We start from the raw sequence: 60,948 nt of genomic DNA on the forward strand, positions 1-60,948 counted from the left end.
TATTACGTTTGTGTGGCCGGCACACACAAACGCGAGGGTCTGCCGGCATTACTATCGTTTTGTCCTTTTTGAATTAAAGTTATGTTGAATGTTTGCTGGTTCCCGCCTCCTTCTTCCCATACTTACGAACTGTGTTACAGCAAGTTATTCCACAACTGGGGTGGTGCCACCGAAAATGCACGATCCCCTTTAAGCTATAAGCGTGTTTTGGGTACTGACAGCAACAGTGTGTTTGATGACCTTAAAGGCCTATTGGTCTGATGGTAGGAGAAAAGATCCGATAAGTAGTTTGGATCCAAGCCATTCAGGGACTTATAGACAAACAATAATACCTTGAACTGGATTCTATACTCAATGGGGAGCCAGTGCAAACTAGCCAAAACAGGCAAAATATGTTTCCTCCCTGTTAAAAATCTGGCTGCAGCATTTTGGACCAGCTGCAGGCGAGACAAACACGATTGAGTGACCCCCAAATATAGTGAATTGCAGTAATCCAGTCTTGATGAAATGAATGCGTGGATAATGGCTTCTAAGTCCCCGAATGAAAGAAAGGGTTTAATTTTGGCAATCATCCTGAGCTGGAAAAATGCTGATTTGACACCTGAGTTTATTTGTTTGTCAAACTTGTGCTGGGTCAAAAATAACTCCTAGATTTCTTGCATAGGTACCTACAATGTTGTTATAGGAACCAAAGTTTTTGAGAGGATATTGGCTGAATCCGGACGTCCAAAAACTAACACTTCAGAACTGAAGAAAGTTTTCTGCCATCCAACTTTTAAATTCACTCAAATAATGACTGGGGGGGAGATATATTTTCATCAGGCTTAACTTTAAGATAAAGCTGTACATCATCTGCAATGATATGGAATCTGATGCTTGCGAAAAATATTGGTTAATGGAAGGAGATAAAGAGAGAGAAAACAACACAGGGCCTAAGACAGAGCCCTGTGGAACACCACATGTAAACGCAGCAGAGGAGGAAGTGAAGTTTTCAATTTCTACAGAAAAAGTTCTCCCCCTGAGATAGGACATCACTATTTCATATAATTATCAAATAATATGGCTTGCTGTGCAGTTATATAGTCGAGACAGATGTACGTCTGTGTAGATGTGCACACATGCGGAAGATAAACAGAACACATGTTGTTGGATCGTCTTGGCACTGGCTAAAAGTTTTGTTCGTGAGATTTACTACAATGACAGTGGCTGGAGAATATGCCTCAAGACACCACAAAATCCAACAAAACTACTTAGATATTATAACTAAAACTGCTGCACTATTTTGGAGGCGGGCTCATTTGTTTGTGAGATATATGATCATATACAGTTTTACAACATAAACGCTGCTCAGATTGCATCATTTCTTGAAGAACGATGATGGAGAGCAGATTGTTCAGAAGAAATATGATGCAAACAATAGATAATATATCAATATTTCACTGATTTAACACTTTTGTGGACAAAAAGTGCTGTTGTTTCTTTTTCAATGGACACTCATGGACATTTTACCCAAGTGTGACGGATTGGACTCATCTTGCGATCACTATTTCATTATAAAGGTATGAAGTCCCATCTTGATTTTGTGTGTTGTCATGTGCACACCCGACACAAATTACAATATTACTGTTGCTGGAGCATCTGTATTGTAAAAAAGACACCGTAGATTGACAGTAAACCTTTAGAACTTTCTAGTGATATAACTTGTTAGTATCTAAGATAGATAGCTACTTAGCCTAATAACATGATCACGCATGGTTTCAGCAACCAGGCACCTCAGTTTCAACCACCTCCCGCCTCTTTGCCAATTTTCAGTTATCTGGGAGTGACGCGCTGCTAAGATAGCAGCGGCCTCATTTTCGCTTCAAAAATGTTCTTCAGAAATCTACGGGTGACGTCACGGACACTACGTCCATATAAAGTACCTCAGAGATGACGTGTTTTTGTAGGCAAAACCCGGAAGCGAGTTAGCATTTTAGCACTTCTGGTTCCATCGCCCTAAAGCCTATGGGTTTTTTTAATGGGTTTTTGCTAAATCGCCTGAAATAAGGTCTGTGGTTAACAAAGCCTCTAAATATTTTCACGTTTTGATCTATGACATAAAACACACCAGTTATAACACGCTTGTGATTAAAAACGGCGGTTGCTAACAAGTTGCTAAAAGGGACTACTTCCTTTGGCGGGGACTCTAGACGTCATCATGACAAACAGGACATTTGGACAGCATTTCTCATGGAAAAGTGGATAAGTATTCATACACAGCACAGATCATAATCAGCGAGCATGTTTATAAATAAAGTTGTTTATTAAATAAAGTTTGAGGAAGTTTGGTGGCGTTGATCCACGACCATGGTGTGCTGTAGTCCGTTTATAGCCTACTGTTAGCTTTTTATATCTGACCACTTTATTTAGGCTTCAAAATGTAAATGTTGTGTTAACTTGTAAAGATTATCTTGATAGACAAAATGTGTAAAGGCAGGAACACACCAAGCCAACGCTGACGAACTAGCGGCGACGAAAGCAGACTGCGGGGTTGGCTCACGTCGGCAGCGTCTGGGTCCAAAGTTGGCCTGACACACCAAACTGACCCTCGACAGTCGACGGCCAAGTAGCACGTCCGTTCTGTGCCTGCGTGAGATGAAATGCTTTTCCGAACCAGCAGGTGGCAGTAGCTAAACAGTCAATCAGACGGACCGACGAGCTCGACGATTTAACATTTCGAATCAGCTGAAAAAAAGCCGACGAGGACCAACGGTGCGGAACACACTGAGAAAACTTAGTCGGCCGACCTTCGGCTTGGTGTGTTCCTGCCTTAAGTGTCATAACCCTTTGTTAAACACAGAGCTTATTTTTTGCGATTTTCCAAAAGTCTATGGGAAAAATGCATAGGCTTTCGATCGAGGGAACCCGTGCGCCACTAACTTCCGGGTTGGCCTACAAAAACACGTAATCTCTGAGGTACTCTATTTTTTTACAGTCTATGGAACAGACTCAATCAGACCATCAAGCCCTCGCGCCAAAACACATCGCGTTTCTGATTGGTTAAAAAAGCACGGGCCACTCCCCTCATTTATTTTTTTTTCAAACAGCTGTTATAATATAGCCTGTTTAAGCCTATCTGTCAGGTAGTGACATTTTATGTGTGTTATTCCTAATTAAAATAGCCATTAAAATCCCAGATGTGCTTTTATAAGCATTTAAAATGGCTTGGAATACGGCTCATCCAAATAAAATTAAATTGCGGAAGTAGCTATCTGTTTTATAATTAAGATTTTAAAACGAAAAACACTGACATTTTCATTCTCACCTCACCAGGTCAACCCCAGAGGTTTATATACCTCACGTATACACACACATGCACGCGAACACTCGCAGGATACGCGCGTGCATACATGCATCACACAAGCACTCCATGCGAAACAGCCGTAACTTAGGGAATTTTGAATTTTAAATGGCAAATCAAGCATTTAACACTTTCACCCTCCTAATAATTTATACAATAAACAGGAGCCTAAGTCACTTCCTTAATAATTTAGACATAAGCTAATGTTGATTTATTCAGCAGGGCTAGTGCCAGCAGGAGACCCGCAGGAGCTGAAATGTGTATTAAAGTAGGACAGAGGCAGCCGGCGCCATAATAACATTTGGATAATTTTATTATGGCTCACGGCTCAGTTCATTTCCCCTTCTGCTCGCTGCATGAAATTGTTTGATTCTCACAATGCCTGGAGTGAACTGAGAAGGTGCCACACACGCACATAAACATATGCAAACACACTTTTTCGCGCAGTTCGCAGCACACCTACTCTCCCTCATACCTTCTCTGTCTGCCATGCGTTCACGACACACGCTGAAGTCTCTCTCAAACACACAAAAACTGAGCCTGACAACACAGACACACACAGGAACAGGCAGATAAATGATGTGTCTCATTACCGGAGATGCGGAAGAGTGGCAGCACTTTCGATGAGAATGGACTGAGATTAATACCCTCTATCATCCCTTCTTCTGTCAGAGAGACAGGCAGCAAACACTGGAGAGCAAGGGATGGATAAGAAAGAAAGAAAGAAAGAAAGAAAGAAAGAAAGAAAGAAAGAAAGAAAGAAAGAAAGAAAGAAGGCTGTATTTGTTTAACTAAAGATAGGATGCTGATGGTGAAGTCTGTCTCCATAGAGAAAAACAGGAACAGTGGAGTCAGCCATAATGCTTTAGCCTCAGGGCTGTGTGTGTGTGTGTGTGTGTGACGATTTGAAATGTCCTGTTGCAATTCACTATCCTCCTATCATCTTTTCCAGTCTCTTTTCCCTTTTTAAGTAGCATAATGCATAATAGGTAATATCGACATCAGTTGAGATTTTAGACTTGTTTTGAATGGCACAGCCTATTTAAAGTGTGAGTAAATAGGCCTATATATGGAATTAATATGCCATTTTATCTATAGTGATATTTCAAATGACAATAAACCCATTCAGCAAGTCACTGGTGAGAAAAACACAGATCATATTTCACACAAAATGACAGCAGAGTTCCCAAACCTTTTAAACAACGAATCTCCATGACATTCCCACATTGTAAGACAATATTTTCATGATTTGTTATCACAGCTTTTTTCTTTTGTCAAATCAACTTCAATAATTAATGTGGTTCAGAGTGTTTTCAATTGAAAGTAGCAAAATCCGATCAATAGATGACATCATAATGGCAATTTCACTTATTTATATAAACATAAATATAGATCAGTGAGTGAGATAAGAATCTAGATAAAGTTTGTCGCTAGGCTTTTGAAAAAAAGTCTCAAAAGAGGCGAAGGAGTCGCTAAATCTAGTGACAAAATCGCTAAATTGGCAACAATGGGTTCAGATAACTTAATATTTTGAGTTTCTGTCGATTAAACCAATCGCCTTCATTGTATTAACTCAAATTTTTAATTTCAATGAACTCGAGATCAATGCAACTTGATTTTTTAGGTTAAGCCAACAATTCTTTTTTTACAGTGCAGTTAGATGAACTGGATAAGGATTTTTAGAAACCATTTTATAGAAACTGCACTCAAAATGGGCCATTTATCTAGTGCTAATGTTTTAGAGCGAAGCAAAAATGAGAAAAATACTATATTAATACACTTTTCCATTACATTTCACAATCACAATTTTAAAATCCCCTAATATTTACAGGTTTTCCATAGCCGTGACCAGGGGCGTAGCAACCGGGGGGGACGGGGGGGACACGTCCCCCGCACTTTTAGAAACTGGTGATTCTGACCCCTGCTATTTTTTTGGATCCAGCGTGAATATTTCCGGCACCGGCAGTGTTCTCTGATTTGTTACTTAGATTTGAGTGAACTAACATTCAGCCAATCACAGAGCGAATCATCTCTTGGGCGCGTCTGCTATGAGCTTCAAATCTCTTGTTGGTGTTGTGAGTTTTCGTTCGTTCATTCGCCGTCTGGGATAAAATGCACCCCAGAAAAAAAGCAAAGGACGATTACATCCTTTTTTCAAACACACACTGTAAGTATGTTACAGTATGTCGTGATGACACGAATCACGCGATAAAGTTGTCATGTTATGATTTAAACTACTGTAACGTCAAAAGACAACAGAACCTGTATGGACCTCGTCACGTCGCGCCGGATTCAGTGTGTTAAATGCTCTCCTACTTGTTGCTTTGTATAAAAGCGTCTGCTAAATGAGACGTAACAAATTATTGGTTTCTGCTGTCTTTTGTTGCCTACGTGCTGCTCGCGGAGTAGAATTATCCTTTCACAATAAATCAAATTTGTTTTGCACCGAATATCTTAAAATACTTTATCAAATTTAAAATATACATTTTTTTATACTTTATGTAAATATTCTACTTTATGTCCTACCTGGTCTGTAGGAAAGGCAGGCTGTGACGTCACTGACAGAGAGAGGGGACAGTTGCTCAACCTCTCCAGAATGTGTACAGGTGAGATTTGTATAAAAAAAAGCAGATTGACTATTTTAAGGCAGTGTTTTCTTAATTGGAACTGTTTGCCAATATTTTAAGGAATTACACATCAATTTAATTCCTTAAAACAAAAGATCAACCATCAATCACCTTTATTTATATAGTGCTTTTAATAATACAGATTGTGTCAAAGCACTGAACAGTATCAAATAGGAGAATAGAGTAATTTATAATGACAAGATTAAACACTGAATTTCCAGTTTAAGGCATTTTATTATTGAATGCAGAGAATATTTTAAATATCATAAAATATCTTTATCTAAATAAAGTATAGATGGTCTCACATTGGTCTCAAAGTCCTGCAGTATTTTTAAATTTTGAGGATGATTTCACAAAAATAGGTTCCTGTAAGCTATCACGGCATGTTCCCAAAATTGCCACTGGGGTGCTGTAAAATGCCAATTGGTATTCTATTTAGAATTTATTATTATGAACATCAGCTTTGGGTCACATCACCATACAGCTGTCCCCCCCCACTTTTAAAATGGCTGCTACGCCCCTGGCCGTGACATAGGTTTCAATCTGTGTAATGGCCCTCTCCCCCTCTGTGAGCGCGCCCGTGCGCGCACTCACCATCCATTTGCAGGAAGCGCCTGCGGCAGCGTTCCATCAAAACTAATCATAACCATTCAAATCTGCCTCCCCGCTGCAAGATGTAGGAAGCAGGGCGACTGTTTTACGCAGAAAAATCACCAGACCTCCTTTTTAAATCCTAGAATAAGAGAAACTTCACATTTTTTGTGTGTGTATTACAAATAGCTCATTCTTGTGATCGGTTAATTCACTAGTTGTTCTGAAGTGAGCAGAGATCTGCAGGGGCGTTTGTTTGAGAGCGCGCGCTCTCTCTCTCTTTTTCTCTCTATCCGGGTCTGGCCCAGAGGGGTTGTGAAACCCCTGGAGCGACTCTCTGTGAATTCAGCTTCAGCTGGGCTCCATTCCTCAGCGCTTGAGCGAGGGGCGCGGACAGGAGCCCAAACACGGAGAGGTGACACGTCGCTGGATGTCCCATGTTCCAGGTGAGGAGCGCCAGATTGGGCTTTGTGGGGTTTTTTTTTCTACAGAGAGAGGCAGTGGGTCTTCAGAGCGCAGCTGCATGTACGCATGTGCCAGAGGACGAGCGCGTTTGGGACAAAAATATTTATCTTCTCCCAGTTTACATCCTGTCGCTTCCCGATATGTGTAATGGCAGCGCAAAACGACACCTGAAGCAGTTGCGTTGTCACATGTAAAACTGTTCCGTAGCGCAGCCTCGAATAACTGACTGATATTGTAATGGCGTCCTCGATTAGGTTTCGCGATGTTAGAAGTCGAAAGCTCTTTACGTGAGAGGCGAGCGATTGTGGAAAATCTTTCTTTAACACAGCGCATGCTTTTAGATTCGTACTATAAGGGTTTCTGGTTGTCAGACGGCAACTGCCACACTTTTGAATGTTGCTGAGGGCGTTTTTCTTGTTTATTTGTGTTTAGCAGCGGTTGTTATTTTTAACCGCGATGTTTAAAGTCGAGCATTCCTTCATTCTCATCTTGTAATGCGCTACAGCTGCCGCACGCTCAGAGCGCGAGCGAGAGGAACAAGACGCACGTGCGCACGTTACAATGGAATCGCATTTTAACTGCGTTGATTGTCGCATGATTCACTTTAAATGTATTCTCTGACCGGTGTATCCTATAAGTTGTGTTTGCTCACAGCTGTGGCGCCACATGCTACCAGCTCGTGGAATTGCCATTTGTTTTCCAAGTGGATGTGTGTGGTACTGTCACCTGACATTGAGTCTGTAGATGTGCGCTCTAATTAGGTTACCTGGCCAAGGGAGGTATACTTTCATCAAAAAGGGCATTCTATCTATCTATCTATCTATCTATCTTAGGGCCCTTCAGCTCATGTTGCCTTATGGGACAGCAGAACATTTCAGAATCTAGTATATCATTCTGGTGTTGTTCACCTACTATGTCATGAACTTTTTTTGGCAAGATATTTTAAATAATGTTGGTAACCAGACAGTTGACGGCACCCATTGACTTCCATAGTAGGAAAAAAAAAATACTATGGAAGTCAATGGGTGCCGTCAACTGTCTGGTTGCTCATACATGTTGTTGTTGTTATTATTATTATTATTATTATTATTATTATTACATTTAGACATGTGTATAGAAGGCCGTGGGACTGTGAGAAAACATACTGGGGGTGCAGAGTTTACCTCTTAAAGGCACAATATGTAAGATTTTTGGATTAAATTATCGAAAACCACTATATTTAGTTGACTTGTGTACATTATCCCAAGAATGTTTACATCCACAGAAATAAGCATTTTTAACCAGGACAAGGACCATGTCCGTACGTCTCCTATCAATGACATCAGACCCACGTTACTCTCAGTTTCCGCTTTTATTTTGTAGAAACCATGGAAACACTAAAGACGCTTTAATGTATTATGTGTTTTATTAGACAAGTGAGCAACTGTTTGGATACATTCATCAACAGAAAACTAATCGTTGTTATATAGCTCAACACAGAATCTCTTTTTCTTGATTTAGCGTGAGTACCTTGTTTTACCATGCCTAGTATCTATCTAGCTTGCAACAAGTGCGTTGCCCCACATATGCATGACCGGAAGAAGCGGAAGCAACCGTCTGCGGAATAATAAAAGCTGGTACGTGTATAAAAGCTGTACGTCTCTCATTAGCAATCGCTCCAGTGGCATCGTTCAACTCCCACACCCTGCTTCATACTACAGTAATGTTAATAAATCTTTATTACATTAGCTCATCCATGAATATGATTTCTGCCCGAGTCCCGTCGGATTCTTTTCCATCGGCTGTAGACGTGAAGAAAACTCCTCTCGTGATTCTGAGAAATCAAGGTGTCATCAAGCTACGCCTTTGTTTTGAATAAGCGACCTCTAGTGGTGAAAATTACATATTGTGCCTTTAAGACAAGTAAGGACCATTTTTATGTTTTGCTCAAAGTAATAAATTACTAAAAACAAAACAACGTACATAATCTAATAATCAAAACTCTCATTATGAGCACAAAACAAAAAGTTAATAACATTGTTTATTATGAAATGCTCCTAATATACTAATTAATAATGCTAAATATATGGAAAAAAGGCATTAACTTGACACAAACCTGGTTTAGTTAAACGGTCGGAGTCATCTGTATGACAGATAAAAATAATTGTGTTTGCTGCATTCTCGTTTTCTGCAGCGTTTTAGCAAAAGTATCTATTTTGCTGCTCGCCGTGTTTCTGCTACTGTTGTTAAAATAACATCTTCAGCTCTTAATGTGGCGCTTTATGTCTTTAGCGGGAAAGAGAAGGGCTTGAATGAAGTGCGTTTGGCTCCTGATTAAAATATTAAAGGATGTAGTGCTGAAAGAGCATTACCATAAACGACCCTGAACGCTTGAGGTGTGAACCGCTCTGTTGTTTTGACTCACTTTAAACTGTAGAAACGGTAAAATGGCACAATGTCCTGTGGTCCGGATGGAACCGATCCGGGGTCCGGAACCAGATCGCGGTCCACCGTTTGAATACCACTGCTCTTAAAAAACTCCAAATTTGACCTCTGTATTTGGCCTGTAGAAGTAAAGGCTGCTGCTTTCCTGAGAAAACTTTGCACAGACAGAAGGACGACAGAGTCGGCACAGCCTCATCTGTTAAATCTGGTAAGGAGTCTTGTATAACTGTAGGGGATCATAAAGTACAAATGTAATTGGTCTCGTAGAGAACACAAGCATTCCTGTACAGAACACCATCACCCACTGAAACACACACAATGGATCGCATGCAGCGAGCTGAATTGCTGCCCACGGACAGGGCAGAGTTTTCTGACTCATTCTTGTAGAATATTCAACATGTTAATGTGAGCTTGGAATCACCTCAAACACAGGTTGCTAATCCTCCGTCTGTCTTCAGCGCTTCTCCGACACATCCACACTTTGCATATGCACCCATGAATATGGATAAGATTAAGAGCAGGATGTCATGCAAGTCTTTCCATCTTTCTGTCTCTCTCTGAGTTCCCTGCGAAACAAACATGTGAAATGAACTGTAGCCTAATGGTCAGATTTAAATGGGAACCGTCCAGAGCCACGGTTATTATCGTTAACTACAACTGCTGAATGCAAAGAAAATGTTATTTAATAAATAAACGTTAACTGAAAAATAAAATAAATATATAAAATATAAAATGATGAGAAACTTATTTTAGTTCAGCTAGTTGCCAACGCATATAGATAAACATTTAACTTAAAGTAAAATAAATAATATAGACATATTTAAAAGGAAAAACAAACAACAAAATTAATAAAATTAATAAAAACTATAGTAGTATATAAATTATAAATGATAATAAAATAACATTGTCCAGCACAGACTGTTGAAAAAATAAATAAATAAATAAATAAATATATATATATATATATATATATATATATATATATATATATATATATATATATATATATATATATATATATATATACACATATTAAAATATAATTTATTTATATAATGCAAAGCTGAATTTTTACCATCATTACTCCAGTCTTTAGTGTCACATGATCCTTCAGAAATCAATGTTGGAAACAGTTGTGCTGCTTAATATTTTTTATTACCTGTGATATTTTTATATAAAAAAAGAACAGCATTTATTTAAAATAAAAATCTTTTGTAACAATATGCACTACCGTTCAAAAGTTTGGGGTCAGTAAAAAAAAAATTCTTTCATTTATTTGAAAGAAATTAATACTTTTATGTGGTAAATTGATAAAAAAAAGTGATAGTAAAGATTTATATTGTAAGAAAAGATTTCTATTTTGAATAAATGCTGTTCTTTTAAACTTTTTATTCATCAAAGAATCCTGAAGAAAGCATCACAGGTTATAAAAACATTAAGCTATTTCCAACATTGATATTAAATCATCATATTAGAATGATTTCTGAAGGATCATGTGACACTGAAGACTGGAGTAGTGATGCTGAAAATTCAGCTTTTCATTATAGAGATAAATTATATTTTAAAGTATATTAAAATAGAAAGCCATTATTTTAAATTGTAATAATATTTCACAATATTACTGTTTTTTTCTGTATTTTTTAGCAAATAAATACAGGCTTGATGAGCAGAAGAGACTTTCAAAAACATTAAAAATAGTAAAGCCTCCAAACGTTTGACCGCTCAGAGAGGACCGTCATGTACTACAGGTGCTCGATTTCCATCTCTCCCACACCGGATGGCGTGCTCAAAGATGGTTCCCATCTCTCTCCGAGCCGTACATACCCAGACACGCACTCGCACATTCAGTAGTTACTCTTTTTTTGGCCGCCTCGGGCTCTGGCAGTAAGTTCAGCTATATCGCACCTTGGTGTTCCTCTCTCTCGCTCGCTTTCATTCTCTCCCAAGCCTCGGAGGTAGAGGCGATTTGTGATGCTGCGCTCACACTGTTTTTTAAAAAAGTGCTTCCTCTGAACTTCTCTATCTCTTCAGATTAGTCAGGGAACAAATTACCTGCCTGCACATAAAAAGCCCCTCTCCAATCCTCCGCACAGCCATGTAACGAGCCTGATCTCCCTTTTGAAGAGTGGGCATGTTATTTTCCCTCTCGCCTGCAGGCTAGCCTGCCATGCAAATGATTATGAAATTAAATTTAAAACTATACATGTATTCAGCCTCTCTCTTATCGCTATCTGCACAAAGCGCATACAAATCAGGCCGGGATCAGGGCCCCGGCTCAGGACTGCACTTTAAAGCTTTGCTAATTGCTAATTGGGTATCTAGGTGTGAAATGGGCTCTGCTAACGAGAATTTAAAATGTGGAAAGGAGGGTTTCTTTTTTTCCGTTTCTGTTCTCTCTCTCTCGCTCTGTCTTTCTCTCTCCTTCTCTTTCCTTTGAGAGATGTCAGAGCTGTTTCTGGTGACATGCCTGTGGGCAGGAATGACAGAATGAGACAAAAGAAGAGAGGTCTCTCATTTCAAAATGGAGGCTCATCCTCACACAGGGATATATGTGTGCTGTGCGGAGGAGAGAAATGAGATACAGGTCCAACGTTACCTCGGCCGTGCGAAAGGGTGCCGGTAGTTTGATTAAGGATTCAGTCTTCTAACAAAGGCTGTTGGTTGAGTTGTAGTGAAGGGTAAACCCGAGGACTCGAGTTACAGAGATCACCATCCTGTTATATTGGTATTGTGGCCTCAAGCGAGGGACTTCCTGACAGGTTTCTCCCAAGGAACTGTGAACTTGAAGAACCTCAGTGCTGCACATTTGAGGTCTTTCTCATCTGACACACCTCTATCGGGTCATGAAGCTCTCTACCAATGAGCAAAGATTTGAATCGGGTGTGTTAGATAAGGTAGACGTCCAAAATGTTTCATGCTGGAGGGTCCTAGGAGCAGAACACTATGGAAGCTTGTTTCTGCCATGTAATAAAAACAGAAAAGGGATTTGCGACTTTTTATCTCACAATTCTGACTTTTTCTGAGTTGGGTGATATAAAGTCAGAATTACGAGATATAAAGTCCGAATTGCATGATATAATGTCCGAATTGCGAGTTATAAGGTCCAAATTCAGTGATATAAAGACATAATTGCATGATATAAAGTCAGAATTACGAGATATAAAATCTGAATTGTGAGTTATAAAGTCTGAATTGGGTGATATAAAGTCAGAATTACGAGATATAAAGTCTGAATTGGGTGATATAATGTCCGAATTGCGAGATATAAAGTCCGAATTGCGAGATATAAAGTCAGAATTGCGAGATATAAAGTCAGAATTGCGAGTTATAAAGACAGAATTGCGAGATATAAAGTCCGAATTGCGTGTTATAAAGTCAGAATTGCGAGTTATAAAGACAGAATTGCATGATATAAAGTCTGAATTGTGTGATATAAAGTCAGAATTGCGAGTTATAAGGTCCGAATTCAGTGATATAAAGTCAGAATTGCGAGTTATAAAGTCCGAATTGCGAGATATAAAGACAGAATTGCGAGATATAAAGTCCGAATTGTGTGTTATAAAGTCAGAATTGCGAGTTATATAGTCTGAATTGCGAGATATAAAGTCAGAATTGTGAGTTATAAGGTCCAAATTCAGTGATATAAAGTCAGAATTGCGTGTTATAAAGTCAGAATTGCGAGATATAAAGTCAGAATTGTGAGTTATAAAGTCCGAATTGCGTGATATAAAGTCAGAATTGCGTGTTATAAAGTCAGAATTGCGAGTTATAAAGTCCGAATTGCGTGATATAAAGTCAGAATTGCGTGTTATAAAGTCAGAATTGCGAGATATAAAGTCCGAATTGTGAGTTATAAAGTCCGAATTGCGTGTTAAAGTCAGAATTGCGTGTTATAAAGTCAGAATTGCGAGATATAAAGTCAGAATTGCGAGTTATAAAGTCCGAATTGCATGATATAAAGTCAGAATTGCGTGTTATAAAGTCAGAATTGCGAGATATAAAGTCAGAATTGTGAGTTATAAAGTCCGAATTGCGTGATATAAAGTCAGAATTGCGTGTTATAAAGTCAGAATTGCGAGATATAAAGTCAGAATTGCGAGTTATAAAGTCCGAATTGCATGATATAAAGTCAGAATTGCGTGTTATAAAGTCAGAATTGCGAGATATAAAGTCAGAATTGTGAGTTATAAGGTCCAAATTCAGTGATATAAAGTCCGAATTGCGTGATATAAAGTCAGAATTGCGAGTTATAAAGTCTGAATTGCGTGTTATAAAGTGCGAATTACGTGTTGTAAAGTCCGAATTGCGAGATATAAAGTCCAAATTGCGTGTTATAAAGTCAGAATTGCGAGTTATATAGTCCGAATTGCGAGATATAAAGTCAGAATTGTGAGTTATAAGGTCCGAATTCAGTGATATAAAGTCAGAATTGCGTGTTATAAAGTCAGAATTGCGAGATATAAAGTCAGAATTGTGAGTTATAAAGTCAGAATTGTGAGTTATAAAGTCAGAATTGCAAGTTATAAAGTCAGAATTGCGAGTTATATAGTCCGAATTGCGTGATATAAAGTCAGAATTGCGTGTTATAAAGTCAGAATTGCGAGATATAAAGTCAGAATTGCGTGTTATAAAGTGCGAATTGCGTGTTATAAAGTCCGAATTGCGAGTTATAAAGTCCGAATTGCGTGATATAAAGTCAGAATTGCGTGTTATAAAGTCAGAATTGCGTGTTATAAAGTCAGAATTGTGAGTTATAAAGTCAGAATTGCAAGTTATAAAGTCAGAATTGCGAGTTATAAAGACAGAATTGCGAGATATAAAGTCAGAATTGCGAGTTATAAAGTCCGAATTGCGAGATATAAAGACAGAATTGCGAGATATAAAGTCCAAATTGCGTGTTATAAAGTCAGAATTGTGAGTTATATAGTCCGAATTGCGAGATATAAAGTCAGAATTGTGAGTTATAAGGTCCGAATTCAGTGATATAAAGTCCAAATTGCGTGATATAAAGTCAGAATTACGAGTTATATAGTCCGAATTGCGAGTTATATAGTCCGAATTGCGAGATATAAAGTCAGAATTGCGTGATATAAAGTCAGAATTGTGAGTTATAAAGTCAGAATTATGAGTTGTATAGTCCGAATTGTGAGTTATAAAGTCAGAATTGCGAGTTATAAGGTCCGAATTCAGTGATATAAAGTCAGAATTGCGAGTTATAAAGTCTGAATTGCGTGATAAAAACTCGCACTATATGTGACTATATATAACTATATATAAAGTCTCTATATTATAACTCGCAATTCTGACTTTATAACTCACAATTCTGAGAGAAAAAAAAACTGTAATTTTTTTTTAATTTAGTGGCGGAAACAAGCTTCCATAGAACACTGCTAAAAGTGACTGGTCCAAAAATTATAGTAAGTAATTAAAACTAACTGCAAAGCTTAATTTTGAATTCTGTTTGTGGTACTTCATGGGTGCTTTATTCCCTCTGAAATCTATTAATTACTTTTTATTAAAAAAAAGGAAAATGCAATTCGTAAATACAATGACTTGACTTGAATACGTACTGTATTTTCCATGTATTTAAATTCTGAAATTAATAATTAGTAATTGTTTTTTGGGGAGAGGGAAGGCATAAAACTCCTAAAACTATTTTTTGGTGCAAACTAGCAGAAAAAAACAGGAAATGATATCATAGAAAGGACCCCTGCAGACCCTCATCATGTGTCAATGTCAGTAAGACTAAGAATATCAGATTCTAAATTTAAACTTTTTATGGCAAGGCACGGTCGTGTTGTAAATGTCATATGGTGTGACTTCACCAAACTAAATTTTTTATATATATATATATATATATATATATATATATATATATATATATATATATATATATATATATATATATATATATATATAGTTTTTACTTTATAAAATATTTTACAATTTATTTTATTTTTTTTTATATTTAAATATATATTACATTTAATTATATAATTATATTGTATTCAAGGTCTAAGGAAAATTTTATTTTTACTGTAACTATTGTTTTTTTGTTACGCCACATGACACATTAGAGTCATTATTTAAGCGTAAACATTTTTAAAATAATCATAGACACTTTTTTTTGCTATTGACCCATATCTTTTCCTTAAAGAAAGGTTCACAAGACTATAAGACTCTGACCGTATAAAGTTAATGAGTCAGATGATCGCTGTTGATTTGCTGATGGATGAATAGAGCTTTTTTCATCCCTCCTCTAGCTTTGAGCCCTACTGAGCTCTAAAATCCGCTTCCTCATGCGTTGCCTGTCTCTGAGGCACAGCGCCGGAGACAAACATCTGCCTTATTCTCCAGAGCCAAACCTCAGCTCTGTGCTGTTCATACTGAGACAGCATTGCCTCGGGGTTCTCACGACACACACAAACAGGGGAGAGGAGAGAGGCGTGAATGTTGAAGCACTAAGGAATGTGTTCTTCATCAAGGTCACTCAGGATGATCTTAGTGTAATGACTCCAATGAAAACTGACATATTTTGCCATAGAAATTATCGTATTTAGAGATTAACGGGGCCAAAAGCAATTTCATCCCGAGTACTCTAGAATCATTCGTACACAAAAATATCAATGCATAATAGAGTAAGCCCTGAAATAAGCTATGATGCATTTCAGAGGGGCTCTGTTTACATTACAGTAGCATCTATTGTCATACAGACTATGAGAAAATGAAAATCTGCTCTAACCTGAGAAAGTCTGCAGTGAGTTCCAGCTGAGCTGCATCTGTAAGTCACACATTCATGTATATCAGGACAGCAGAAGTTAAATACAGTCCAGTCACTCTGTCACATCAATAGCAAGTAATATGAAAAACTGAAAGAAAGAAAAAATCTGTCGTCATTCACTCACCTTAATGCAGTGACAATGAATGGAGACTGGAGATTTGAAGCTTCAAAAAGGATGCAAAAGCACCATAAAAGAATCATAAAATGGTCCTCATGACTCAATGCTATATTGCAAGGTGAGCTCAGCTCAGTGCCGTCAATTCAGCAAAAGCCAAGGCATGACTTCATCCGGTCTCACTCCCTAGACGTGACAGTCCCACTTTCAAGTACTTCAAAGCTCAAAAGTCTGAATATTATCCAATTTAAATGTTATTTTTAATGTGGTGGCCAAAAACATTTTTTGTTCATCCTTCAAAAATTGTCCTCCTTTGTAAAACTAAAGGTTTTGTGATGTAGGACAACTATCACTTGATGAAAAACAAAACAATTTTAAAAGAAAAAGTAATTAAATTACCACTATATCCAGCAGAATAGTGACCAGCAATCATCATTATTATAATATTTTAAAAATCATGTTTTTGTACTGAAGTATGTAGGAAAAGTCACATAGACTAATGAAAAACAAAAACCTTTCTTCAAATTGCGAATGAAATTACACAGCGAGTAAAGGGCGTGATTATCCTTGATAATCACTGAAGCTGTCAGTCAGTTCAGCACAAACTCACTGAGTGTGAAAACTACCGTTTTAATCAATGAATCTGTCAAAACTGCACAATGAATCTTTTATTTCCATTGTGTCTCCGCTTTGTTTGTTATAATGAGAGGATTTGTGCATGTGCAGAACTTGGCTGACTCTCACTACCAGTAACTTAAGCACCTCTGATTGGTCATTATCTTCAACAGATGATTGGCTACAAAACTCAATGATGCAAAATCTTGTTGTAAAGGGACATTTCGGTAGCGCCGTTGAACTCACATGACATGAATATAACAACAAGATTACTTAAATTTACTTATTTTTCTGTTTTATTTAACAATATAAATTATATGTTAATGCCCGGATTGGCCGGATCATTGATTCACTGAGTTGATCTGAATCAGAATTGAATCTGTTCCTTTTGTAAACGGCATCAAATGGTTCATTGAAATGAGTCGACTCAAAAGAATGATTTGTTCACAAACCAGACATGATTCATTCTCTCAGGATGGATCTCAAAATTTTCAGCAAACTAAGATCATCTTTTTTCTGGTTATTTCTTAAGACTTTAAACATGTATGACCACTTTTATGATACATTTATGGTGTTTTATGTGTATTTTGACAGCTTCAGCCCTCATTCACTTTCATTAAGTTGCAAAAAAGTGTACAGGATATTCTTTGAGGTAATATAAGTGAGAAAGTAATGACACAATTTTCATTTTTAGTTGAACTGTGAGTTTGCAACATTTTAGAGTGGTGTGTTCGCCTTCTGGCCATCATTGCATATCACTCTAAAAAAATGCTGGGTTAAAAACAACCCAAGTTGGGTTAAATATGGACAAAGCCAGCGGCTGGGATAAATGTTTGCCCAAACTGCTGGTGTTGTTTAAAAATGACTGTATTGCTTGCTTAAAATAAACCCAAATTATGTTGGAAATTAACATTTATTAATATTTTTAATAAATAATTAAATAATAAACATTTATTAAATTGCTTATTAATAAATGTTCACCTTTTTATTATACTGTTACCTCTAGTAATTAGTCTGATTTTTAATTTTCAACCTATTTTGGGTCCATTTTGAGCCAGCCATAAAGTATTTTTTAAACAATAGTTAAGTTAGGTTGGAATCCTAAACATTTAACCCAACCGCTGGGTTTGTCCATATTTAACCCAACTTGGGTTGTTTTTAATGCAGGATTTTTTTAAAAAAAAATTTTGAGTGAACACAAAAGCCACCCGTGGCTTGCACTTTACATGCTGTGTCGAAGTTATTCCTACCATGCACAGAAATATCAATTAGCTCACCACACCTTCATCTCTCTCTCCCTCCCATCTGTCACATTCTCTCTTCCTCTCACACATACACAAAAGGCAGTATACAGACACACACACACTCAAAGTATATGGATGGCCTTAGGGTTAGACATGATCACAGCTGCTACTGGAAACTCCCAAATCAAGTCAGCCTGCCTGAGCTACATAGCCCTTTAATAATTAGCAGGTGTGTGTCTGTGTGTGGGTGCATTAAAGGCATAATTTACTGCTTAATTCAGCTGCAGTCCAATACAGGGTATAGCTGACCGTTTGCCTCTTTCTCTCGCTTTATCCCTCCAAGTTTGAATGAGAGAGTGTGCGTGTTTTGATTTTGGGCAATCTAGCTCCCCTTTTCCTGCACCTTTAAGAGCGCGTGCCTGTTCTCGTAGCTGAAGGTCACTAAAACGCACAAAAAAGCTCTCAGCTCTGCGGTCCAATATAGCGCATGCGCAGTGCCTCGGGACTCATACACTGTCAGACTGCAATATGGCGAGAATGCCTGGCAGCGGGGACCACTGCTGTAGAGATGATGAACCGGACCCGATGGCGGGGGATCGGGAGAGAGACGGAGGCTCGGACGAGGAAGAGATTCAGGAGATCCAGATCACTGGGGAAGAGGGAGAAGTGTCAGAAGAAGAAGCCGAGTTAGAGTGGGAGGAGTGCGGGGAGCCCGACAGCTGCGCTGCTGCCGTGGAAACGGGGGAAGCGGTCCTTATGCGGAATACGGACCAGCTCGAGTCGGCGGCTGGGGACCCGCTTTTCGCCGAGGGAGACATGCACCGCTCCAGGCTCAGCGAGAACACGCGCCTGGCCACCCGGTACGCGGTGCGAATCTTCCGGGAATACCTGACGGAGAAGGCGCAAAGTACGGACTTTGAGAGCATGGACAAGCACGCGCTCTGCAAAGTGCTGCGCTCGTTCTACTCGGAGGCGCGCTCTAAGAGCGGACAGCTGTACAGCAAGTCTTCCCTCATCAGCATCCGGAGCTCGCTCAACCGGTACCTGAACGAGCCCCCGTTCTGCCGCACGCTGGACCTCACCAAGGACCCCGAGCTGCGCAGCGCCAACCTCGCGCTCGCCGCGGTCATACGCAAGCTGGAGGAGCAGGGCGCCGGTCCCGTGGTGCAGAAGCAGGCTATCACGCGCTCCGACCTGAGGAAACTCTACACGTCGGCCGTGTTCAGCGCGAGCTCGCCGTTCGGGCTGCTCAACAAAGTGTGGTTCGAGACTTGCATGTACTTCTGCACGAGGGGGCGGGAGAACCAGCGCGAGCTCGAGGAGGACTCTTTCGGGCTGGCCGTGGACGAGGACGGACGGAAGTTTGTGTACTTCAAAGCGCTCGGGCCGTACCACAAGTCTCGTTCCGCCTCCTGGACGAAAAAAAGATCCGACACGGACGACGACAACCTTCCCCGCATGTACGAGACCGCCACGGAGTTTTGCCCGTACGCGAGCTTCGTCAAGTACCTCTCGAAGCGCAATCCTCTCTGCAAGGCTTTTTTCCAGCGCCCGCGGGATCACTGCAGCGACACCGACACGACCTGGTACGAGAATAAAGCCATCGGCAAGAACCTGCTGGGCACGAGGATGCAGATGCTGTCGCGGGCCGCCAAACTGTCAAAGACCTACACCAACCACTGCATCGGCGCCGTCTCCATAGCAACGCTCAACGGCATTGCGGGCATCGGGTCAAAGTTAGCGCCTCTCCACGTCGTCTCCCCGGAAACGGTCAACGGAGCGCACGTGCTGCCCTGCGAGGACGAGCTCGAGCTCAAACCGCAGAAGGTGATCAAACGCCCGCGAACGCTCGTCTATCCGGTAAGCGTTTCGGGACCGGGGGCATCGCCGAAAAGACTCTGCGCGCGCGCTGCCGCGGAGCGCGCGGACACTCCAACGGTCACCGCGCTCGTCTCCTCTCATTGCGAACTCAACGGAGATATGCTCCCCTCACAGGTAATAGCGATTTCATGTCTCTCTAGCACCGCGTGACACGGTCTTAGAATAGCGCCAAAACAATTTCAAATCAGTTTTTCTAACGGCTCTGTTGCCTGTCAATCACGCCAGTCAGAGGACAATTGTGTTTTCACACCACGTGTATTTATGCAAATGAACGAATTCAAGCAACAACCGTGTGGGATGTCAAATTTGACTCATCTGTGTGTCATTTTGTATGGAACATTTGTTAATCCCAGATTATTTTCTTCATTATAATGTCTGTATACTGTATAACCAGGGCGTTTTCAGTCAGAAACTTAACTTTGAATTCTGCTACTAGCTTTTTTTTTTATAAATAATAATAATAATAATCTGTATTTTGAGGTCTAATACACCTTCTAGATGTGCATTTTCTCTTTTTCCCATCTTTATAAACGAGTCCATCTCCATTTTTGTTGCTGAGGGGCAGCCAGCCTGCGGCGGTTAATTTGGTCACGTGATTAAGATTGATTTCTTCACATGTTGGTGAATATTATTATGCTTTGTAAGTAGGCTGCACTAAAACAGGCACTGATTTCTTCACCCTTCAGCATTAAGGTGAGTGTGAAAAATAAAAGTGTTCGTTGCCTAAAGAGAAACGAGCTAATAACACACCTGTACTCCAGCAAAAACCAATGACTCCTAAATATAATACCTGCTCGGTGTGTTCTTCAGCTGCATTACATTATATTAACGATCAGAATTAAACAAGATTCATCCTCAGGAGTTTATACAACCTCAGCTATACTGTCATTATGAATGTTCAAGTATTTGCTGCTGTTCTTTTCTGTTTGAAGTTGCACTAAAATCACAGCATATGTAAAAGTTTGGGGTAAATATCTATTAGCGACCCCTAGAGGGGGGAGAGAGTGCTGGAAAAACATCCTGGGAAAAAACTGAAAGGCCTCGTCAATTATGACACTGCGTAATTTCACATTCACATCCAATTATATCCTGTTCCCTCCTTGCTAATTAACTGATGTAAAGTGAGTCTATGCTGTTATCTTTCATATCTTCCTCAGTACATGCTGAGATGAGGGTGAGAAAGCGTTTGGGTCAGAGACTTGGAAACTTTGAGAGACTTTTTACCTCATGCATCCATTGAGTCATATGTTGCGTCTTGCATTTACATCCATTCAAAAGTATTTTATGCTCAGCAAAGCATGCATTTATTTGTTCAAAAAGGCTGTTAAAAAATAATATTGTGAAAATTTAAAATAATTGTTGTCTAAAAATGTGATTTCCTGTGATGCAAAGCTGAATTTTCAGCATCATGACTCCAGTCTTCAGTGTCACATGATCCTTCAGAAATCATTCATGCATGCTGATTTTACACATGATGTAAAAAAAAAAAAAAAACCCTGATTCATCAGAACAGGCCACCTTCTTCCATTGCTCCGTGGTCCAGTTCTGATGCTCACTGTTGGCTCTTTCGGCAGTGGACAGGGGTCAGCATGGGCACCCTGACTGGTCTGCAGCTATGCAGCTCCATACGCAACAAACTGTGATGCACTGTGTATTCTGACACCTTTCTATCAGAACCAGCATTAACTTCTTGAGCAGTTTAAGCTACAGTACCTCGTCTGTTGGATCGGACCACACGGGCCAGCCTTCATTGAGCCTCGGCCGCCCATGACCCTGTCGCCGGTTCACCACTGTTCCTTCCTTGGAGCACTTTTGATACTGACCACTGCAGACCGGGAACACCCCACAAGAGCTGCAGTTTTGGAGATGCTCTGACCCAGTAATCTAGCCATCACAATCTGGTCCTTGTCAAACTCGTTTAAATTCTTACGCTCGCCCATTTTTCCTGCTTCTAACACATCAACTTTGAGGACAAAATGTTCACTTGCTGCCTAATATATCCCACCCACCTGTCACCTGTCAGTGGTCATAATGTTATGCCTGATTGGTGTGTATTATAATCAAAATCAGGCAATGAAGTATGTCCTATTTTTAATTTTCCCTAAATTAAACAACTATTTATTTTAAAATAAATTTTAATTTATATTCAACTGCTATTTTACACTTTGTGTAAACAATTGACTAAAGACATGCATCGCAACATTGTTTTCATTCTCCTTTATCCTGATGTTTCTGGCTAGACCTCTATAACTCTCTTTTACACTCTCAAATCATCACAAATAATACAGAAATATTCCAATATGTGCATTTACTGCTCATCATAAACACTGCAGAGAGCTCAGCTCTATTTAAACTCACATCAGTTCTACAATAATTCATCTTCCCTGATTGTTTGGTTCACATCCACAATTTCACAGTAAGTTGGTGTCAATGTATTTCCAATTAGCTGATGGCAGAGCCAATATCTCATCCATCTCTGTCTACCATCACCATCCATGACAGTGGAATAAGTTGTTTTTATTCATGTAACACTTATTTTTACTTTAATGGTTTGCACTTTGTTCTTTAAGGCACATATTACTTTTGTATGTGTGTATAATGTATTTATTTTTGTCAAAAGTCTCTTTCAAATGAATAAAGGCAATCATTTCCCACCCCATGCTCTCATTTCCTCATTGTCTACATTGTGAATGTAAAATTAGCCAGAAAATAAAATGCATCTTTGACCCAAGTTATTCTCCCGGAAGGGATCCTCTAAAACGCCCAATTGTGCCAGAGATATTTATCATTGGCCTGGATACATGTTTACTTGCACATGTTCTGTGTATTACCAAGGGTTAATGCTTGATTTCCAGGTCGCTGTTAAAGCCAGTCTGTTGAACTCATTCTCTCAGCGTGTTTCATTCTGTAAGACAGTCGACTCAGATAGCATTACTCCACTCTGGGCGAAAAATGCAATGATATTGCACTAAGTACACTTATGTTACAGTTTTTCATCTTTAAAGGAAATTTTGCCTATGGCTGTTTCATTGTGCCTCGGCAGAGAGTGACCATTGAGATTTAGCAAACACTTATTTCCAAGCACAAGCAGATATTATGCGAGACGAAGTCCCTACTGAGGCTAATGAGAGTGTGGCTACTGTACTGCTGTTTATTGCTGACAGCGAAATCACCATTAATGCCATAACGGGTCAATTTAATTTGTTGTAACGCAGTTGATAAGGTAGAAGTGATTATCTGTGTTTATGTTGTGAACCATTTAGCATTGCGCTCCCATTCCACGCTCATGATGACGCACATTAACCAAAATGAAGAGGCTGCTTCAGTTTTTCTGTTAAAATACTTTCCTATTCCAGTTTAGTGTGCAGAGACTGCTATAAGCAAGCCATTGAAAGGTCGATTCCCTGAAGTGTGTAAACACTGTTGCCCTGTGGCATTATTAAAATGGTACTGTGAGTGGCCAAACTACCTGCTTTCCAAACAATCGACAACGAGAGTTTAAGGCAGAAGGGGCTGTAGGTGTGTGGTTCCTGCGAGTGACACTGACATCAAAATTGACACCTGTTTACTTATACACACTGCTTTTGTGTACAATACATTGATGCATAGTATTCAAATATATATATTACATTACTATTTTTAATGTTTTTGAAATAAGTCTCTTATGCTCATCAAGCCTTCATTTATTTTATCAAAATACAGAAAAAAACAGGAATATTGTGAAATATTATTGCAATTTGAAATAATGGTTTTCTATTTCAATGTACTTTAAAATGTAATTTATTCCTGTGATCAAAGCTGAATTTTCAGCATCAGTACTTCAGTCTTCAGTGTCACATGATCCTTCAGAAATCATATATTTAAATATATATAATCATATATTTAAAAGAAAATATTAATATTCTTTTTTTTTTTTTGGAACCTGTGATACTTTTTTCAGGATTCACTGATGAATAAAAAGTTCAAATGAACATCATTTATTAAAAATAGAATTTTTTTTTTTTTTTTACAATATAAGTCTTTACTATCACTTTTTATCAATTTAACATCCTTACTTAATAAAAGTATTAATTTCTTTTTTCTTTTTTAAATGACTGACCCCAAACTTTTGAACAGTAGTGTATATTGTTAAAAAAGATTTCTATTTTGAATAAATTGTTATTTTGTAACTTTTTATTCATCAATTAATCCTGAAAAAAAGTATCACAGGTTCTAAAAAAAAAAAAAATATATATATATATATATATATATATATATATATATATATATATATTAAGCAGCACAACTGTTTCCAACATTGATAATAAATCATCATATTAGAATGATTTCTGAAGGATCATGTGACACTGAAGACTGGAGTAATGATCAGTAATGCATCACAGGAATAAATTATATTTTAAAGTATATTAAAACAGAAAACCATTATTTTAAATTGTAATAATATTTCACAAAATTACTGTTTTTTTCTGTATTTTTGATCAAATATTGCAACTATATTATATTACTGTAATTTTTTTTATTATATATTCTTGCATTGAAATTCTCTACATTTCAATGAAGGAATAAAAATGTAAAAAAACAAAAAGATTATTTAAATTAAAATAAGCTTAAGTGGCATGTTTTATTTTCCTTTTTTTTCTTCCCTCTTGTGATATGACACAGCAGGCCAAATCAAAGGTATTTGGCCCGTGAGCCCTAAACAGGCAGTAACAGCTTGCCTTGCCTCTGAAACGCTTTTCCTTTTCAACTGACATCACAAATCCCTGTTACTTTTTTTCAACCCCTCCCTCACAACCACCTCCATCCTGATCCACTTTTCATGATCCAATCAAATCTTGATGGATAAATTCAGTTTCTATAAAAGTATCATGGAAAGTTCATACAACTTGTGCATAGTTTCCTAAGAAAATTTAGCTCCAAAGCTATATTCTCCTCCTGGTATGTTAATGTCTGCTTTTCACGATCCCGAATGCATAAACCAAAATCCCAAGTTTTTTTTTTTTTTAAGGAAAACTATGAATATTAATTTTGAAATTGCTGCAGTCTTACCTATCATCTTTTTTTCCCTCTCAGGAGAATCGCAGCAACAGTGTGGGCATGTCGACCCGGCCAATCTTGGCACATTCGCCGGTCTCCCCGCTGGGCACAGCTGGCATCCCCACACCTGCACAGCTCACGAAGGCCAACGCGCCGGTGCACATTGACGTAGGGGGTCACATGTATACCAGCAGCCTGGCCACATTAACCAAATACCCAGAGTCCAGGTAAATTACACACAGACAAAGATGCAAAACAAACAGAAATGGACAGCTTAGGTGTTCAAAAGAAATTTTTTATAATCTCCATAAATCATAAACAGTCTCTCCAAACAAGCAATTTCAGAAGCCCCGCCCACGACTGCTGACGGACTCTGCCCTATTAGCATAACTCCTCCCCTCAGTGAGCTGTACACAGTCCACCATGTTTATCTCCTAACCAGAGCATTGAACAGCAGCATTCAAGTTAGAAACATATTCTTATTAAAGCTACTAAAGTTATTCAGTCAAGAGCAGTGAGTGATTTTCTGTTTTTCTTTTGATTCATATTAACAGCAGATACAGCAGTAGGTACAGTATATTACACTGCTGTCACTTTAATACACAGATCTAATATACACATGTGATTTCTTTCCCTACTTTCTGTGCGCTCAGAAAACCATATATCAGAAGTTATATAAAAGTTATATACTATATAAACCCATGCAAATAATTAAAGGTTTAGTTCACCCAAAAATGAAAATAATGTCATTTATTACTCACCCTCATGCCGTTCCACACCCGTAACACCTTCGTTCATCTTTAGAATGCAAATTAAGATATTTTTGTTGAAATCCGATGGCTCAGTGAGGCCTAAAAACATATTTAAATCAGTTCATGTGAGTACAGTGGTTCAATATTAATATTATAAAGCGATGAGAATATTTTTGGTGCCCCAAAAAACAAAATAATGACTTATTTAGTGATGGTCGATTTCAAAACACTGCTTCAGGAAGCTTCGGAGCGTTATGAATCTTCTGTGTCGAATCATCTGTTCGGTGGGCCAAAGTCACATGATTTCAGCAGTTTGCCGGTTTGACACGCGATCTGAATCATGATTCGACACGCTGATTCATTGTGTTCCGAAGCTTCCTGAAGCAGTGTTTTGAAATCGGCCATCCTTAAATATGTCGTTATTTAGTTTCTTTTGGCGCACCAAAAATATTCTCGTCGCTTTATAATATTAATATTGAACCACTGTACTCACATGAACTGATTTAAATATGCTTTTAATACATTAATGGATCTTGAGAGAGGAAATGTCGTTGCTGGCTATGGAGGCCTCACTGAGCCATCGGATTTCAACAAAAATATCTTAATTTGTGTTCTGAAGATGAACGAAGGTCTTACGGGTGTGGAACGGCATGAGGGTGAGTAATAAATGACAGAATTTTCATTTTTGGGTGAACTAACCCTTTAACTGCAGTGTCACGTGAGCGTGACCGTGATAGAGATGATGATCAAAACCAAACAGTTGTTTTCATTTTTGGCAGAGTATCCAAGGTGTATAGACCCCTTAAAAGTTTGTAAACATTGCAATGTTTCCTGGTGGGCGGGGCTTAGCTGGAGGCAAAAAGAGACGCTGGACTCAATGTTGACAAGCGTAAGCTAGCATGTTTTAGGAGGGATTTATTAAACATGGATGCAGAAGAAGGTTCAGAACTGTCCGAATATGTACAGTCACTGACTCTGCGGGACCGTGACAACTATCTTTGTAAATTAACTTACGTTTTGGATATTTCCTAGACAACATATGAATTACTTTCGGGTGGTTCGGGGCATTTTGTCAAGGCTTATTGTCTAATGTAACCTAACGCTGGGCTAACTATGATTATGGCTAGCAATGTGGATTATTTTAAGAGACCATTCAAAGGATGGCACACACATCTATCGCTGTATGTTTGTTTAACATCTAAGCTAGCTAGTGCGCTGAAAGTTGGCGACTTTTCACCTATAAAACAGAAACTTGCCGATTTGTACTAGATAAAACCAACACACCATTACATATGCATCGATTATTTTACCTGATATGAAGTGTGCACTGCACACACGAGTATTATTTATGATCGTCTCCGTCCAGTCTGTACGCCGTATTGCTTTCAACCACAATTATCTTTTTGATTTCTGTGAAGGAATGTCTGCCGGGATCTGGTAAAACTTTAGTTTTGAACCAAAAGTGCTGTTCCTTCTATTCTGGCAGCCAAAAACACAAGAAGACGACATTTTAAAGTCAAAACCTCAAACTTTTAGCGCGCCCGCTATGAGTTCTTATTTATGTTTTGCCTCCAGCTAGAGCGGTGACGTCACAGTGACGTAGGCGATTAAGGGGTCTATAGGCTCCGCCATCTTCTGGAAAGGGGGCAGTAAGCAGCAGCTCATTTGCATTTAAAGGGACATGCACGAAAACAGCATGTATTTCCTTCCACTCAAAAATGGGTATTTACAACAAGCTATAATAAATGATCTGTGGGGTATTTTGAGCTGAAACTTCACAGACACATTCTGGGGACACCAGAGACTTATATTACATCTTGTAAAAAGGGGCAAAATAGGTCCCCTTTAAATAACATTTATTCCACTGTCATCTAATTCATTTGGCAGTCAGCCTAACATTTCCAAAACACACGTCATCCTCTGAACGCGTCTGTTCACACACAAGTCCTTCATGATGTGTGTTTGCTCCATATGTGTGTGCATGTGTGTATGTCTTGTCTGAGCTCATTAGCTCACTGACCGGTATATTTCTGCAATGCCAAAGAGCATTATTGTCTTGTAGCTGCTGACTGAGTCAAACATCAGAGCACAGGCCAAAAGGAGCCTGAAGCGCTTTGAGCCAGACTAGCATCCAGTCTCACAACTGCTCACATGTCTCACACAGATCCCGCCTCCCACTGTCCTTTACAGTGGCACAGAAATACTCGCACATATTGTCTCAAAGGGTCTAGTATCTAGTAAAGGCCTCGAAAAGCCTTTATAATTGTCAAATAGATGTTTCAGAGAAAGGCATTGGCACAAGTGACAGTTGTGATCCATTCGCCTCTTGGCTACTTTATCACAAACAACATCAATATGACATCGCGCTCATCAGAGAGAAAGGAAGCAGGGTGCCAGATGATGACATTTGCGTCGTCAGGAGCAATGATGGCCGCCGCCTCCAGCCACGCCATCCATGATGCTGATGCAGATGTAGGCTAGGGTTCAGCCAGACTGTGCTGACCGAAAGAACTGTCAGCCGGACAGTCGTGTGTTTATATGAGCACATGCAGATGATGGTAGATTGTTTTAATGAACATTTTGACACAGTTGTTCTCAAACTTCTCAATCGTCCAAGTATCAGCTAGTCACAACAATGTTCCCTCAGATCGTTACAGTCATTTATTCTGCAAACTGACATCTCTTTAGACGCATGCAATGTGCTCTCCATTGGTGTTTATTCTACAGAAATGGTTCAAAGTCAGAGTTGGAAACATCTCGCCTTGTTGTATGCAAATTGTATGATATCCAATGTGCACATTTTTAGTAATTGTGCAGTTAATTTTCATATTGTATCTTCAGACAGTTTTGGAATATTTTTCCTCTTCTCAAAATTGTCACTACCGAAACACAATGATAAATAATTTAATAAGAAGGATTACATTGACCTATTAAGATTTTGTTTACATCTACCTTGTAAATTTTTTTTTTGCTGTTTTATTAAAAAGTTTTTACAGGTAAATCAATAACAATTACAATTTTAACAATATTTCAAGTGTAATTTATGAGATTTGTTGTATTTTTATTTTTCCAATCTTTCTTTCTAAAAGGCATAAAGTTTATCATACTGATTTCAAAGTGAAGGATTCAAACACTATAATAACATCTTAGTTAATAATTCAATATACTTTATTTTTGACAAAACATCCCATGTTTCGGTTGTGACTGCACATTTTCGGTAGTGACAGTAATGTGTTGGTAGTGACCACAAAACATTACAGAATTTTAACTCGCATACTAAAACACTACTAAAATACTAATGATTTGCATAACTGTACTAAAATTATGTTTATTTCCACCAAATAAAGGATTGTGTGTTCCCTTTTTGTCACTACCAGAATAATCATGTCACTACCGAAACATCACCACATGTTTTGATCGTGACAATTTTAGATACTTATGAGTCTAGCTCAAAGATGATAATCAACAAATGGTTACCTAGCACCGTTCAGTTGTATACACATAAATCTAAATTTTATCGAATAACACTCAAAAAACAATGATGTCACAACCGAAACTTCATCACGTTTCAGTCATGAGTGTTTCGGTAGTGACAATTTTAGATACTTTTGAGGGGTTAGGGTTCGGGACAGCCACCTCCCAACTGAAAGTACCCAATAAATGATGATTTTATGCATATTAAGCTTACTGATATTTTAAATATTATTGTGGGATTCAATAGATTATAGAAGGATTTAGTAAACATCTAAATATCTTAAATGCTTTTTAAATGTGTTTTTTGATTGGGGGACATGGGGTCAGTAAGACTTTTTGAATGCTTTAATTCAGTTTTATTCAGTTCATTAAGTTGATCAAAAGTGACAGTAAAGACATTTATAATGTTACAAAAGAGTTCTATTTTAAATAAATGCTGTTCTTTTGAACATACTATTAATCAAAGAATACTGAAAATAACTGTATCATAGTTTCCACAAAAATATGAAGCAGCACAACTGTTTTTGACATTGATGATAATAATGATGCTGAAAATTCAGCTTTGCCATCACATTTTTTTAAAGATATTAAAGTAGAAAAGTTATTTTAAGTTGTAATAATATTTCACAATACAACAGTTTATAATGTATTTTGATAATTTTGATAATATATTTTAATATATATAATGTTTGCATGTGATTGTGTTTTTAAAAAGAGAAAAACAAAAGTTGTTGTTGTTTGGTTACATCTAAATCTTTTAATATCCGACTGTTCCTCTCTCAGGATTGGCCGTTTGTTTGATGGCACAGAGCCGATCGTATTGGACAGCCTGAAGCAGCATTATTTTATAGATCGGGATGGACACATGTTCCGCTACATATTAAACTTCCTCAGGACATCAAAATTGCTCATCCCAGATGACTTTAAGGTAGGACTTTAAATCTGATGCTGCATCAGTATTATATTAATATCAGCATTATTTAAAGAATAAAGGAATACTGACAGTTTTGACTCACCATCATGTTGTTCTACTGTTGTTTTGTTCATGAAACAGTAGTAAAAAGTTACTTTGACAAATCACAACACAATAAAAGAGTTTGTAACCGATTGAATTAGGTGAACCGTTCCTTAAACATCAGTTGTATCTGTGCGTCTGTGTGTAGGACTACTCTCTGCTGTACGAGGAGGCCCGGTATTTCCAGCTGCAGCCTCTGCAGGCTGAGCTGGAGCGCTGGCGTTCTGAGCAGGACTCTAGGTACACATCACGCATGTGTGAGTGTGTGGTAGTGCGTGTGGCCCCCGAGCTGGGAGAGAGGATAACGCTCAGCGGTGATAAAGCCCTCATCGAGGACATCTTCCCAGAGATAGGAGACGTCATGTGCAACTCTGTCAACGCAGGCTGGAACCACGATTCCACTCATGTCATACGCTTCCCTCTAAACGGATACTGCCACCTCAACTCTGTACAGGTGCGTAATACCTTATACACACCTCACACACACCTGACAATACCATTTATTTATTTCATTTTTATGAAGCATTGATCACTTTTTTGTATTGTTTGAGAACGTGAGTCATGCAAGTTATGAAGTCATAATACTAGCCACTGTGGCGGGTATAATTTTATTTATAATATATAAATTTTTAAATTGTAGTCTTTTAAAAAGACATCTCAAATAATAAACTAAGTGCAATATAGTGTAGTCAAAAATATCGTTTTTTCAATACATATCGATACTGAAATTTCTCACATACCAAGATGTCAATCACTCGTTTCGTATGCTCCGGATGAATATTGTTGGTGTTTCAGGGCTTGAATTTTGTGTGGGATTGCGTGTATTCTGCATAATTTGACCCACAGATTTTATGCTCACACCCAGAGTGCGCCACATAAAGCATCTCTCAGTACTAAAATGAGATCTTTTTCACTGCTTATTGTGCTTAAACAGTCAAATACACACAAAATAATGTCAAAATGCCAGTCTTGGTGAGTATTCATGTAAACACAGTCCGTTTTTTTTCAGTGAACATAAACAGTTGAGAAAGAAAACGCATGTGTAACAGTATAATGGATCTGTGCGTCAGGACTTAAAGTGACAGCAGCCTAATAAACCTGCTGCCAAATTACAAATTAATTATAGAGATCACTGCTTAATAATAAACTGAAAACTTGTCCAGCAAATCAAAGACATGTGGTGCGACCAAAATGCAGGAAAACAAAAAAATAAATAAAACATAAATGATACCATAGAGAGGACCCCTACGTGACTGTCAACATCAATAACTCTCTTAAAATATCTGATAATTTATGCTTTTTATGACAAGGCAAGTTTAGTTCAGGTTGTAAAATGTCATGTGGTATGACTTCCCAAAAGCATAATGATATTTAATAATATTTTATATGTTATTGCTATATTATTAATAATAATTCATGATATTTGTTAAAAAAGCCTTATATTTGCTTATTTATACTTTTTCAGTATTTTTATTTTCTTTTATATAATGTATACTCACATTTATCTACAGTGTAAGGAAAATGTTATTTTTTAATTGATGGCTACGCCACATGTAACCTAGTGCTGTCAAATCGATTAATCACAATTAATCGAATCTAACATAAAAGTTGTGAATATATATTATTATATTGTGTGTGTGTGTGTGTGTATATATATATATATATATATATATATATATATATATATATATATATACACACATACATGCACACAGAGACATATATCTAAATTTTATATATATATATATATATATATATATATATATATATACGTATATTACGTAAACAAAAACTTTTATGTTACATGTGATTAATCGCGATTAATTGATCTGACACTACTAAAAAATGAAACCTGGCTCCATCCAGAAGCTTCAGCTGATTTAGCATTAGAAAATACAAACACTGACCAATAATTCATGTCAGGAATGAATGTACAATATGAGCGCAATTTTTTCTATACTGTTCTCTGTAACCATTTCATAATGTGTGTGTGTGTGTGTGTGTGTGTGTGTGTGTGTGTGTGTGTGTGTGTGCGTGTGTGTCTAGAGGCTGTCTAATCCTGTTTGCTTATTAAATCTTTTGGCCCCTGGCATTTGCCGTCACACTAATGGAAGCAGGAGATTGAGAAAAGTAGAGGCAGAAGACAGGAAAGAAGAAAAATGAGAGAAAAAGAGAGTTGAAGGACAAAAGCATGATGGAAAGTCACAGTGAGCACACAGACAGAAAGTTTGACCTGTAAATGAGAGGTTGTGGGGGAAAAAATACTAAGAAAGAGAAGGATGGTGGAAAACTGTAGATGGAGGGAAATTTAGTGACGCAGCGCTGGAGAGCAAAAGAGGAAGGGACGTCCTGAAGGCACACTAATGGAATGTGATCTCACAGTTCTGTGGAGCGAAGATCTGCGGGACTGGAAGAAACAGCACAAGAAAGAGAGTGAGGGAGAAACATACAGAAAGAAAGACGAAATAAGCAAGTGGTTTAAGTATCTCATTTTATTCAGCTGAGAGAGCTGCTGGACAGATGGTTTATAACACTTTTGCTGTGCCGTTTTCCTAACAGAAGACGACAGTGATTCTGCGCCAGGGGTGTTCAATTAAAGGGATAGTTCACACGCACACATGAAAACGCTGTCACTGTTTACTCATGTCGTTCCAAACCCGTATGCTGTTTTCTCTCTCTCTCTCTCTCTGTGGAACACAAAAGCAGAATACAGGGGTTTGTTTATTTTCATATTATTTACTGATTAATTCAGGATATATTCTCTGAAAACAAGGCTTAAAGGGATAGTTCACCCAAAAATGTTCATCATTTACTCCCCCTCATGTTGTTCCAAACCTCTATGAGTTTCTTTCTTCTGTTGAACACAAAAGAAGATATTTTAAACAATGTTGGTAACTAGAGAGTTGATGGACCCCATTGACTTCCATAGTATTTTTTTTCCTACTATGGAGGTTAATGGGCACCGTACCAACATTCTTCAAAATATCTTCTTTACAAAATATTGCTGTTACAAAATATTTCTATTGCAAACAAATGCTGTCCTTTTGAACTTCATATTCATCAGTTAATCATGAAAAACTGTTTTCACAAAAATATTAAGCAGCACAACTGGTTGTGCTCAACATTGATAATATTAATAAATTATTTTGAGCAGCAAATCATCATATTAGAATGATTCTGAAGGACACTGAGGACTGGAGTAATGATGCTGAAAATTCAGCTTTGACATTAATATTCTATATTAAAATAGAAAACAGTTGTAATATTATTTCATTATATTTTTGTTTTTACTGTAGTTTTGTTCAAATAAATGCGGCCTTGGTAAATATAAAGCAGAATGTATACAGTTTTTTTTTTTTTATGCATATGCAGTCGAACGCACAGCCTTGAAAATTATACTTCGCTATTATGACTCGCACGTGTACTCAGGTGTTTGACGCATTCACAGTTTTGAGCAATCTCTCTCCACAAGTTACAACCATGTAAACATATTTGTATTCTTTCAGCTAGAGTTGTATAAATGAGGGAACTTTCTAACCCCTTCACACAATCTCTCGTCTATGTAGACTTTACTATTGTATGATGTTTATTACATTAAGTGCACAAACAACATGCTTGAAATATAAAATGAATGCCTATGTTTTGCATAATAAAACAAAATGGAAAAAGATATTGGAAATAAAAAACACTTATAATATAAGCTAAGCTAGCAGGCTAATCAGATGTATGCTAGTACATAAGCTAACTAAAAACGGTAAGAACGAGAAATGCTTGATTTCACAACCTATAGCAAACTAGTAAATAAACCATGTCATTTAAAAGACATTGGTCATCATTATAACACATTTTAAACAATATAAATCATAAAAAGATTTTTGCAGCAATTATAATCAGGCGCTAAAAATACTACCCATACTACCGGCGCTCAGCAGCGGCCCTGCGTTTCCGCCATTCTGGGGTGAAAGCGAGTCGCAGTCCACTAGTTTCTATGGCAATATCAGCTGCCTTGTTAAAAAAAAAAAAAGTACATTAAAGCTGAAATCCAACCTGAATGATGAAAACACAGAATAAAATACTATCATTAGTGATCATCAAATCCTTTTAACAGTTTATTTTACAGACTTTGTGTTTAAGTCTTCCACTTTCTTCACAAAACTTTGCTCTCTAGAAACCCGGTCAGTTTGGGTTAAAATTCTTTGAAGTTCAAGTATTAGCATTATAAACACTGAATTTATTAAATTAAGGACATGCATCAGAAAAATTGGTAATGTTGGACAATACATATATGAATATAACAGCTTGATTTTGCAGTGTTGTCTAATGTCCGTTAAAGCAAAAGTGTCCAAAAGTGTGAATTATGTGATAACGGACACAGCAATGCAATCATGTATTATAAGATCATTATGTTTGATCCATTAAAACGTACAATATAGCCTATTTCAATTCAGATAGTGGAGTAATACTATTATTATTCCATTAGGTCTGATCTATATCGTTCGCTGCAAACATGATGATCTTAAATGTATTAATTATTAATTTACCATTAATAAATGTGTAAAGTTGCATAAAATGGAAATACTCAATAACTACGTTACCTCAGATGGATGAATGGTTGGATTCCATAACTAGTAAAATAAAACATATATAAGACGATGCAACATTTACTGTAGGAGCCATAAAATTTACTGATGATTTCATTTGAAAAATGTTCTATTGCACTTCTGATTTGGTTGTGAAATTCGCCGATTTTGGGTGCGTAAGATGTGAAGGATTCAATGGTCCAGTTAGTATTTTCACCCCATAATGTCGGCCGCACTACCGGAGCGCCACCTAGTGGCTGTTGCCCAAAAAGGATAAGAGTTTCGCCTCTTGGGTTCTACACTCTTTGGGGGAATTGATTTCTCACCACACCGGTCTGTTCTGTTTACGCAGTTTTTCTTCGACTATACCTTGTGAATCGACGGTTCATGGTTGCCACCTTGTGGATAAACGAATTACTTCAAAAATTAAATGCTGTGCATACAAAGTGCGCGCGGTTACAAAAATCCAGCGGTGTGCGTACGATACTCGCTTACTCTACTGATGACGAAATTCCCGTAACGCTCACTGTACGCTGACCCTCACGCACACGTAAAAGTGAAGTATAAATTGTGCTGACCCCAAACGGTAGTGTATATTATTTCTTTGGACTGTTGGTACTGTAGAATATGAGTGACATATATTGAATATGAAAGGATAGTGATTTGGTGTGTGTTTGGGAATTTTTGTGTTCATCAGGTTCTGGAGCGACTGCAGCAGCGAGGCTTTGAGATCGCTGCTTCTTGTGGAGGTGGTGTGGACTCAACCCAGTTCAGTGAGTACGTTCTGAGGAGAGAGGTCAAACGAAGTCACCGCGGGGTCACGACCTCCGTCATTCGAATCAAACAGGAACCGCTGGATTAGCTGCCTGCCCTGACAAACAATAAACTGTATATGGTATTTTTAACTGAATATAAGGGATGTTTTGTTTATGTTGTAAGCCTACGAGACATATTTTCATTGGTACTGTCCCTAAATAAACACGTTCAAATAAGAAAAAATATTGTTAAAAACTAAAATGGGAATTTTTCCGAACTTCTCTGGCCATACTGAGTGATCTCCATTCGATTCCCTATATGAGGGTTTGTTTTAAAACTTCACGACTGACTGCACTTTTGCTGGATTTGTCTTCACCATGACAGCTATAGAAGCTAAACTAATGTTAGACTCCATATATGACACCCTGTAAAGAATTTCATCTGCCATACTTATTTAATAAGCTGTTTGATGAATGATTTATGTTGCTAATCTTCAAGTGTTTCTCTCATAAATAGCATATCACACCAGAGAGGAATAGCAGCTCTAATTAGACAAATACACGCACACACATAAAGGTTAAACCACAGCTGTGGGTTTCTGGAGGATCAAATGACTAGATGAACCCTCATTTTGTCAAACACAGTCACGAAACTGAAAGATTTCATTAAAAAGTGTATTTCTTTATCCCACTGTTCCTTATTCTTATTTTAGCAGACAAGTTCAAATAGGAAAACTGTAAGCCAGTCAGAAGAATTTCTCTTGTGCTGTTACCGGCAGTATTTTTATTTTTAATCTTACTCAAAAAAAAAAAAAAAAAAAACATTTTCTTTTTTTTAGTTTGACCATAAATTTACAGTGTCTGGCTACACTTAAAACTGGTTTATAATCCATGAGATTAAAGTTTGAGAAGAATGTAATGTGATATTGTTAATAAAAGTTTTAAAAAATCACCAAGACTTGTTTATTGACATCTGGGAAATATAAAAAACATAAAGCACAAGATTCAAAGGTATGCATTTTCACTTAAAGGCTTTATTTAAAAATAATATTTATAATATTTATATAAAAATACATTTAATAAAATGCACATATTGGCAGGATTTCATTCCAAGAACTTAAAGTGAGCATTTTATTGGTTGGATCTGAACGAATACGACTTTGATTGACCGAGTCAATGCTTTTGAATCTGAAAGTGATTCGGAACAAAGCATCTCGTGAATCTGATGATGCTCGTTCAGTTCACGAGTCGTTCACAAAAAAAAATGGCGGCAGAAGAGTTGTAAATGTACACAATTAAACAAATAAAACTTTTTGCATTTGACAACATTAAGAAAAATCTGTAGCTTTATTGTAATTTCTGACGGAATAAAAGCGCAGTTGATTCGTGAACAATTCAGTTTGTTGAACACTGCTTCAGGAAGCATCGGAGCACAGATGAATCAGTGTGTCGAATCTTCTGTTCGGAGCGCCAAAGTCACGTGATTTCAGCCGTTGGCAGTTTGACACGCGATCTGAATCATGATTCGACACACTGATTCATTTATGCTCCATGAAGCATTGTTTTGAAATCGGCCATCACTAAATAAGTCGTTATTTTGTTTTGTTTTTTGTCCAAAATATTTTTTTATAATATTAATACTGAACCACTGTACTCGCATGAACCGATTTAAATATGTTTTTAGTACCTTTATGGATCTTGAGAGAGGAAGTGTCCATTGCTCTCTATATGGAGGCCTCACGGAGCTATTGGATTTCAACTAAAATATCTTAATTTGTGTTCTGAAGACTAACGAAGGTCTTACGGGTGTGGAACAGCATGAGGGTAAGTAATAATGACAGAATTTTCATTTTTGGGTGAACTAACCCTTTAACTGTGTAACGTGCAGAAAGAATCACTGAACCATGAATAGTTTTGATGAATTCAAAAGATTCGGATCTTTTGAATGAATCACAGTTCCGTCACAAGATGGCCAACGCTGAAAATCCGTCGAGTCTTCGACGCGTTTGTACATATAAATTTGATAATCCGAGCACATAGATGGGAAAAATCGTTTCAGGGTGATCTTTTGTACCAAATTATTCAATTTGAGTTCAATATATCGTAAACGTAGGCTAAATAATGTCTGAAACATCGGGCTCAGATAAATTAGACGATGATCAGTCTCGTGCGCCAACAGAGGAAAGAGAAATCATCAACGACGCGCAAACAAGCAACAATGAAGAGTCGTTGGAAACCGCGTTAGACAAGAAAAGACTCAAAAACTCTGATGAAAACAACAACCCAGATTCAGCTTCCCTTAACGGGGAAGGAGAGCAGCTAAAACCAAATGTAACAGCTGCTGTGATTTCCAGTACCTCAGCCTCATCTGAACCCTCTCCAAAGATCATAACAGGCCCTGCACAGATCCGACCCACCGCTCCAGTGGTCGTAGGGGCCAGGGTAGTGACATCCAGCGTTCAGGGACCAGGGGGGGCCACCAGTTTGGCTCTGGTTCCTCAGCCTGGAAGGGTGTCTGTGAGCTCCGTGGCCATAAGCCAGCCCAGGGTCACCACACTGACCACAGCCAAAGGGGCGGTCGTGACATTGCCAAGGATTTCCACCCCATCACAAAGTGTACCAATGACACGCACCCCTCAGACTGTGCCACTGCAGCTGCCTGCCAACTTCCAGGTCCCACAAGGTGTGTTGTTTCAGGATCTAATGTTGTTTCATGTCTTGGTGCACACTTACTGTAACACTATACTTAACCATCAGGCCTACTTATCAGTCTTCTTGGCAATGTCTTGCTGTCTCTCCCCTGCCTCTGAAGGAATGGTGTTAATCCGCAGTGACAGCGGGCAGTTGATGTTGGTGTCTCAGCAGGCTCTGGCCCAGGCTCAGGCTCAGGGAATGCTGCCAAAACCAGCCAGTGCCAATGCTGCTGCTATAGTTAGACCTCCATCCTCACAGGTGTGTTATTTTGGTCAGTCTTTTTGGCTGAAACAAAAGTGATATGACGTGGTTTTCAAACTGGGGTCCACAGATCAGGGAAGAGACAAAAAAAATTGCTGTAACACTTTACAATAAGGTTTCATTTGTTAAAATATTATATTATCTAACATGAATATCAATGAGCAATGCATTTGTTACAGTATTTAGTCTTTGTTAATGTTAGTTAAAAGTGCAATATGTAAGAATTTTGCAGTAAAATATACAAAAACCACTAGGCCAGTGTTATACATTTTGTTCACTTGAGTACTTTCAGTATCCCAAATGTTTGCAATTATTTGTCGTGAGAAAATTGCAATTTTAACCAAGGCTCTGGAATGTGTGAGGAGTCGCCTGTCAATTGCGTCATACCCGCGTTACCTCGGTTTCCGGTTTTATTTTGTAGAAACCATGGAAACACCAAAGACGTTTTAATATAATTTTGATATATTTATGGACAGAAAACTAATTATTGTTATATAGCTCAACACGTTTAGTCTTATTGTTTAAATCTAATTTTCTTGATTTTTTTTTTGTGAGTACCATGCTTTACCATGCCTCAGAGAAAAACACTATTTTGTGAAGTAGCTAACATAGCATAATCAGATGCAGCTTTATTTTTAGTAACAGTTTTACAGCATTTTCTCCATCATTCAATGTTTTAAAATTAATTGCATGCCATTTATCAACACAAGCCATCCAGCATTTAATATGATATTCTAAAATCGATCTATCTTACTGCAGTGTGTAACAGTGTCTCACAGCAGCCGCCGCGCGAACGCACAGAGTAACGTTATAACATAATTTTCAATACTCTCAAATGTATCTAATATGATAAACAGAGCTGTGTTACCTCATACTCGGAAAAGCAGAAGTAGCGCTGGCGACTGTGTCATAATAAAAGTCCTGCTGCTCGTGAGGCGTGTGTTGCTCAATCGCTCCAGCTCCTCGTTCAGCTCCACAACACTCACTCCTGCTCTGCTTCATACTACAGTAACGTTAATAATCGCATCCATGAACATGATTTGTTCCCGAGTTCAATCCCTATTCTTTTCCACCGGCTGTGAGGTAAAGACCATATGTCCCAAGATTCCACTCTCAAACTTGGCGTCATCAAGCTACGCCTTTGTTTTGATTAGACCTCTAGCGACCTCTAACGGACAGAAAATATTACATAGTGCACCTTTAATAAAAATAAAGTTGTTCATTGTTAGTTCACATAGCATTAACTAATGTTAACAAAATACAATGTACGAGTAAATGTTGAAAAATTAACTTTAAATAACTAAATTAGTTATCTAACATTAACTAATGAAACCTTATTGTAAAGTGTTACCAAAATTGCAAAATGTTTTAACAGTAATGAATAATAAAAAAAAATCTTGTTGTATGCATATGCAGTTATGTAAACATAATTTTAAAAAAACTAGAGATGCACAGATAAGACATTTCTCTACCGATAGCCGATTATTCAGAGAGATATCTGCTGATAATGATACAGATAGTTTGGGGGTTCTGCCTTTTATACCTTCTTTTAAATTAATGATAATTTCAATATTTAATTATTAATCATCAAATTTTGAAATATTATATTTTGAAAGAAATGCAAATAAAAACTTTATTCCCTCCATTTCATAAACATGTTTCAGAGTAACTGGTATCAGTTATAAACATAAACACATTACTCAAATTAATATTAACACACATTAACTAAATTCTGAAGATTAAGTTAATATTTCTTAACTTCCTGAATGTGTTTGATTCATATAATTGCTATTAATATTTAACATCAATCTGGTTTCTTACATTTTCTTTACACAAAGCCCAAATGCTGTACATTTTCCTGCCCTCTTTTGATTGACAGGATATATCGGCCTTGAATATCAGCTGTTTATAAACTCTTAGCCTATAACCGATAGTGTGAATATTTGCTTTTATTGGCCGATATATATCTCTGCCTCTCTAAAAAAAAAACTGCATATTTTTTCTGATTTTATGTATGCTTATTTAAAGTATGAAGTGTCAACAAATACATTTAAATTTATTAAAAGTAGAGATGCACCGATATATCGGCCAATAATCGGTATTGGACAATAAAAGCAAATTTTCACACTATCATCAGACAGTTTAAAAACAGCCAATATTCAGGGCCGATATATCCTGTCAATCAAAAGAGGGCAGGAAAATGCACCATTTGGGCTTTTTTATGTAAAATCAGCTAAGAAACCAGTTTGATGTTCAATATTAATAGTAATGAATTAACTTAAAAATATTAACTTTATCAGAATTTAGTTAATGTGTGTTAATATTAATTTGAGTAATGTGTTTGTTTATAACTGATACCAGTTACTCTGAAACAAGTTGATGGAATGCAGAGAATAAAGTTATTATTTGCATTTCTTTCAGAATAAAATAATGAAATATAATGATCAATTATTAATTAAAATGAAATTATCATTAATTTAAAAGAAGGTATAAAAGTCAGAATCCCCAAACTATCGGCAGATATCACTCTGAATAATCAGTATCGGTGGAGAAATTTAGTATCTGTGCATCTCTAATTAAAAGGTTATATATTACATTATAATGTATTAATATTTATTGATATTATAATTTCTCTTAAAATATTAATATTTTAATATTAACACAATTATATTATAATTGTTTAAAAATATAACATTTAATACAAAATAAATATTTTCTAGATACCATTTAAATAATTTATTTTAGCTCTAATTAAATTATGAATAAAAGTTAATCAAGTAATGTTGGAAAAAACATTCAATTCATCAGACATGTCATGTCAAAATCACACTCAAAAACGCAATTTAATTCATAGTAAAATTCCATCTAATTACATATTTTAATTGAATAATTGATTTAGGATTGTTCAGTTATTCAATTAAAATATGTAAGAATTATTTAATTCAATTTGATGTAATTTTACTATTAATTAAATTGCGTAAGTCTTAAAGTTTTTTTCACTGTTTTTCACAGTATAAATGGATCCGTAACCTGCAGAGGCCTCTCTATCCACCTTATTTTTCAGGTAAATTTAATGTGTCTGGCTTCCAAATAACTCCCAGTTATTTTTAACTGTACAAAACAGCTAATAAATTGGAAGTCTCACACATTCACAGAAAACACCTTACTTCTGCATTGAAAAATAAGGTGGATATTAGGAAGAGGGTCCCTAGCAAGGGGGGTAATCATATTTGGTTGTCCCTTTGAAAAGCCATTATATAGCATATGTTACAAGCATTTAATTTCAAATCTTTTTTTTTTTTTTAAGTGAACTTTCAGAAATGCACCAATGTATTTCACATATCTGTTTTCACAGGCGACTGTAACTGCTACACCAATCATCAGAGTTTCTCTCCCAGCTTCAAGTGCATCAGCTTCTACCAATATTAAACTTAACCCCACTCCAGGGACTGCCGTTCAGAAACCACCCACTGCTACAGGGACCACTATTTTCACGCCATCATGTACAACAGGAACTACCATCATTAAACCAGCCGGTGTTATAGGGACGGCCATCAGAAAGCCCAGCTCCACCATTGTTATCAAAGCCAGTCAAATGACTCCCAACAGCAGCACATCAGGGACCTTTAACCAGAGGACTAATTCTGTCACCGCAACTACCGTAATTAATACCTCAGCTGTAAAGGTATTACTCACGTCGGCTGCATCAATTATTGATCCAAACAACAACAACAAAACAAAAAAAATGATTAATACTCTGACTCCAGGGCAAGATGTTGACTGAAATGCATTGTTAGCTTTCTCTCTGTGATTTAAATAGAAATGTAGGTCATTCAGTGTCGCATTCATCTACCTAATCGTGTCTCTGCTTCATTTGTCTGCAGTCTGTGGGTAAAGGTGCTCTCTCCAGCCAGGGTAATGCCCCACGAATGGTGTCTCCTAATGTAGCAGCCAGATCCAGCACTAACACTTCATCAGCCCCGGTCACTGTTACAGCTGTGAGTTCATGTGTGTAGGATGCATTGATATTAAAATATGATGGCTGATATTAAAATTTTGCTAACACTTTACAATAAGGTTTTATTTGTGAACATTAGCTAAAGGGTTAGATCGTTCCACACCTGTAAGACCTTCATTCATCTTCAGAACACAAATTAAGATATTTTTGATGAAATCTGAGAGATTCTGTCCCTCCAAAGAGATTCAACTCGACTACAACTTGAACAACGTGAACACAAAAAACGCATTCTTGTGAATGCACATTGCAGATCAATATTTTCGTAAATAAAGTGGTAAATTATGTTTTTTTGCACAAACATAGCACTCGTGTCGCTTCATTAAGCCACTGGAGTCACATGGATTATTTTAATGATGTCTTTACTACCTTTCTGGACCTTGAAAGTGGTAGTTGCATTGGATCTCTTTGGAGGGACAGAAACCTTTCAGATTTCATCAAAAATATCTTAATTTGTGTTCTGAAGATGAATAAAGGTCTTACGGGTGTGGAATGACATGAGGGTGAATAAATAATGACAGAAATTTCATTTTTGGGTGAACTAACCCTTTAACTACATTAATTCAGATGAACTAACAATGAAAATAATTCTAAAGCACTTAGTCTTTGTTAATATTAATTTCAACATTTAATAAATTTAATAAATATTGATTTATAAATACTGTAACAAATATAATGTTCATTGTTAGTTAATTTTATGCATTAACTAACATTAACTAATGGGACCTTATTATAATGTGTTACCAAAATTTTGTACTTTTTTGTATAAATAATTCAAAAATAAAACAGTAAAAACTTAAATATTTTTTTAAAATGCTACAAGTAAATTTAGGCCTCACAACATTATAATATACAGAATGAAAAATGGAAATGATTGTGCTAAATATTACATTTAACCATGTTATTAAATGTTTAATTATTATTATTTTTAATTATTAAAAAGTTCTTAAATCAATGTTAGATAATTTAAAAAATAAAATTAGAGGAAATTAGCATATATATATATATATATATATATATATATATATATATATATATATATAGTTGCAAGAAGTATATGAATCACTTGCAGAAAATTTTAATAATTTTAACAAAATAAGAGAGATCATACAAAATGCATGTTATTTTTTATTTAGTACATAAAAGATGTATATATATTCGCAAAGACAAAAAAGTAGCTGAATTTATTAAATTGGCCCCACTCAAAAGTTTGGGTGGTACTGTGTGTCGTTACCTGATGATCCACGACTGCTTTTATGTTTTGTGATGGTTGTTCATGAGTCTCTTGTTTGTCCTGAGCAGTTAAACTGAGCTCTGTTCTTCAGAAAAATCCTCCAGCTCCTGCAGATTCTTCAGTTTTCCAGCATCTTCTGTATATTTGAACCCTTTCCAGCAGTGATTGTAGGATTTTGAGATTCATCTTTTCACACTGAGGACAACTGAGAGACTCAAACTCAACTATTAAAAAAGGTTCAAACATTCACTGATGCTCCAGAAGGAAAAGATGGATCTCAAAATCATTCAGTCACTGCTGGTAAGGGTTCAAATATACAGAAGATGCTGGAAAACTGAAGAATCTGCAGGAGCTGGAGGATTTTTCTGAAGAACAGAGCTCAGTTTAACTGCTCAGAACAAACAAGAGACTCATGAACAACCATCACAAAACATAAAAACAGTCGTGGATCATCAGGTAACCACACACAGTATTGAGAATCAATGGTTCACATACTTTTGAAAGGGGTTATTTTAATAAATTCAGAATTTTTTTTTCTTGTCGACTAAACATTTTTTTATGTAAAATATATTATTCAATACAGTACTAAATAAAAAATAACATGCATTTTGTATTATCTCTCTCATTTTGTTAAATTTATTTATATTTTCACAAATTCTGCAAGTGGTTCACAAACTTTTTCTTGCAACTGTATATATACAGTGCTTAACAAATGTATTAGACCACCTGTCATAATAAAGAGAAAACACATATTTTAGGAATCTGACAAAAACTAAAAATGTTATCGTTATTTATTAGGCAAATAACAAACTGAAACAACTAAATAGTCTTTGTTCACACATAATAACACAAAAAATTATATATTTTATTTTGTATGGCCTCCTTGATAACAGCTTGCATTCTGGCATTGTTTTTATGTACTTTTCCACAGTCTCTGTTGTTATTGACTTCCAATAATTATATTTTAGCATTAGAAACACTACTGTGACTAAAGAGCTTACACATACTGGTGTGGATTAACCACTACAGAAACATAAAAAATGATTTTGGTAATCATCAATACTGTACGTTTATGGCACAAACCTTACACTGGGTGGTGCTCTAATAAATTTAAGCACTATATTATGTGCATCATAAAACTAAAAATATTTAATTTTGATCTTTATCATCAGGAGACCTTGGAGAATGTGAAGAAGTGTAAGAACTTCTTGGTCACTCTTATGAAGCTCGCATCGAGCGGCACTCGCTCTGCCAACATGGCCCAAAACGTCCGAGCTCTTGTCAAAGGCCTGCTGGTATGTCCCTCGCTGCTTTCAAAACCAATGTGTCACATACATCACAACACATTATACGTTTAAATGCGCTTTTGCTCTCTTCTCTGCATGTAGGATGGGAAACTAGAGGCAGAAGAGTTCACTGAAAAACTCTACATAGAGCTCAAATCGTCCCCGCAGCCATATCTAGTGCCTTTCCTGAAGGTGATTGCAGCTTTTTCACTTTTATACCCCATTTAGATGTCATCAGCAACTTCGACAAAGTCAGATGGGTACATATGAGGGTACTGACCTCATTTTTGACCTGATTTTAAGATGAAATCTATTATCAGACCTTCACAGCTCATGTATGAATGAGCCACAACCTCTTTGGTATGAGCTAAATTAAAAAAACTGATGTTCATTCTTTCAGAGGAGCCTGCCAGCTGTCCGTCAGCTCACCCCGAACTCGCAGCTCTTCATTCAGCAGTGCGGCCAACTCAAGCCCTCCGATTCAGATTCAACCAAGGCCGCAAACCAGAACCCCACTGCGTCTGTCAGCTCCGCCCTCAAACCCAACCAGCCAACCAAAACAGCTCAGCTGGTAAACCCCGCCCATTTTTATTCGCGGCAGTGTCATTTATCATGAAGATGATTTCAGGGGTTTGCCTATATGAAACAACGGAAGAGTAATTCGATAATAAAGAAAACAAATGATCATTCATTGGTGTTTTCACCATGGAAAGAAACCTGCATAATTTTAATGTTAATATGCAGATATGATTTCTCTATCAATAGTTAGAGCACCATATGGTGTCTGGAATTCAGGTATGTGTGTTTGGGGGTCCTGAATACAGTGTTTTGATGTTTTATGTAATAGTAGACTCAGTAGACTGTGTGTGTGTGTAATTTCACACTGCCTCCTTCCCAGCGCACTGGTTCATTTTTATGACAGCCTCTCTTCACTTTGTCTTCATTTCCTGGTTAACTCACCACCGCCCACGGTGTACAGGCTAATTCACTTAAAACCACCAGTATCCCACAAGCCCAAGCAGAGCCAAATTAGTTTTACACCAGAGACAAAGATGCATGAGTCTTACCCCATTTCGTACCAGGAATGTCATGTTATCATATTCAAATAATGTCATGATTTGTTTTTCTGTAATCTAATATCACCATTTTATTGGACGTCTTGATGGATTTCCACTGAAATACAGAAGCTCATTTCCCATATACCTGAATAGACTTTAGAGGTTCTGATTACTTCACAATCAGAAAGTGCTCTGAGGGTTTGCAGGAAGTGCTCCTGTCTAAAATGGCTTGTGTGATGTCCTCGAGGTGGACCGAACCCCGCATATCGTCTTTGAATATTTTCATATGCATAATTTTTGCTTATTTGCTGTATTTATTTAGGAATAACATTTGCATGCTGAGTTCTTATTGCTTTGGTTTTTACTTTGTCAGGTGATCCAGCAACCTAAAGGAGTGATCGTCAAACCGTCTTTGGCATCAGCTCAGGTGGGCTTACCTGCACAGAAGCAGACTCAACCCAAACAGATGGTCCTTCAAACCAACACTTTCCCAACAGGTATAAGCTATGCTTTTCCTGCTTTTTTATGTTTTTTGAAAGGAATCTTTTATGCTCACTAAGGCTCATGGTCAGAATTTTTGGCACCATGTGGTAAATATGATCAAAGACGGCTGTGAGAATAAATCTGCATTGTTTATCCTTTTGATCTTTCATTGAAAAAATTCACAAAATTCTAACCTTTCATTGAAGTAAAACAATTGAAAGTGGGGGGGAAATCACATTATGAAATAAATGTTTTTCTCTAAAACACGTTGGCCACAATTATTGGCACCCTTTGAAATTCTTATCAGTAAAATATCTCTGAAGCATATTTCCAGGAATGACTAGGAACATGAAATTGTCCAGCCATGACTTATAAACATGAGGAAACACAAAGGCCAAATTCCCAAAATCAACATCTTAATGAGAAAAACCAAAGAATATAGTTCTGATGTGCAGCAAAAGATTGTTGAGCTTCACAAAATAGAAAATGGCTGTAAGAAAAAAAGCTAAAGCATTGAAAATCCCCATTTCCACTATCAGGGCAATAATTAAGAAGTTCCAATTAACTAAAGATGCTACAAATCTGCCTGGAAGAGGACGTGTGTCTAAATTGTCCTAATGAGCGGTGAGGAGGAAAGTTGAGTGGCCAAAGACTCTCCAAGGATCACAGCGGGAGAATTGCAGAGATTAGTTGAGTCTCAGAAAGCCTAAAAATAATATATATCTCAAATAGCGCCACAAGATGTTTGGGAGGGTTTCAAGAAAAATCCTCATTACTCATCCAAAAACGAACTCCAGCATATTCAGTTGTCAGACACAACTCAAACTTCAAACGGGACTGGCTTCTATGGACAGATGAAACTAAAAAAAGAGCTTTTTGGCAGCAAACCCACCAGATGGGTTTGGTGCACACATGAATAAAAAGCACCCCATGCCTACGGTTAAATATACTACTGGATCTTTAATGTTGTGAGCGTATTTTTTTTCTGCTGGAGGTCCTGGACATCTTGTTCAGAGACATGGTATCATGGATTCTAGCAAATACCAGCTGATAAAAAATCAAAACTTGACCGCTTCTGCTAGAAATCCAATAATGGGCCGTGATTGGATCTTCCATCGGGACAATGATCCAAAACAAACATCAAAACCAACACAAAAATGGGTCACTGAGCACAAAATGAAGCTTCTGCCATGGCCATCCCAGTCCCCTGACCTGAACCCTAAAGAAAATGAGTGGAGTGAGCTGAAGAGAAGAAGCGCCAACATGGAGCTGGAATCTGAAGGATCGGGAGAGATTCTGCGTGAAGGAATGATCTCTGATCTCTTGTCAGGTGTTCTCCAAACTCATCAGGCATTATAGGTGAAGACTCAGAGCTGTTATCTTGGGTAAAGGACATTGCAAAAAGTATTGAATTAAAGGGTATGATTAATTGTGAGCAATGTGTGTTAGAGAAAAACATTTATTTCATTATTCTCCAATGAAAGGTTAGATTTTTATACATTTCTAAAATAAAAGATCAAAAGGATTAACAATGCAGATTGATTTTCACATCCTTCTTAGATCATATTCACCAAGGGTATGAATAATTTTGGGCTTAACTGTGTGTGTGTGTGTGTGTGTGTGTATGTGTGTATGTATATATATATATATATATATATATATATATATATATATATATATATATATATATATATATATATATATATACTTACGGAAAAGTTTTATTGATTAAAGCTCAATACACTGAAAGTCTAGGTGAGCTTTTATTACTTTTATGCTTCTTTCACCTCCAAGTGTCCCAATTCATTTTGAGCTGATAAAAATATCCATATTTTTATTCTGTCCCCACAGGTGCTGTTGTGCGGCAGTCCATCCTTCAGGCACCTAAAACACACTTTTCCCAGCCGCCCCTTCCAGCACAGGCACACGGCTTCAAGGACAGCACCTCGGGCTCTTTCCGGTAATAGCTCTGACTCGCGGCCATTCCCTGCTGCACAGTGGCTGAATGTGCGTATCAGTTCTTTACAGGATGAATGTGAGAGAAGGCAGTCACGTCGCTGTAGATTAAGATTTCCAGATGAGCTACACTATTAGCATATTCATTTTAAGGCAAAACAGTGAAGTCCTATTCTTTCATTTAGAGATGACGATGACATTAATGATGTGGCCTCCATGGCCGGAGTGAACCTGAGTGAGGAGAACGCTCGTATTTTGGCCTCTGGCTCTGAGCTCGTGGGATCAGTGATCCGCTCCTGTCAAGAGGAACCCTTTTTATTCCCATCAGCCCTCCAGACACGAGTGCAGCACATTGGTAACTTCACCAAACCCATTCAATTACACACACACACACACATTTTTTATATAAAATACTTAAAGTCCTCCTGTGGTGAAAATCAAGTTTTTAATGTTGTTTATGTCTCTATGTGGTGTTTTAATATGCTTCAGGACAAACCATGTGCAAAATCATCATTGCTGAGTATTTTCTGTTTAAAACGCGGTTTGAAATCGCCAGTGTTTCTGACATCACAAGCTACTTTTATAACTAATCACGTCAACGTGTGGGCGGGCTTTAGCATATCATTAACTAGCTGGGAATCTCGAGAAGCCAATATAATATATAGTATATAATTCACTCTTCCTCTTCTTCTTCTGAATCAGTTTCTGTTTCAAACATATATGGCTGAATTAAACCAGTATTTCCACTTGCCATTGTACAGCGTTTACTACAGTAAAGTTGACCGAGTGGATCAGGTATTCTGAGCTTGAGTGAATGAGTGGAGGCGGGGCTAATTTGCATATTCATTGATCCGTGTATACTAAATGAAGCAAGGGTGTAGAGTTACATTCAAACTATTTTAAGGCACAAAGAATTTTTTTCACAGGTAAAAAACATTTAAATATGTCATTTTGGTGATCAAAGATGAGTTTTAAGGGATAAAAGTATCACGGGGGACAGTTTATTTACAATATTTATAGAAGACAGAATAACCACAATTGTTTGCTGTTAGCTGTTGTCATGACAACCAGAGTTGTCATGGTTGTTGTTTAAGGCCAGATTCACACAGACAGACCGACGCCCGACAGTTACGTGATTACAGCATGTCACTCATCAGACATCATAATTCTGATTCAGCATGTTCAATTGGTGAAAACAAGGTCCGACAGATGCCAACAGAGGTAACACAATGATCTGATAAAATCAGACGAAGTGTCTGTTGCCATCTGTCGTCATCTTTCTTGTGAATTGGCCTTTAGTTGAGCATGAGAATACTATTACTAATAATAAAAAATAAGCCTTTTTGGGTTTTGGTGCATAATACATTGTGAATTCTGCATTAAAAGGCTGCATATCCCTAAAGCAGTTTGCTGGGGTTTTTTCTTGCTGGTTTTAGGGGTGTTTGGACACTTTTCAAGGCTGGGGGAAAATCTTGCAGACCAGCTAAACCATCTTCCAAACTGGAAGAGTAGCTGAAGACCAACTTAAATCCACTAAGACCAGAAACCAGCTGGTTTAAAGTGTTTTTGGGACTCTGACCCCCAGTTTCACTGTCAAGGCTTAAGTCTTGTCCCAGACTAAAACGCATGTTTGAGCCGTTTTAACTGAAAGAAACTTGTACTGACATATCTTAAAATATGTCAGTGCCATTGTTTTGGCATTCTCAAGTTGCAAACCAGTAATGTTTTTTTTTTTTTTTTTTTGTAAGGAACATTTATCAAAACTACTTAAATGTCCTAATTGAACTAAAATCTAATCCTGACTTAATCTAAGCCCTGTCTGTCAGGGGCTGGTTGCATAAACCACTTAAACTAGTCTTAAAAGTTAAGACACTAATGTTTTTCTTGAAGAGTGGTCCTAATTTTTTAAAGTCTGTTACATAAAAAGGTAGATTGGTGCAATTTGAATTGGAAAAATAACATTGATTACCCCTTGGTTAACTGCAAGTTGGTCAAACTAGTTCTTAAGACACAGTCTTAATATTGTGACTAAGTTTATGCAACTGGCCCCAGGCCTGAATGTAAAACAAACCCTGCAAGCAGAGCACTTCCAGCCTGGAAGAAAGAGAGTCTAGAACAAGTATGGAAGCTTGTTTTCGCCACTGAATAAAAAATAAAAATGTAATTGTGACTTTATTTCCCGCAATTGTGAGTTTATATCATGCAATTCTGACTTTATAATTCACAATTGCGACTTTAGAATATAAACTGGCAATTTGCGAGAGAAAAATGTCAGAATTGTGAGATAAAAAGTCACAATTACCTTTTTTATTCAGTGGCAGAAACAAGTTTCCATACTAAAGGCCCTGATATACTCAGGCGAAGTTATTTTTCATTCTTCACTTAGGGATAAAGGTTCGAAAACGACAAGCTTTTTTTATATAAAGCATAAGAAATGCATCTGATCATAGTGCCATGGATATGTTTGCTTGAGCTCTGCAATTCGGCACTCGAGTAAAGTCAGGTCACGTTTATTTATTTAGCACTTTACACAGTAGATTGCTTAAAATTAAGCAGCTCTACAGAGAAGTGTCTCGTTTCATCAGAAGTACAACTTCATTTACCATAAAGCAGCTCTCCAGCATGTTAATGTTTTCACTCGCGGACATCTGACCTCGACAGACTGAACAGGAGAAATAAACCACAGAAGAATTACATGTGAAAGAAGGTGGAGCCTTAGAGCCACACCTACCTATTATGTAATCACCACTGACCAATGGTAGTACAAAGGTGTTTGCCAGCCGTAGCAAACTTTTCCTGAAAAGGAACTCCTAAAACAAACTCCCAACGAACTTAGTTTCGAAATGACGTCACATCAGTTCTTTCTTCGATCTGGGCCAAAAGAATCTTAACACGTTACTTTTCATATATCGTGCTTAGTTACTTTTTTAATGAGCAATTTAGCAAATATTGCAGTGTGTTTTAAAAGTAACATTCCTGAACATTGTTGTCCACGTTTCGCTGACTTCACTCAGCTATAGTGTTCACTGTTTTTATTGTACGTGAGTGTATCTTTACTCAAAGTGATACTGCATTTCCCCCCATCTCTGTTTGTCAAAGTCTGTTCACCTCCCTCAGCTCTGCCTCTACGGCATGCATCCTGTCTGTGTTTTTTTGGGCATATGTTGCGCTGTGTTGTGACACACGAGTGCAGTCTCTGTCTTTGATCAGTGGTATCTCTGACGAGCCTGTTCTGCTTAATCAGTATGCTAATGACTGCCGAGCCGCGCAAAGTTGCCAGAGTGGCAGGAATCCACTCTGCTGCACTGATCAAAAAAGCGTCGGAACAAGGGAGAGAAAGGACGACAGAGGCGGAGGGAGGGAGAGAGGGAGATAGCCAGGAGGTAGGGGGAGTCGTGCGGAGGAGGAGGAGACGAAAAGAGAGAATGTGGAAATGAAAGAGACAGGCTTGGCCTCGCAGGAACTCAGTCCGCATCAGCAGAAAGGGCAGAAATGAGATGGAATTGGAGTGTTTGCAGATGTCTGTCTACTCAGCAAGCGTAACAGACCAACAGGAACAAAGCATGTCTGACATTATGGAAATGTGAATACAATATAAACAGCAGAAGAACAACAAAATCACTGGATTGCAGCTCGATGAAGACATTCGCCTCTAATTCTACACAATTTCCATTTCTGTCAGGCAGTAAATAGATCTGTTCAAATGCTGAATTAGAGTAAGATTCATGTGATTTTTGAGGAACTCTGTGATTTATCAAGCCAACAACTTGATTTAATTCATTCCACAGCACATTTTTTTGCAGATTCCGATTTTGAAATTAGGTGATTATTATTAGGTATATTTGAATATCTTGTTCAAGGGCTTTAAGCACGTGTAAAAAGGTATTATGTTTTAATTGGTAAGCCTGTAACCATCTCGATCATAGATGGAAAAGACTATTTATAGCAAATACAGGCAATTTGCCATAGGAAATATATAGTTTTAAAAGCTTTTTAACAGTTGAGCCAAAAACCTAGGACTAGTTCGCCAAAGTTGTTTTTTGAAATAATCTCCCATATTTAATATTTAATGGCAGTCCTAGAGGCAAAGTTGCTCAGAATGAGGAGTTTTACCATGTGGTATGAATGTTGTGGGCATGTGCGAAAAATCTTGCGATACACAATTCTTTACGCACGTGAAAAACGCGAAGGCGCCCTCCAGTGGCCAATTTCTTTCGAATTTCTCACGCCCCTCCATGAGTCAAACAGGTCCAGCAAGTTTCGTTCCCGACAGCCTCCTTTAACCTTGTCCTGATAGCTGCTCAAAATTCATTGGCCGATGGCGGACATGTTTTTTGAGAGATGTCAATGTTCTCACAGACAATCGTGGTGCCTCGGACGAAGACACCGCATGCCAATTTTCAAGTCAATTGGAGTAACGGCGAAGTCGTTATAGCCATTTTCTTGTTTTTTTCCTTGTTATAGTGCCACCAAGTGGCCAGTCGCTGCGTCCTTTTTCACACCACCACAGAATGAGTTCTTACATGGGTGTGCTGAGTTTGGTGAAAATATCTCACTCTGTTCACTTGTTATAGCCAGTTTAGTAAAAGTGGTTTTGGCGTCCCTTAGGGACCGTGAATCGAAATTTCATCTTTTTTTGATAATTATTGACAATCAGACTCCAGAGAATCTCGCTGCACTGGTTTGGTTCCGATCAGGTGGAAAAACCTAGGACTAGTTCGCAAAAGTAGGTTTTTCAGAAAATCCAAAATACCCGAAAATTTCACCAATACGTCAATGAACTCCAAGTGAAATGTTAATGAATCTGGTCATTGAAAACAAAGTAAGTCAATAGAACGAGTGCTTCTCCCATGCTAAAATGTGTGTGATTGTGTGTGCATAGGTGGTTCTCTGAGCATCACAGAGGTCTGTCCTGATGTACTTGAATTGCTCTCTCTGGCAACACAAGAGAGACTCCGAGACCTGCTGGAGAAGATAACTCTTGTTGCACAACAACGACAGATCTCTTACAAGGTATAAACTTATCTTTTACACACAGTAGACAAGAAAAAACTTTAAGAATTTCTAAGTGAAGCTGGTTTCATAATAAAAATTTTGGTTCAGAGAGTCAACGTGAAATCGAAACTGATCCTTAAGGCCCGGGTATACGGGGAAAAAAGTATAAGAAAAGAGTAGTGTGTCCGAATTCATAAAACCGTAGATGAAAAGTATACTGCTTCTGGCGAGATTCTGAAGTACACATTAAATGGACACTTTACTATCCCATAAGGCCACGGGAGAAATTTGTGAAGGACAGTGATGATGTAGGTCACATGACAATGACAGCATGACAGATGTAGTACGTTTGTACGTTCATACTATATAGAACATACTTTTTAACATTGTCAAGTAAGTACTTATTGTGCAGCCTGATTTTTTTCCTGAATTACATCGCATTATGGAAGTAAAATGGGATTATTGATTGATTATCTCAATTGCGGTCATTCTCACGTGACATTGCAGATAATTATATGCATGCGTTTAAACAGTTTAAACTTCTGATATACGGTTTTCTGAGCGCACACATCTGAAGCACGCGCACAGAAAGCTGACTGTCAGGCGGCGCGTCGTGTTGAGTATTAAACTAAGTTCTCTTTCTCGTCTTATTGAGTTTAAACTGTCAAACACACACAAGGTTATGTTAACAATACACACCGTTTACATAAACACAGTCGGTTATGTCTGAATGTGAACAGCAGGGAAAGAAATCACATGTGTATATTAGATCTGTGTATTAAAGTGACAGCAGTGTAATATACAGTACCTACTGCTGTATCTGCTGTTAATATGAATCAAAAGACAAACAGAAAATCACTCACTGCTCTTGACTGAATAACTTTAGTAGCTTTAATAAGAATATGTTTCTAACTTAAATGCTGCTGTTAAATGATCTGGCGAGGAGATAAACATGGTGGACTGTGTACAGCTCACTGAGGGGAGGAGCTATGATAATAGGGCAGAGTCCATCAGCAGTCATGGGCGGGGCTTCTGAAATCTGGAAGAGACTTTTTATGATTTATGGGGATTATAAAGAAAGGAGTGGGGGAATTTTTACCATAATAGGCTGGTTGTTTACACACATCTGTGTTCAAACACCTTATAAAAGTCTATTTTGCATAACAGGTCCCCTTTAAGGCTATTTCATGTTGACTAAACTGGTGTGTACCACAGCCTCGAATTTTGTGTCTTTCTGGTGCTAATGTGTTGCTGTGGTGTGTGTTGTCTGATGAGGATGATTGGCGCTACAATCAGACCAATGACACGCGCTCTCAGCTGAAGTTCCTGGAGCAACTGGAAAGACTGGAGAAACAGAGGAGGGAGGAAGAAGAGCGAGAAGCACTGCTCCGCATTGCCCGAGTAACTAGCAAACACAGCAAAACAGAGGAAAAACACCAGCAATCTGTCTTCATTTCTAATGTACCGTTTTTTTTTTTTCATCTATTTGTGTGTAGAGTCGCTCAAACAGTGAAGACCCAGAGCAACAGCGTCTGAAACAGCGAGCCAAAGAGGTAGAAGGATTTCTGTGTGTTTGTTTTTAATAAAAATACATACATCCCTCTTCCACAACCTGTTTTTCATTCCTTCTGCTCCCTTGTATAGCAATGAGGACGATCAATACTCTTCATAAAGTCCCATTTGTGCCCCACATAGACACACACACACACATACATACACATACCCTGGAGACAAGGCTCTCTAATTGGGGGCTCATTTTAATTGAGTCTAATATTGGGTCTGGAATTGAAGCCTGGGGCTAAACAGGGAACAGAATGTAATGAAAGCCCTCTGGATGAGTTGTGTGTCTGTTTACAAGGTAACGCTCATCCACTCGTGTGTTAGAGAGCACGTAACATATTTGTGTGTTTTCGCACAGGCCTTTCACTTGGGTCCTTTGTTATAGGCTATCGGTGAAATCAATAGAGCTAAAATGAAAGATTCATCACCAATAACAGCTTTCTGTTTTTTCCCCAAACATTCCACGTGGATTTGGGTGAGCCAGTGGAAATATTGATTGTATTTTTGAGTGCCTGTCAAATGCACATTCTCTCTTTTTCCTCCTTTTTTTATTTTAGATGCAGCAGTTGGAGTTGGCACAGATGGAGCACAGAGATGCAAATTTGGCAGCGCTGGCAGCCCTGGGGCCCCGTAAGAGGAAACCTCTGGAGGCTCCCGGCTCAGGGGCCAACCAGGTACCTGCACGTGTCCATACAACCACCCCTCTGTGTTTGTGACTTCTCCTGCGTACCGTCTTCATACTTCACTCTGTGCAGATGTGGAGGAAATGTTTGCATACGTGTTCAAAATCACTTGCATGCATACAGTTCGGTCGTTTTTGAATTTCGGGGTGTACTGAGACAAGCTGTGGCATTTATTAAGTACACATGCAAGTCTTCCTGTGTGGCCATATGAAATTGCACATTTGCTTTTGTCTCTTAAATATTAGTAAACTCCTTTTAGGAAGGGAATTGGTATATTGTGTTACTTCTTGAACTCTGAACTGGCACGTGACTGGGCAAAAAAATCTCCACATGCATTCAATTTATCAAAAGTCTTTTAAAGTAAAGGCTTTTAAAGTTACAAGTTAATGTTATTTGAACTTTCTATTCATCATCAATCTCAATTGCCAGAAAAAAATTAAGCAGCACAACTGTTTTCAACATTAAATAATAATCAGAAATGTTTCTTGAGCAGTAAATCATCATATCAGAATGATTTCTGAAAGATCATGTGACACTGAAGACTGGAGTAATGATGCTGAAAATACAGCTTTGATCACAGGAATAAATTATATTTTTATATATATTCAAATAGAAAATATTTAATTACTTTAATAAAATATTTTATATTAATAATATTTCATAATATTACCTTTTCACTGTATTTGTGATCAAATAAATGCAGCTTTGGTGAGCAGAAAAAATCTTACTCCAAACTTTTGAATGGTATTGTATATGACTAAAGGGGAAGGACTGTAATATACCGTGTGTTATTTTTCATGATTTTATTAGAATTATGAGAAAAAAGGACAAGGAAAGACTGAACAAAAGACCAGCGGATTGTATGTTAGTTTAGTTTAATTAGTTTTTACATTTGTGAATTCCTTTAGGCAGAGAGGAATGCTAATAAGTGAAAAGATGGTTTTGAGTTTTTGTAAGCTTAAATTACACAGGCCTTTTAGAAAAAAAAAAACTCCCTTTGCCTAGGGAAGTTTAGTATTTGCCTCTTTTTGAGGTTTGATCTCTGTAGTTGAATAAGCATCTCTATAAAGAGCCAGTGCAGTTGGCAGGAAAACAGTGGAGGTTAAAAGACTCCAACCTTGTGTTTCAGAAGTTAAATTATCTGCAGCAGCATTTATTTGATAACTGCCTAAATATTTCTCCTTATTATTCTGTATTTCTTATTCCAGGATTGAGGTGAGTTTATTCTGATGATTGAATGATTTCTCAAAGGATAATGAATTTTAGCTCCCCTTGTGAAAAAGAAGTGTGCTTTATTGTATCGATTGTTCACTTGTGATGCGTGAAAACAGCATGAGAGTGAGTAAATGCAGAATTTACTTATCTTTTTTTTTTTTTTTGATGAACTAATCATTTATAGTTTGAGAATAGTGATTCTGACACATTTTCTTGCAATTTAGAACTGATTGATTGCATTGATCTTCTGACGCACATATACGCGCTGGAACTCATTCAAATCACCATAACACATTTAGTTTTAGTAGTATGTTTATTCAAAGCGTTTAAATGATTTATTCTAACGTACAGTGCATTAATAGAGAGAGAGGCGGGGCATAGCGAGCACCGGGAGAGGCTTGTCATGTATTGAACTGCATTGAAAGTGTGAGTACTGCGTGGGAAAAAAAGGATTTTTCAGTTTCAGTGACATTACTACACTAAACTACTACATATAATGTTGAATATAATGTAGAATAAAGCAATGGGGGAATAGGTCCTGATAATTAAATAATAATAATATTTTATTATTAATTAAGTAACAATAATTAAAAAAAAAAAACTCTTCATTTTGGCTAAATGTATCGCGAGCGTATCATGATTTGTATTGAATTGTGACATAAGTGTATTGTTACAGCCCTGCATAACAGTAGCCCATTTAAAAAAATCTTGCAGATAACATAATGTTAATTAAATGAAAGGCCACTTAAAGGGACAGTTCACCCAAAAATTAAAATTCTATCATCATTTATTCACCCTTATGGAAGAGGATTAGGGCCAAGCAATAATAAAAAAAAAAATAAGGGTGCTTTCACATTAGCACTTTTGGTGTGCACCCAGGTTCGAACCGTACCTGAGTCCACTTAAAAAGGGTGGTCTGGGGTGCGGTTCAAGTGAACTCCGGTACGGTTCGCTTCTGATATGAATGCAAACGTACCAAATTGCGGAAGTGAACCTCTATTAACGCCGTATAATTTGAATTAAAATGTGTGTTTGTGTGTGTGTTTCACTCACTTTCCCGACGAGCGCGACTGACGTGCTGCAAACAGAGAGCTGTTGGGTAGCCTTTCTCATTTCTGCTCACCTTCAGCATTCTACATTCGCGGCAGATAGACGCAAGTGCCATTATGAACAAAACCAACGATTCAAAAACAAAAATATAAAAGCGAGGAGAGCAACGTTATGCATTTTGCCGCCTTCTCCTGTGCCATCGTTACTAAGCAACGTAGTAAACAGCTGCTGGTTTGATGACGCAAACGAACCGCGGGTCGGACCCAAATAATATAATGTGAACACAGTCCAGTGGGCGCAGGGGGAGGGGGGGAGCAATCGAAATCGGTTTCGGTCCAGGCAATCGAACCAAGTGTGAAAGCATCCTAAAACCATCACGAGATTAAAGTTGTTAAATTTCAAGAAAAAAGTGGAGATAAAATGTTGAGAATAAAGTCATTAAATTACGAGAAAAAAAGTCGTTAGATTATGAGAACAAATTCGTCAAATTGAGGAAAAAAAGTCGTTACATTTCAAGAAAAAAGTCTAGATAAAATGTTGAGAATAAACTCGTTACATTTCGAGAAAAAAGTCTAGATAAAACGATGAGAAAAAAAGTTGTTAAATTACGAGAAAAAAGTTGTTAAATTATGAGAACAAATTCTTAATTTAACGACTTTTTTCTCGTAATTTAACAACTTTTTTTCTCATCGTTTTATCTAGACTTTTTTCTCGAAATGTAACGAGTTTATTCTCAACATTTTATCTCGACTTTTTTCTTGTAATATAACGAGTTTATTCTCAACATTTTATTTTGACCTTTTTCTCGAAATTTAACAACTTTAATCTCGAGATGGTTTTATTTTTTATTATTGCTTGGCCCTAATCCTCTTCTGTACACCCTCAAGTTGTTCCAAATCTGTATAATTTTCTTTTTTCTGTTGAACTCAATGGAAGATATTTTGAAGAAACTTTGTAACCAGGCCACTTTGGGGCACCATTGACTTCTATAGTAGGAAAAAAAAAACTACTATGGAAGTCAATGTTGCCCCAGAACTGTTCAGTTTAACACATTCTTCAAAATATCTTCCAAAGAAAATTATACAGATTTGGAACAACTTTGTAATAATGTCAAATTAAACGTTTTACTTTAAAGTACATTGTAAAGACATCATTTAAGTACTCACTGTGACTCCAATGGTTTAACGTCAATTTTATGAAGCGACGCGAGTGCTTTGTTTGTGCAAAAAAAAAAACATTTACCACTTTATTTACAAAATAATCCAAAGCGCTAAATAAAGTGGTAAATTGTTTTTTTGTTTTTTTTGCACAAACAAAAGCACTTGTATCACTTCATATCATGGAGTACTTTAATGATGTCTTTACTACCTTTCTGGACCTTGAAAGTGGTAGTTCCATTGGATCTCTATGGAGAGACAGAAAGCTCTCAGATTTCATCAAAAATATCTTCATTTGTGTTCCGAAGATGAACGAAGGTCTTACGGATGTAGAACGACGAGAGAGAGTAAAGACATAATTTTCATTTTTACTTTGCATTAAATATAAATGTAAACTATTATACATTTTCATTTAATTCCAACTACCATGCAATCAAGTGTCTGAAAACATTTATACATGTATACATAAATTCAAACTGAATGTACAGTATAGTTTTTACATAAGTATGCTAAATTGTACTTCTTTTTCACAAGGGCTGTGTGATGATAGTAAATGAGTGCTGCTAATCTTTTCTCATTACCTATTTCTAGACTTGATTTCATATGAGAAAAACCACATAGGCCAATGTGGCTCAGGAAACTCATTCCTTGTGTCTGCTCAGTTGTCAGGTTCATATGGCCAGTTTGCTTCTCGAGCACCAATTCGAGTCACTTTGAGAGATCTGACCTTCTGCATGGAGCAAGACCCCACGTTCAGACATACTCTCATGCTGTATAGAGCGTTCCTAGGCTAGATAACCACACAAACACAACTTCTGTGTTTGAGCAAGTTCTTGAGATTATGTATTATTTTCTCATTGTTCACATTTTTTTTGTTATAATTCTGTATTCCTGTTCTTGTTTTGATTATTGAATAAACTGTACAGACATATTGACTGGTAAGGAAACACAAAAGAATTAATTAAACACTATTAGCAGCAACGGTTTGTGTGGATCTCTTATGTTTGTATCGCACAGTTGTGTAACTTATCTATATTTACTCCTCAGAAATGATATTTTTTTGCTGATACGATCATGCTGAACTATTATTGCATTTTCTAAGTCGACTGGGGATTGTACAGAGGGCTGTTTATACGCTCCAGGGCAGTGGATGCCCTGAACAAAGCATGGCTAACCAATCACACAAATACTGCCTTAGGCAACCAAATCCACCAATTACAGTGGCCAAGACAACAGTACTGACCAATCAAAGCAGGATATTGCATCAAAGCCCAAATCAGCTGAAATTGGCTTGAGACTGACCGACCAATCAGAACTTGACAAAAGAACTAGAGCAGACCAATAGGAAGTACAAACAGCCGGAGGGTTTGAAGCTGAAAGAAACAGGGCAATACATACCCTCAAGATCAAGACAACAAGAGCCAAAATCAACAGATCAGGGGCAGGATGTCTCTCATGATCCACTGCTGACCGATCATCACTCTTAAATGATTAAACCGAGGTTAACTAAAGGGTAACTAACAATGGCGTAATTGACCCGGGTTTACCTCTGATCATTAGCATTGCCATTCTTCCTGAACTGTCATGCACGTCTTTGCATTTGTG

General features: G+C 37.5%; 2 protein-coding genes and 1 long non-coding RNA gene across 6 annotated transcripts; 2 read left to right on the top strand and 1 right to left on the bottom strand.

The window, feature by feature from the left end:
* Nucleotides 1-6,517: 6,517 nt before the first annotated feature.
* kctd1 (potassium channel tetramerization domain containing 1) lies at nt 6,518-36,648 on the top strand. Of its 3 annotated transcripts, none has more exons than XM_048208323.1 (5): nt 6,518-7,004; nt 25,157-25,347; nt 30,130-30,274; nt 30,510-30,815; nt 35,639-36,648. In XM_048208323.1, exons 1-5 carry the CDS (start codon nt 6,996-6,998, stop codon nt 35,801-35,803), a joined length of 816 nt encoding a protein of 271 aa, XP_048064280.1. In that variant the 5' UTR covers nt 6,518-6,995; the 3' UTR covers nt 35,804-36,648. The 3 variants fall into 3 exon arrangements, with proteins under 3 accessions (XP_048064280.1, XP_048064279.1, XP_048064281.1); XM_048208322.1 differs by lacking the exon at nt 6,518-7,004 and adding an exon at nt 18,171-20,197; XM_048208324.1 differs by lacking the exon at nt 6,518-7,004 and adding an exon at nt 20,647-20,776.
* On the bottom strand, nt 8,145-17,858 carry LOC125278919. The gene is made up of 3 exons (XR_007187289.1): nt 16,190-17,858; nt 9,869-10,013; nt 8,145-9,673 (listed from the first exon to the last, which is right to left on the bottom strand). It is a non-coding gene; the product is annotated as an uncharacterized LOC125278919 (long non-coding RNA).
* A 917-nt stretch (nt 36,649-37,565) lies between the features above and the next one.
* Nucleotides 37,566-60,324, top strand: taf4b (TAF4B RNA polymerase II, TATA box binding protein (TBP)-associated factor). Of its 2 annotated transcripts, none has more exons than XM_048208325.1 (15): nt 37,566-38,379; nt 38,509-38,648; nt 42,007-42,336; nt 42,536-42,649; nt 45,073-45,195; nt 45,289-45,378; nt 45,587-45,757; nt 46,618-46,741; nt 48,579-48,687; nt 48,869-49,038; nt 53,566-53,696; nt 54,945-55,079; nt 55,175-55,231; nt 55,796-55,912; nt 60,006-60,324. In XM_048208325.1, the coding sequence occupies exons 1-15, from the start codon at nt 37,818-37,820 to the stop codon at nt 60,135-60,137; spliced, it is 2,505 nt and encodes an 834-aa protein (XP_048064282.1). In that variant the 5' UTR covers nt 37,566-37,817; the 3' UTR covers nt 60,138-60,324. The 2 variants fall into 2 exon arrangements, with proteins under 2 accessions (XP_048064282.1, XP_048064283.1); XM_048208326.1 differs by having other exon boundaries at nt 37,569-38,379; nt 54,954-55,079.
* Nucleotides 60,325-60,948: the final 624 nt, after the last annotated feature.

The sequence above is a fragment of the Megalobrama amblycephala genome, linkage group LG11, assembly GCF_018812025.1.
Source record: "Megalobrama amblycephala isolate DHTTF-2021 linkage group LG11, ASM1881202v1, whole genome shotgun sequence".
NCBI classification, from domain to species: Eukaryota; Metazoa; Chordata; class Actinopteri; order Cypriniformes; family Xenocyprididae; genus Megalobrama; species Megalobrama amblycephala.

Coding starts and splice junctions, on each gene's coding strand:
- kctd1 (XM_048208322.1), top strand. CDS start 18,731: ATGGCGAGAATGCCTGGCAGCGGGGACCACTGCTGTAGAGATGATGAA. Junction 20,198..25,156: donor GAGATATGCTCCCCTCACAG/GTAATAGCGATT, acceptor TTTCCCTCTCAG/GAGAATCGCAGCAACAGTGT. Junction 30,275..30,509: donor TCATCCCAGATGACTTTAAG/GTAGGACTTTAA, acceptor GTCTGTGTGTAG/GACTACTCTCTGCTGTACGA.
- taf4b (XM_048208325.1), top strand. CDS start 37,818: ATGTCTGAAACATCGGGCTCAGATAAATTAGACGATGATCAGTCTCGT. Junction 53,697..54,944: donor AACGACAGATCTCTTACAAG/GTATAAACTTAT, acceptor TGGTGTGTGTTG/TCTGATGAGGATGATTGGCG. Junction 55,232..55,795: donor TGAAACAGCGAGCCAAAGAG/GTAGAAGGATTT, acceptor TTTTTATTTTAG/ATGCAGCAGTTGGAGTTGGC.